Below are 72089 nucleotides of genomic sequence, written 5' to 3'. Positions count from 1 at the left end.
AATTGCTTGAAACTGAGTATTCATTTTGTATTCACCTATAGTGTGTAGAGTTTAACATATTTCTTCCGTGTAAACTAAAAAAATGTTTCTTTTATATTTAAGAAGATACTGTAAAGTAATTATCAGTATTATCAACTATGAAATTTGAGCAACATATATCTTTATTACGCATTGTTTCTGTCTTCAATCTAATAAAACTAAGTGGTTATTTAGTTACCGAACGATATAACTGCAGTTTTTAAACTATTACAACTAATAAATGCCTATGGTAGACAAATCTCTTCTAAATGAAAATGCATGGAGAAAGTGTAAATGTAGTTGTTAAAATGTCTAAAACTGTTGAATATCACATACCCACATACCCACACACGCACACACGCACACACACGCGACACTTAAACCAAATAAACTTTTCTTTCCACCCTTGTTTTGATAATGCAGCACGGTCTTTATGGGTATTCCACAAAAAGATGAATCAACCCGATAGTGTGGCATTATCTTACATTTCTAAGTAGCAGCTTGGCATGCAGCATCCCGGTCGCGCGACCTTTCTAGCTGTAATTCAAATGAACCATTGCAAGTTTTACATTTAAAATGTTTGTTTTTTTTTGACGTGGGATTATCGTATTAAAATTCTTATTACTGTTTATTATTGCCATAAAGTTCCACGTGAAAATAAAAATCGGATACCGAATATCAATGCTACACTGTGACAAGGGTAATAGGTGAAACGTAACGTCAAATTTACAAAATCAGTATGTATTTATGACTAAATAGTTATTAATTCAAGCCACACAATTTTCAGATACATTGTCATGTTCTTACAATGTATGTAATCTATTTTCATTAAAAGTATTGCGGTGGAAGTTGATGTTACATTTACATGTTGTATAAACAGTTTAAGTGTTTTTATTTAGTTTATACATACACTGTACTTGTTTTAGCCCGATATTGCAAACATTCAAATCTGTTCCTGGAATGAAAATGTGTAATTTTTATAAACTGAAGGAAACAACGGGACTTTAACCAAAGCGTCAAGCAATACCAAGTGTTATTTGAATCCAATCAGAATAATATCTATAAAATAATAATTTGTACATGAAAGGATTATGTTTTATCAAGTGATATTGATTCGTTTTGCTTTGCAGATTTTAAATATATCGGAGCTAGCAATGACTTCCGGTTTACGCAATGTCGATGGGATGGAAAGTCATGCGTTGAAGTACCAGAAACACATAAGACACAGGGTATGAAATTCCCACATATATGAAAACTGTAATAATATTTTACGGATAATTTTTATATGAATTGCGTTTTTCAGTATAAATCAATATAGTATATTCTTTACAATATATCTATAAAAGTTTATATCATTTTCAATTGTAAATAGAAATATGCATTAAAAAAAGCTCACTGATTTTGACCATTTTTGTCTTTTTTTTTACACAGTGAGCAATTGGCCACCTGGACCTTACGCCCTACCAATGTCTGTAGATGGATGCCCAGAATCCAGGTGGAAAGGTTGGGAGGAAGGCTACATTGAGTTTACATGGCGAGAGCCCCACTCTGTCTTATCTGAATCAATATACGAAGACGTCAATGATAACAACATCACTCAAAGCTTGGAGGACATCACTCTGGCCAAACTTACTGAGATACAGAGCTTAGTCATGGGATCTTATGGAAGATTTAGAATTAAACTTGACTTCTGCTACAAACTAAGAAATGATACATCATTAGACCAAGGCAAATGGAACAGAGGTTCATATGGAATTTACGGAAGCGTGGACGGATGTCCCCAAGGTAATTGAACCTTCGCTTTGTTTGGAGGTAGCAAATTTTAACCTTTAGTCTTAAGAAAAAATGAATATATCGCTAGGATAAATGAAGTGATATATTACAAGCATATATTTCTTATTTTTTATTTCAATGAATTGATATGTAATGTCAGATAATTTGCACCGAGTGTTTTCAATTCAGGTTTCATTGTTGAAGACAAGCCTATACAATTACCAAAATCATCATTCTGGATAAGTGATGGCTTCCTACCACATTTCAAGTTTAATAGTGGAAACGGGATAGATGGTAAATTTACGTTTTCTGTGGTTATATCAGGGTCTTTCTATTTGATAGAAAGATATGACTTAAAAACTTATATCAAATTGAAAATGCCCAGTGTTAATTCATTTTACAATAATCGGCAGTTACCTGTATCTCATTCCAATCTTTAGTTCAAATTAAACCACGAATTTTATTACTTTTATAATTATGCTTATTCAAGTATAGTTATATTTTACTACAGAGCTTGTTTTAAGGGTTTGTTCACGCATCGCAGAAAATGACATGGACACCGAAAATGAACAGCTGCCATCCGAGGAAACGTTCATCTTGCTGGACAATTTATCTGATAAGTTTTTTATCAATGAACCGTACATTACACAACTTTTTTTACTATATCCTTGATATAAATATGATCATAAAATTACATTGATTTCTATCAAAGTATTGTATTTTCGAAACAAGTTTTCCTCCTCCATGCCTGTTTATTGACCATAAAAATTATACGAACTCAAAGAAAATGTATGGGATAATTCATAACATATGATGTAACTGGAGAACGAGACAGAAAGACAAATAGGCCCACGTTGATTTTGGTAAAACACGTATGGTCTCAAATGTATACATGACTTCTTTTGATATTTTCACAGCCGAGCTTAGACACATGTTATATCAACAATGAGATGACCGGTACCCACATTTCTTTATACATAAAAGCGTTAACACCGGGTCCCTATGATACTTCGATGACACGACTGTTGTCTGTGTGTGTTTACCGGCCCGACAAACTCGTCAACGGTAAGAAATGAAAATAAAAAGGAAAATGTAAACACAAAAACAACAACAACAACAACAAAATATTGTTCTGAATCGCTTGAGAAATCATTTGCACTATCGTAGATGAACTTCAAGATGTAATGAATCATTAAAGATTTTTACGTTTTAAGAATATTTATAACTGTTTTAAAAGTGTATCACACTAGCCGCACGAATTCTGGTTCGTACGATTTGTGCCGAAGAAAGGACGTAGCCAATTTCGCAGTCTATCTAGACACATTAATGTATAAGAAAATATCTTCGTCAATTTTATATAATGTTAATGAAACTATGTAAAACAACTTCGCATGTACAGGAAAACAGTGATGATATTATACGCAACGACGTAATTATTTAAAAAAAACAACGATCTTATAATTCAAGTTCGGCGACGCTTTCATTATTAACATCGGTCATTTTCTCACTGACGTAATTAACAACTTCTGTGTTAAAATCTGCAATTTTGAGTCGAATTTTAAGATTTTGCCGAACTTGCAAACAACTTCGACATTAGAATCGGCATTTAAAACGGCGAAACTAATTCCGTCTTATTCGAAGATTTAGACTATCTTTACTTGACGGCGATTTTATTCACGAAACTATTTTCATCTAATTCGAATATTTAGCCTAGCTCTATTCGACGACGATTTTATTAACAACTGCGTCGCTCCTTGTCAATGTCGATTTTAAACGAGCCAGATTTAGCGAGAGTCGCAGTCTGTATATGTCCTTTTTACCTCCAAAAAATAATTTCAAATCACGTTCATTTCACAAAACTCTCGTTGTCACTGTTTGGATACTTCCATCAAAGTTGAAAATAAAGAATAACTTGTAACTACTGCATCAAACCGATTGTATGATCGTGAGAATAAAGAGCCTGGTTGGATTTACGATCGAAGTTGACAAACGTCGTTGTAAAAGTAACAATTCCGAAGTTGTTATTTAAAGTATCACCGTCGAGTAGAGCTACTAGTCTATATTATTTCTCCGAATGAGATGTAAAATTGTTTTGTCAATGCCGATTTAAATGATGAAGTTGTTAATAAGAACGTCGTCCCTAAACTAATTCGACCTAAAATAATTTCGTCATTTTAATAACGCCGATTTTAAGACCAATGACGTTAGTGATAAAATGACCGATATTAATAATAATATCGTCATTGTGTTGATAATAGATAATAGAAGTTGTTGATTGTATTCAAAGGTTTTATGATAGCGTCGTCTTCTTTTTTAAACAACGAAGATATTACTGAAGAGACCTTGAAAATTATTACGTCGTTGTTGAGTATCGTCACTGTTTTCCTGTATATGCAAAGTTGTTATAAATAGTTTCAACAGTATTATCAAGGGGAGGAATCACACTGTTCGTTACCCAAACAAACAAGATGGCGGAAGCAGCCAAAAAGTAGGTTTTTCCCTTTTTTTCTCTGAAATTCGTGATGTTCTTGTCGAAAGGTACATATAACAACCTTCTCCACAATTTTCCTGGCACACAGAAATTTATTCCATGAAGTTTCGTCCCGTACTTCTTCTGAAATGCGCGTCACCAGATTCGAAGCGAGAGAATTTTCCACCGGTTTGATCGTGGTAACGTACGGCTTCTTCTCTAAAATTCACTGTTTTGTTTACATATATGTATATTAACTGAAATCACTGACCTTAAAAAGTTGTAATATGTCGGCATCTAAGCATTCATGCCCATTCTGGCTAGAATAACCGCTGAAAATATTAAAATCGGGGCATTTTCCGGAAATGATAACGTATGGCGCACAAAATATCAATGATAACGTACGGCGCATTTTTGTTTAATTGATTTTCTATATAAGAGAAAAGTTATGTTACCAGTTACCAGACATAAGAGGATGTGTAGAACCAAATAAAGAAACTGAATATTATTTAGTGTTTGCATAATATCTGTCATGTGTTTTTGTATCGGATAGAAATATCCGATCCAAGGGCTCTTTTGCATTGGGCTGTAACGAGTCTTGCTAACTTAAGCCCTTGTGCAGGTGCCAGTGGGATGGATATTAAAATCCGATAGGTAATCACGAGTGATATGTTTTCTTGCATATCATACTCGAATATAGAGCAACTTTTCCACCTTTGGTGATCTTAAAGTTTCGTCAAAAGTGAAACTTGATCCCAAATTTCAAATATCTATGTATATGTTAGTGCTCATCCGTACTGTTCTATAGAAATTATAGATTTTGACGGGAGCGATAGCGACAGAAGGATGTTTTAATTTCTGTAGAACAGCTACGGATGAATACTAACATACTAAGCGTCAAGCTTTTTTGGCACTTTATTACGTCACTATGCTGTTCTATGAATTATTATGAAAATGAGAAATCGACTATGAACGGAATTCGATAAAGTATCGTCTTTTGTTCTTCAATGAAAATTAACGCACAGATTTTCTTTTAGAAATACAGCGCTTTCATTGGGTGAGAAATAAATTTGGACACTACATAAACTTCTATTTTTCATAGTGCTTCATAGAAATGTGTTCGTAAAATAGACAAGTATAGTGACGAAAGAAAGTAAATATTAATGAAGCCAAATAAAGCTTGAAACTTAGTATGTTAGTATTCATCCGTAGCTGTTCTACGGAAATAAGAAACATTCTCCGGCCGCTATCGCTCCTGTCAAAGTTTCTAAATTCTGTAGTAAACAACACAGATGAACACTAACTGATTACTACGCTACTATGATAATATTGTTTACGAAGTATATGTTACTAAATATACTTCGTAAACACTATTATCATAGTAGCGTAGTAATTTTTACAGCTGTTCTTTCATAAAGATAATGACGTCATCTGAGCGCGTTCATGAGCGGTCTAGCTTTAATGATTTCAGACGGGTTCTCGGATATGGATAAAACATCGAAACCCAAATCCGATTTGAAACTTTATCATGGTCGGTAAAATGTTTACCGCAAATTTCAATGACACTCTTTTATTGCTGATACCTGCAATACTATTTTGTAAGAGATTGATTGTTTTTGTTGGGACGTTTGCGAGAAAAAAAAGCCAAAAATATGATAGGCAAATTTATGCATTGGATGTAATTGTTTTGATCAAATCATTTATAATAAAAAACTGTACGGATATGTCGTGCAAGTATATCTGACGTCATAGTGACACAACGTCACTCTAAATAGAAAAAGTTTCGTCAAATAAACTGGAAATTTCTTATTTAATAAATTTATTGAACTTTTTCGCAAAACATTATTTTCTAACTAATTCAATAAATTCAATATAGAACCTATACTCATTCATTATTCTCTTTTATGAATTTATTTTTAATGAGCGACCAGATTGTATAAACACAGGCTCATCTCCTCTTGGTGTAAGCTAGTCGCAATCACTTTTCGTTTTGTTTATGTTTGACGTGGTTCAAATATTAAGATTTTCTTATCAGTAATTTGTTAAAGTAATTTTGGAAAAGAAAATATATCAAGCCTTCCGTATCATTTTAGCATTTTTGCTCTGGTGAATGCATTTCTTCTTTCTGATAAGGGGATAAGACCATAATTATCGCACAACACTGGCGAAATTTAATGTGACGACAACAATACACTAATGTTTCCTAAAAGTGGAGGCTTTTCTTTCCATTCTGCATTTTATACAAAAATATTCTCAAACTATAAACGTGTGTTTTACTTGGTATATTTACAACGAATATCTATTATGCCACCAGCTAGAAAGATATTGATACCCGATGGTGCAGCATTGTTCAATAACTTATTTCTGAAATGACAAACTTTTTGTTTCAAATATCTATCATTTCCTACATACAAATAATTTATTATCAGCTGACTGGACAAATAGAAATCCATCAAGTAGAAAAATGCGCCGTACGTTATCATTGATATTTTATACGCCATACGTTATCATTTCCGAAAAATGCCCCGATATTAATATTTACACCAGTAAATCTAGCCAAAATTGGCATGAATGATTACTTGACAATATATTACAAATTTTTAAAGTCAGTGGTTTCAGTTAATATACATACATGTATATGTAAAGAAACAGCGAATTTGAGTGAAGAAGCCGTACGTTACCACGATCAAACCGGTAGAAAATTCTCTCGCTTCGAATCTGGTGACGCGCATTTCAGAAGAAGTACGGGGAGTAAACACCATGAAATTAATTTCTGTGTGCCAGGAAAATTGTGTAGAAGGTTGTTATATGTACCTTTACACAAGAACATCATGAATTTCAGAGAAAAAAGGGAAAAACCTACTTTTTGGCTGCATCCGCCATCTTGTTTGTTTGGGTAACGAACGGCGTGATTCCTCCCCGTGATTATATAAAATCGTTGTCAATGTTAATAAAATAGACGAAGATATTTTTTATGTATTTATACAGGGAAAATAATAACATCGGCGGGAGTGTACTCTGGCTTTCCATGCATTTATATATCTGTCATTTGACATCATTTGATTACGATCCGCGGTAGCCGCAAGATGCTATTACGGCAATCCTGCGATCATTGCAAGACAAACGCAAAACTTTTTACATGAGAACCTCTAGAAATCGTGAGTCTGCCATACGATTGTCTTTCAACAATCTTAAGACATAAAAAGCTGTCAAAAAAATCGCAAAAATAATGTGCGTGTTGAGAAATTAGTCTGTGACGGTGCCCTTAAAGAATTCGCACGAATGTCTTGCGACTCCCGCACGGAATACAGCGATTTTTTGTCCAAATTCGTTCTCACGGCTGCCGTAAGGCTGATGTGATAGATGCCCAAAATAATTCTACTATACTAGTACAAAGAAAGCTGTAAGGCAGTTATTGTACAAACAAACAAACAAAGCACTGAGTGGTAATCAGTTAGTGTTAGGTGCTTTATTTTATGCATGGCTTTAAATACTTTATAACAATTTCAATTTAAATATTTTATTGAGCATATGAACATACTTAAATGTTATTACCCGAATGTATGACATGTGAGGCGGTGACATTTATTACAATGAGAAAAGCATGATTATGTTATTACAATTAACTATACAAATACAGAACGATAATCACATGCATATAACAAATAACAGCCTTAATATTGAACAAAAACGTACAAAATAGAATTAATCATATTATATAAATAACACATGGGTTTGTGGGTAACAGTAAAAATATCATCCCGAGGAAAATACTGTTACCCGAGGCGTAGCCGAGGGTAACAGTATTTATACGAGGGATGATATTTTTACTGTTACCCACAAACCCATGTGTTATTTATTTTATTACCCCGAACAAATACTGTGATGATCTGCATTTGTCAACTAAATCTAACTGTAACAAAAATAAGCCAAGAGAAGCAATCAGGCAATAACTAAACTGTCCTTACCTTGCAAGTTTAAGTGCACTGTAGGCCTACTTGAGAAGCTGTTTTCTTTTATTCTTTAGGCAAGTGATGATATCTACCAGTCATAAACATAAAATAAGCTGTGTTTTATTCAGAAAACAAAACACTAACCCATTTATAAGGTTATGATCTGTGAAATCTGATCCTTCTGCATCCAGAATATTCTTTGCATGGTTTTTGACAAAGTGCATATGATATCCTACAGATGTCTGTCCACCAACTCTATCTGTAACGTTTCACTGGTTAAAATTGTTAAATTATCCTTTGTTGCATGCTTTAATTGTCTGCATGTTCCAGTTTGACACAAAATTATTTACATTACAATTACTTCCGTTGAAAACGGATGTTTCCTGTTGACTATTCAACAAAAAGATATTTAATACGCGAAAGGGACTCTAGGGTGCGTAGAACTAAATTTTATCAGAGTAATAGTTACTTCGGCGATGCCCTATCGTCGAAAATAAGAATGAATCGAGAAAAAAAATGGCGGCCATTTTATTTCATTTTATTTAGAAAATAGACCACGTGACCAGATTTTATACTGTTAAAAAATACTGTTACCTATGTAACAGTACAAAATTCTTAGTCACGTGGTACACTTGCATTAACAGTAAGAATAACTCCCAGAGGCCTATGGGAAATTAACATTACGAAAAAAGTGAGGGGTAATAACATGGAATGACAGTCGGGGCGGTCATTGTTATGTCTTTAATTAGTTCAGATAAATCATGTCAGGCCAAATATATACCGTTACTGATTATTATGATGACATAACACAGTTAAAGATTATTTACATTTTAAATTTTCATTCTTTACTTATTTCTGGAGAACGTAGTTTTGTTGCAAAGAAACTATATCGATTTATTTATTTATATTTAGGTTTAAAAATGTTTATAATATACATTTGATTGTCGTGTTGTAAGTAACATACTGAACTTTGGTAGCGTTCGCCAATAATAATTATATTTGGAAAGCCATTTATTTTCTATTTCACGGTTATGTTGGCATACAAGAACAAAGTGGTATTCAACTTCAACAACATTCATATTGCAAAAAAATACTTTTTCGAGTTTCCCTTGGTATATTCCTAAATCTACCTTCTTCTATTACATGTACAAGTATGTGTGATGAACATTTAAGTCTAGCGAAACCTATGCGATCAGAATACTTTTTTTCACATGATAAATATTTTTCAAATCCTAAACTGTTTTCAAATAAATATGTGAGTGCACAGTTTTGGCATTGTTTCAATAGAAGAATTAAAACATTGATAATATTGACAGTATCATGTTTCAATTCAGAAATTATACAGGTACTGGTATTTTTGTTCAAGTATTCTCACATTTCAGGATTAGACGACATGAACAAGACATTAAGAGTGGGAACAGAGGATATGTTTTATAATAGTAAGTCCTCTGAGATATTGACTTCATTGATCAATTTAAACATTTTGTACATAAGTTTGCAAAATAAACAAAACTAAGACTCTTTGTCTTGAAAATGATTCATTGACCATTTGCAAGACAGAAAACTATAATTTAGCTATCTTTTAAAATATGATGGCGGAGATATTGAACCAAATGTTTTCTTTGAATATTTAAATAATGTATAACACTCATCTCTAACTGTTGTGTAGTATTTACTCAAACAATGCGAAACAACTTTTGGGATGTATATTTAATTTAAAAATGATATATTTGCGTCTTATGTCATAGTGTGCAAAAACATGTGCACCCCGAGCCGATTTCAGTAATGAATATCTAAAATCTTTTCACACCTATCCCGACTAAGATTACTGTTCACTTACAAATGTTCTCCTTAATTTGTAATAAACATGTTTACATCCTTTCCGAATGTATATACTTATTTAACTACACGAAACTTTACAGAATATTTTATGTTGTTTACAGTTTCTTCATTATCAATTCAATCAGTTTACAATCTAACGCGTAGCGTTATTTTACACAAATCGATTTATGATCCAGTTTTAGCATATTTCAAATTTGTAATTTAATATTTTTACTTTATACAAAATATCAAATATTTGTTTGTCTGGAATTTTGATTTGTAAAATTTAAACAATTGATGGTTTTAAGTTTCTAAAATTTAACAAAATAAACAAAGAACAGATTTACTTGTTAAAAAATCAAGAAAATAACTGTAAAAAATCTTATTTTTTTTAAACATTATCCTGAAAATTTATATCTTTTTGCTTCCTTTCTTACCTTAAATTTAGTCTGCCTGAAGGTTACTTTTGAAAAGCTGAAGTGCTATTATCTTTATACAACCGTAAAACGATTTAGGTAATCTCACCAAACTCGTTTAAATCGTTCACTATAGAAATAAATTATTCCAAGTCATTCAAATTAATATCAAATAAGCAAATTGCAGAGACGTTTTTCTTGATTAAACCAATTCTTTTGAAAAACAAATCAGATTTCCATAAATTAAAGATTGGTGTTAACTGATATTTATAATTGTTTTCGTTTTCATAAAAACTAGACCGCTAGATGAACTCATCTGCGCATGCTTCTAAATTCAAACTTTCACCATTTTCATATTTAAATGTTGAATTCTGCTGAAGACGGTGTTGGGGGGCTGGATAATAACTTGCACTTTCCAGTACTGTCCATTAAGAGGCTCAATTTAAACGGAGCCTGCAAGCATTTATAATTTCGTCGTTACGGGCTTTCTTTAAGGATTCCGTTTTTCTATCATTTAGTAAAGTCATTTAATGTTATAATTATTTATAACAAATCAATATCATATAAATTTTATGTTCAGTTTCTTTAAATTTTGCATTGGTTGATCTCATATATTTTAGATAATATCATCTGCAGTGCCATCTGGCAATATCTCTAAAATATAGAGGATATTCAAGTTTTTTACTATCAATATAGGTTTTATTTTCATCTTCAACAACATGCATATTGCGAAAAATACATTTTAGATTTTCCCTTGGTATATTCCTTAATCTACCTTCTTCTATTGCTAGTCTGTGTGATGAACATTGAAGTCTAGCGAAACCTATGCGATGAGAATACTTTTTTTACACATGATAAATATTTTTCAAATCCTAAACTGTTTTCAAAAAAATATGTGAGTGCAGTTTTGGTATTGTATCAATAGAAGAATTAAAACATTGATAATATTGACATTATCACAGGTCAGAAATTATACAGGTACTGGTATTTGTGTTCAAGTATTCTCACATTTCAGGATTAGACGACGTGAATGAGACATTAAGAGTGGGAACAAATGATATGTTTAATCATAGTAAGTCCTCTGAGATATTTATTTCATTGATCAATTAAAAACTTTATGTACATAAGTTTGCTAAATAAACAAAACTAAGACTCTTTGTCTTGAAAGTGATTCATTGACCATCTGCAAGATAGAAATATATAATTTATTCTTTTAACTATTTTTTAAAATACGATGGCGTATATACGAGTATTGTACCAAATGTTTTCTTTGAATATTTAAATTATGCACCCCGTACCGGTTTCAGTAATTAATCTGTAATACCGTTTCAAACCTATCCCGACTAAGATTACTGTTCACTTACAAATAATCTCCCTAGTTTGTAATAAACATCTTTACATTGACATATATGCAATTTCCGAGGGCATATACTTATTTAACTACACGAAACTTTGTAACAGAATATTTTATGTTGTTTACAGTTACTTCATTATCAATTCAATCAGTTTACAATCTAACGCGTAGTGTTTTCTTACACAAATCGATTTATGATCCAGATTTAAAAGCTTATTTTGGCATATTTCAAATTTGTAATTTAATATTTTTATTTTATACAAAATATCAAATACTTGTTTGTCTGGAATTTTGATTTGTAAAATTTAAACAATTGATGGTTTTAAGTATCTAAGGTTTAACAAAAAATAAACAAAGAACAGATTTACTTGTTAAAAAATCAAGAAAACAACTGTAAAAAATCTTATTCTTTTAACATTATCCTGAAAATTTATATATTTTTTTTCCTTTCTTTTTTGAATTTTGTAACCTTAAATTTAGTCTGCCTGAAGGTTACTTTTGAAAAGCTGAAGTGTCATCGTCTTTATACAAGAGCGAAACGATTGAAGTAATCTCATCAAACTCGTAAAAATCGTTCACTATAGAAATAAATTATTCCAAGTCATTCAAATTGATAGCAAATAAGCAAATCGCAAAGACGGTTTTTCTTGACGAAACCAATTCTTTTGAAAAACAAATCAGTTTGCCATAAATGAAAGATTGATGTTAACTGATATTTATAATTGTTTTCGTTTTCACAAAAACTGAACCGCTATATGAACACATCTGCGCATGTTTCTAAATTCAAACTTTCACCATTTTCATATTTAAATGTTGAATTCTGCTGAAGACGGTGTTTGGGGGCTGGATAATAACTTGCACTTTCAAGTACCGTCCATGAAGAGGCTCAATTAAACCGAGCCTGCAAGCATTTTTAATTTCGTCGTTTCGGGCTTTCTTTAAGGATTCCGTTTTTCTATAATTTATTAAAGTCATTTTATATTATAATTATTTATAAGAAATAAATATCATATAAATTTTCTTTTCAGTTTCTTTAAATTTTGTATTGGTTGATCTCATATTATAGATAATATCATCTGCAGTGCCACCTGGCAATATCTCTAAAATATAGAGGATATTCAAGTTTTTTTACTATCAATACAGGTTATATTTTCATCAAGTGGTATGCAAATAAATATTTCATGAGTGGCGGTAGCCACGAGTGAAATATGGTAATTTTCATACCACAAGATGTAAATTAATCATGGGTTTACAGAAAACGACTTGAATTTTCTGATTATTATATACATTTTTCTCTTTTTTTTGACACAACAATTTGAAAGACTTTTCCTTAAATTTTGTATATTAACTGAATTTAGAAGAAAGTATTTCGGCAAGACACCTGAAAATATGGAAATATGTTTCAATGAAGTAAAAAATATTTTTTTACAGTGGAAATACGACAAAATGAAAATACGCATTTTATTCTTTCAATATTTCGCAATATTTCATTTATAAATATATAATATCCTGAAATATGGATAGATAATTTGTATACCGATCTAAAGGCATTTTAGATATTAATAGCTGGTGTGGTAATTTAAAGCATACATTAGATCATCTTTGTATTACGAATATGGTGAATAATTATATTAGTTGCAAGAATTAATACTTTTGTAAAAAAGAAATGAGCCGTGTCACGACAAAACCAACATAATGGGTTTGCGACCAGCATGGATCCAGACCAGCCTGCGCTGCCGCCCAGTCTGATCAGGATCCATGCTGTTCGCTTACAAACCCTATAGCAAGTAGAGAAACTGATAGCGTTGGTTTTGTCGTGACGCGGCTCAAATGGTTTAAACAAGCACCTCTGTCACATATAACGTTAACAAGGTTGTCTACCACCTAAACTTTTACCAGTATTTGCATTGAGGTTGTTATCATCTGAAATATATGTTCTATAGGCATGTCAACTTAAGTGTGCAGTTTAAATTATACGATAATGATACATGGCAATGTTTATACTTAAGCTAAGACTTTGTTCTTTTACAGGCTACTTTGAATACTCAAATGTAAACATTACTGTAGGAAATGTTCTCGTTGATTCATATTTGTATTTGTGGAGACAAACGGAGAGAGAATACGATGAAATAAACGGTATGTCATTCCATTCTTGACAAAAGTCAAAAGTCAGTACACACTTGTAAAAGTAATGAGAAATAGACTTTATCAATGGTTATGCTTAGAGGTTTATTGTATTAAACTGTTCTTTTACAGTATGAATTTAAAATTCATCCACGTAAATTACGTGCAGAACATCTAACATTTAATTTGATAAAAAGATGTAAAACACTTAAAATATATATTAAACTTTATCGAAATAGAGAATTTTTAACCAAATTTGTTTGCTTACACAAACAATAATTGTTATGTTTTGTTTTTGTTTCTTTAGATCTTATAGCACATTATATAAAGGGAACTATATACATTGAATGGGCAATATTGGATATCGGCAGAACGGTTCCGATCATAGGCTTATTCGTTCCAGGTAAGTACCAAAGTTTCTTTGTTTGGTTGTCGGTAGGTGCTCCAAAAGCGTATATGTGATGTCATGTGGTTTCATTTTCTGTGTTTTTAGCAATTGACTCGACGGACATTGTTCTTCAAAAATGTTTCATCAGCAATGGAAAATGGGACTTTCTCCATTTCAATGCACTGTCATGCTTCTATGAAGTCTTCTGGGACTCATTAGCTTACTACATGTTGTTTTATAGGTAAATATCATTCTCTTTTAAAGTAAACATTCTTTTGTAATCAAGATGGTCGTGCTTATAAGGTTTGGTGGATAAAATAAAAGTTGTGAGGGGTTTTAAGGCAATTGTTACCACATACTAGTATTTGTTTGAAATACAGTTTGGTACAGTACAGCAGGACAGAACGGATCAAACTCGTGCTTCCAATTTCCAAAGCCTCTATTCTACTAAATGGCAGATGCTATAAACGTTTATGGCATAAACATCGTGCTTGTAATCTATTAAACATGAACTTGCTGACTTGCGTGAAGAAACTTGTCCATTTTCATCAATTCTAGGAAATCTGTCTTAAAACTTAAAGTTAGTCTGCCAGCATTCATGCAATGTGACCATGCTCTTTGCTGCTGGGGAAGGCTAAAAGCTTTCTGTTCCAGCAGATTAAGGGTTAAGTGTTATAATATAAGTTATCAATTAGTATATCTACGAAAGCAACATTTAAAACAGATGAATCGTGATAAACAAAAACTATCTCATATTTAACAATAACAATATTTAAAAATGCTTTATCGGAAAGTTAATTTTGACAATTAATCGTCATTAAAAATTGTAGAACAGATACAACTCTTATTTAACAAACAAAAATGAGTTTCTGTAGTTACACGTACAGGACGATCTTGAAAGCAATCCATGCTGATAAGATATCAAAATATGTTAGATATCATGATGTCATAAAATATGGATATTACAATAAAAACAAAATGCAGTTACAATGTCACAAAATGTGACATTTAGAATATCATAAAATGTCATAAATGTGAAACTTGAGTTGCATTATCAATAAGTGTATTGATAACAAAGTTTAAAAAAGTGAACATTATTCATTTTTATCATGCTCCCCGGAGAGTGAGCATAAAATCGCCGCTTTGTCTGTTCATTCGTCCGTCCGTTCGCTCTCACGGGACAGTAATAATGCGGCTAGAGGGACAAAAGGTAACTGTTCTTTCTCTTTAATGTCATTCATTTAGTAATGCCTTTATGTGGCTATTTTCTTTTTTCTTTTGTCTGGCTGAAAAGAACAATAGAGAGAACAAAGGAGTAGCCACATTATCACTATCCCGTTAGAACGTCCGTCTGTCCACTTTTCTTGTCCGGGACATAACTTTGAAACAACAAAAGGTATCAACATGAAACTTTGTAGGTAGATAGATTTCATTAAATAGATGTGCAATTTACAAGAACCATAACGATCCCTTGCCTAAATTTTGAATTATTGCCCTTTCTTTATTTTTACACTTTGAACTTTGTCCGGGACATAACTCTTAAACTATCAATCTCAATCTTCAATCTCATTGAATAGAATGCCAAAGCCTTGCCTAATTTTGGAGTTTTTGTCCTCTTGTTTAATTTTACACTTTGAACTTTGTTCAGGACATAACTCTGAAAGTATAAGAGATATCAATATGAAACTTAGTAGGTAGATAGATATCATTGTGTAAAAGTGCAGTGCTTAAGAATCATAATAATAATTATTATGTCTTGCCTAATTTTGGTGTTATTGCCCTTTGCTCATTTTTACTCTTTGAACTTTGTCCGGGACTACTCTAAAACTATGAGATATCAACATGAAACTTTGTAGATCTCATTGTGTAAAAGTGCAGTGCTAAAGAACAATAATCTGTCATGCCTTATTTTGGAGTTATTGCCTTTGTTCATGTTAACACTTTAAACTTTGTTCGTGACATAATTCTAAAACTACAAGAGTTATCAACATGAAACTTTGTATATATATAAATATCTTATCGGGTAAAAGTGCAGTGCTAAAGAACCATAACTCTGCTTTGTCTTATTTTGAAGTAATTGCCTTTTGTTTATTTATACACTTTAAACCTTGTGCGGGACATTACTCTGAAACTATAAGAGATTCAACGATAAAACTTTATAGGTAAAAAGATCTCATTGAAGAAAAAGTTCAGTGCAAAGAGCCACAACTCTGCCATGCCCTATTTTTGAGTTATTGCCCTTTGTTTATAGTTAAATATTTTTCTGTGTCCAAAACCTGCTCGGGGAGCATCACCCGGTTCAACCGGTTCATCTTCAATTAAGTGTAAAAGCAGTGTAACAAATGAATTCTAAGCAAATCTTAAACCAAAATGTCTATTCATATTTAGGGAAATGGAAGGAAGATTTGTTGTTCTCACAGAAGATATTAGGAAGGTGTTGAATGAAGATAGAGTGAAATTTGAGAAAACGATGCAGATAACAGTAATAACTGATGGAATATTTGGTAATTATATGTGTTTCGCAAAATAATCAAAGATTGTCCATTCATTTATACGAGTTTACCCAATTTATTATCCAAGTTATCTAGCATCGGAAGTCCTTGTTCAATTACATATTTATTTTAGAAAAGTTATCGATTTTGTTAATATAAGTAACAGGGTGTTTAAATAACATTGTGCCGCCATTATCTCCGAACATTTAGAAAACAAATGTCATTCTACATTAACAAACTGCATTTACAAACTTTGTAAGTGTTATAAATTTGAAGAAAATATTTTATATTAAAGCCTTTGAGTAGGGAACATTTTTTCCACTTTAAATGATGAGGAAATAAAATATTTTTGAATCAAGAATAAATGTTGCATGTGATACCTTCAATTGACGTCATAAACCACGTGATTTGGACACCCTGCCAACTGTAAGGCTGCTTTTTAATGCCAGATATATTCAAGAATGTTAAAATTACACATAGATAATTTTTGCATCGCATATTCTGTCATGCATTTTTTTAGAAAGACTATTTTACTCAAAGCAACATTTTAAATTTACAAAATGTGTAGTTTTGAGAATATTTCACCCTTTTTAAAGGTTATCATTCAGATGACACTTTTCCATGCAGTAGTGATCTGGGAATGGAAGATTTCGGTATAGATGATATGCAAATATCATATTCGAGTGAAAGGCAAAGGTTTCCTGCTAAAAATGCTAGACCTAATCTGTCAGGATGGTGTGCAGATGTTAATGACATCTCTCCTTTTATAATGGTAAGGAATATACTTGTAAACGCATGCTTAATGGCACAGAAATCGAGTTTGATTAACAAACGAGCACTTACTCTATAGGAACATGATCGTTTCAAACTGATTAAGCCGGTGCTAAATGAGGATAGTGAATTAAAACTAATTATTTTAATACATTTTAACCTTATTTATTTCTATGTTTGTATTGAGAGAATTGTACGTTCACAAAACATTTTCTGACTTGATTAAACTTGAAATAATATAAAAAAAGAAGAAATATAAAGGAAAAGAAACCAAACAAGCAAACAAAAACAACATTAACAAAAACAATGAAAAATCTATCGTGAACAGTTTTAAAGATACCGTCGAGTTATGATTCATCGAATAACAGTATGTACTACTAATTTCATATTAATGTAAATGAAATAGAGCACACTATTTTTATAGGTTCGTTTAGATCGGGAAAGCAATATTAACGGTATCACAATAATGAACTGGGAGGGTTCATTTAGAACGGTTGTTAACGGCACAGGTCAGCAACAGTTCTTCCGGATTGGCACCAGCTCCTTCAGAATTGCTTTTGGTTTGACAAAAAACAACCTTACAGTGTATTCCAAATTTCAGGTATGAAAAATAAATGTTAAAAAAAAATGTTTTAAATTTACACATTATGATGGTAAAATTTATAACACTGCTAGTTTGCAGCAGTTATTTTTATTGGATATTCTTGAATTAATGTGCAAATTCGGATGGGCAGGCTAAGTTATAGCATTTAGTCGTTTTGTTTGTCTAATATTTATTTCTATACATGTATAAATTTCAAATCAATATTTTGCAGTGCATTTAAAACATGTTTTATATTAAGGGTTGAAAATTTATAAGGCTACTGCAGTTCACCAAATTATATGTAATTATCATAAAAATATACTATTAATTAAATATTTTTTCGTTACAGCTGGACTTGTTGTACAACGTGAATGAACCACAATATTTTAGGTTTTACAGACCAGTGTTTGCCAAATTTGTAAAGATTTTTGAAATAGAACCTATGTTTCAAAACATGAAATGCCTTCGATTTGAGATTCATGGATGCAGGAAAACGAAGACAGGTAATGTTCAGGAAGCTAAGTAAATTGGTGGTGAACTGATAAAAGTATGTTTAAACAGTCACAAATATAACAAGAAGTATCTTTAAAATAATATATTCTGCTGTAATAAACTTTATTTTACTAGTGTTATATTTCTGCGTCTTCAGACGTTAACATTCTCTTTAAGCTATCAGTGTCATTAAAGGAAATTTTTAATTACAGGGATCCATAATTTACAATGCTTCAAAGCAAATGATACGAAACGATATTTTGGCATCGTCAATATTCAAGACGAACATGCAAACATGCTACAAGAATCCTCAATAGAAGATTGTGAGAGAGCATGTGTACAAGACCAAACGTGCACTTTCACCAATTATTATCTCCATGGCTACTGCTTACTGTATAATAACATAAGCATGGATACAAAAGAGAAAATGATTTGGCATCTTCATGAAGAATTCCCTGGCTATACATCTGTTAAATTTTGCCAGTCAGGTAATTTTACCCATAGACATCTTCAAATTCATTTCATTTTTTTTCTTTTGATAGAAATTAGATCTATTTTATTTGGAGTGATTATTGCACAGAGAAAAACATAATAAACGTAGATTTGGACCAACTCTTAAGACACGTTTTAAATGTCATGTGACTTTTCAGCTTTACTAATGGAGGAAAACGTAAAATGTCCCTAAAACGTAAAATGTCCATAAAACGTAAAATGTACACGTAAAATGTCCCTAAAACGTAAAATGTGGGTATCTTAGAATCCAAAGTCCCTGATAGGATTTGAAACTAAAGCAGTAACAGACAAGTGGTCGGAAGTCAATAATATTTAGTTTTATGATTGAGTTGAAGTTTTGAAATCAGATACAGACTAGACTTGCAGACTTTTATTTTCCCTTCAAGTATAGTATTATTGTAAAAGACATACTCAATAAGTCGCCTCATATTAAGAAAACAATGTGTCTTTCTGTGGTTGCTTAGCCATCGTAAGCAGATTATGTCTAAAAACAACAACAAAACAACAAAACAACCTTCATTAAAAACACACAAAAACACCCCTCAAAAGACATTGTTCACCGACATGATTTGTTGTTCTATATAACATTTTTATCTGACTAATTATCGAACTCGATATTTACTCGTATATAGCGCTTCATTCATTCATCTGTCGCTCCTGCTTGTTTCCTGTTTGTTTTCTTTACAGATTACATATCAAGTCCTTTCGCAATGTACAGCCATTCAAGAGATAAAACTGGGACAGTCGTTTCTTATATGTCATTCGTAAGAAATCAAAGTATTCTGACCAGCATTGGTTATCCATTTGAATATGGTTTTGGTGAAAATTATAAATGGGTAGTTGAGTTTAATGAAGAGGAATACATACGGATTGTTTTCACCAATATATCATTGACTGACCAAGAGGTATTTGTAAATAATACTTTTTTATAAGATGACATCAGTTCTTTTTAGTGTAATATAGCATGCACATAATTATTTCAATAATGAACGTATTGCCATGTCATCACCAACCTAAAGTATATTCATGTATGGCGCATTTTTTTTTAAAAATGGCGCGCCCCTAAATGACTTGCCTGTTTTAAACGTTTTCTTGATTAATACTTTATACACTAATTAGATAGAGGATATTTGTTAAGTTCAGTGTAAGATCGGAACATATTTCACCGAGTGAGCACCAAAAGGTATATTTCACGAGTGGCGCAGCCACGAGTGAAATATGAACTTTTGGTGTTCACGAGGTGAAATATATTTCGATCTTACACTAAACTAAACAAATTTTCTTTTTATTACATGCTAAGAAACGTTTAAAAAGACAATTTATCCTAGTACTAAATGAAAAGCGCGCCACATTCTAATACAAAGTGACGTCATTTACGACGTCACGTCATTAAGCTGGTTTCCAATACTGTGCACGCTGGTATTTCTCTGAGACAACGTAACGGGCTTAAATTCAAAACAGTGAAATTGTCAAATTGATAATTTCACTGTTTCAAACAGTGAAATTACCAGTTTATAAATCACTGATATATTTCTATAATCCATCGAAAAGCATGTAATAAATTTATATATCATTTCTCATTCTAAAATTTAAACTAATCCATGAAATGTTATATATTTCAAAACAGGACGTCTTCATAACATTTCTTTCCTTGACCCGTTTTATAAAAAGTTATATACAATGCTCATTTAAGACCTTATACGTAGTACTTTGTTTAGGTTCAACAAATACAACAGGAAAAGCCGCAATCGCAACTACTCGGCCCTTTCCGTCAGTCTTCGGATAAGGACCTCGAACACAATAGTATGAATACACAGAACGAATGCGGTATTTCGGTCTAACCTACGCTAAGAAACTAAACATGTAAACAAATAGTAATTTAATACTGGGAGTTGTTGACAAGTTTATTTCCAATTTATGTAGTAAAAGTCCACCTAAAATAAGTGAATTCATAGGTACAGAAGCAAACAATACATTATTTATATATTTCTTATTATGGCTGTAGAAACCGAAAGTACAAAAAAACAACCTGTTGGCATTTAGTCGGATTTGTTTAAAATTGAACATCAGTGGGCATATTTAAATTACAAATTGTTGTCAGACATATTTTCAAGCATAAGAGTACCGGAACAGACATTAGATGTCAAATATATACATTCGTTTTACATTATCTCGGTTTCTGTTTACATCTGAAACCACGTGGTAGAACTACTTTCAATCCGTATTGTTTCCGAGGTTATTATAATTAATAGCCGAGGCAGTTCCGAATGGAAAAGCCGAAGCGACTTATGACTAATTGAACGGAAAAATATTAAAACAATAGCCGATATCAATCTTTTGTTATTCAAAATGGATTTTTTTCTATTAAAGTGCACAGAATCTATGTATTGTATTTGTAACAATAAATCTATGCATAGAAATACTTCCTTTGGCTGTTACTGACTTACTGAATGATTATTTTGATGGGAAAGATAATGACACATCATTGAAACTTTTGATGTGCAGGTGTTCAAGCAAATTTATTCAAGTCATTTACAAAAAAATGGCAATTTGAATCGATGCGAATTGTTTTGTACGTTATAATGTAACGTGGATTTGCCAAACTGGTACCGAGGACATATAGTACCGAGGTGAGTGCTGTCAAATTTCAGTACCAAAATTTATGAGTTGATGGTTCTATACAGTAACAGTTTTATCCTGAAACAATACATATGACATGTGTATCATTGCAAAAAAATACAGTGATTCGGAATACACAAAATACATGACATCAATACATGGGCTTTTTGCATTTTAATTTTTAACTTTTTTATTGTGTAATACTTATAGTTTGAACGGACACAGAAATTCCTTGTTAGTAATGACCATTTCGTTTCTTTTCGTAAATTAACTTAAAAGCAAGCGCCTTTTCATTTTGATATTTTTATTTACATTTGACAGATTTACGCTTCCGTGAAAATTCTGACACTTCAACAAAATCAAAAAATGACATATAATGTAAGAATACCTGTATGCTTTGCAAACGTCGTATTGTTTGTATAGGGCATCTGAAACAAAACTAAAAAATAACTTTCGTTTTTTTATGACCGTCTGCTCGCCCGCGACTTGTAAAGCTCGGAAATGATCCTGATTTTTGACTGGTTCGGAATACATGGAATAGACGAGTTCATTGTATGTACATGGTTATATAGAAGCTGCATGCCTCCAGTTAAGCCCAGCTGGCTTTTTTTTTCAAGGAAATAAAATTTGAAAAAATGCAAGATGTTTAGAAAGATTAAAAATATTTCAAGATATATCTAAGATGCCATATGCAAAAATGACTGATTTGCAGTATTGTCGACGATTTTTTTGTGTGATCAATCTTTTCAGTTGTCATGACTATAAAAAAAATGCAATTCCAAATTAAACATTTTGCTGAATTTGTCGAAGTTACAAACCGAGGTTAAAAAATATCAAACTATTGCAGCTAAATGTCATATTATTAAGCATAATTTCAATGTTGTGCAGGTTCAATCTTTGATAAAATTTTGAATTAATATTGTGTACATACTATAATTATAGTGTAATGATGTTATAAGACTAGACGCGGAAGACACAGTTTTTGGAACAAACGACGGAACGCTTGATGCTGCGTTTAGTTTAAATAGTCTCTACAACAACAAACAAGTTATCATAGACACCTACGTAAACAGCTTCATTCTGACCTTTACAACCTGTTCATATCATACAAATGTTGACTTCCGTGGAAGGGGGTTCCGAGCCATTGTCCAGAAACAAGGTGACACTTTCCTTAATTGATTTTGTGTTCACGTGCGGCTATTACTGTATTAGTTTGAATTCATAATAATGAATGTCCGAGTTAGAAAAAGAAAGCTTGAAGTAAATATAACAATACAGCATTTATTCGTGTATTTCTTCGATATTAAGGAGAATCGTATATCCTTACAACTTTAAAATGTTTACCCTGATTTCTTTATACATTGAATACAGAAATACCGAACTGTTTATAATGGTTTGTTTTCATACATTGTATACAGAAATACCGACATGCTTTGATTTCATACATTTTGACCCTACATTCAAATATACTGAGGACTGTCATTTACCTACGATGATGCTGTCGTCATTGGGATTCAACAACATTATTTCATATGACATTGGCTCTCTGGAGAGATGGAATATTTCTAGTAACAAGCAAACATTTCGTATTAAAATGCTACATTTTGATGTTAAATGTAGAGATGGTAATACTCCTTTAATACATCTTGTTTTAGATTGTTTAAAGAAAGGAAGGTGTAGTTGATTGGTTGTATGTCATCTTTATAATTGATTTTTGGCTTTAAAGCTAATGCGTTTAAAACACTGCTGAATATTTCAAAAACTCGACATTTTTTTTTTGCATCAGATTTTTGTTAACAAACCTTTTCAGAAGACTGTTTATTGTGAATGCCATTAATGTAAATGACGCGTTTTGCAACAAATAAGACTTTAGTATATATTTAAAATACTTTGAATATATCAATAAATTAAGAACACATTTTTTTTTCATTTATAATCTAATCAATTTCACTGCTGTCGAAATTCCCCAGTTTGTATATCTATCTATCTATCTCTGGATACTGCCAACCCCTCTTACGAGTGTTAAAGGCAGGAATACATATAGACTTGGTATACAAAATATCTGGAAAAAGTGATCCCTCGGAAGCAATAAAAACAGTAGAATATAATGAAAATTGCAAACTCGGTTTGATTGGGGATGTACATGAGGGATAATGAAAAAGTGCAACTTCCCTCACGAAGTTTCAATTTAATGCTATCTCCTTGTGAAATAATTCTAGCAACATTACTCACCATCTTGTTAAATCAATGTTTCGCTATTTTCTGTACTGTTAGCGCTTTGATGTATTTTCATAAAGTCCTATTGTATTGTCTTACAGCTAGAATAATTTTATGTAGCAGCATGGAAATTGTTAAATCACTCTTGTCTCGATAAATTGGTAAAGTAAACTCTTATTTTTTCAGAGCACAAATTTGTGATACATGAAAACCTCAGGAGTGATAATGTGTATTGTAATCTACAGAAACCCCCAGCAATCATTCTCTCGAGAACTAGGGTTGTGCATATTATTTTTTCTTCCCATTTCAATGAGGATGACAATAAGTTTCGTCTTGTTTACGAAGCGATGGATGAAGAGCCACCGAAGATGATCGTAGTGAGAGCAACTAGTATACCAGGTAAGATACTCTAGTCATTAATCTGATGAATAAGATTAGCTTTTGAATTTGGAACAAATGAAAATAACTGAGCACTACTAGCAGTATAGAGTCTTGTCAGACTACACGGCAAAGTCTAATTTCTGTTGGCTCCGGCGGGTTTTGCATGAGTGATACATGCTATTCATTTTAAGTCAGAACAAAAAAATAAAACACTATGTTTAATGACTAAACGAAAAAAAAAAAAAAAAAAAAAGCAAAAAAGTATAGAAAGGATCAATCGACATAAATGTAACCATGTGTAGCGGAGCGGTTAAGGTAGAGGGCGCTTGGTTATTATATCATCTATCAAATTTAAAATGATAACGCAGATGAAGTATAACATGAAGTAGGGCGTTAAAAGAAGATGGACCTTATTGATAACAAATATTGTTGCATTAGTAAATGGTTTAATACAAACAAGAGTAGAAAAATCAGAAAAAAGAATGTTACACATATCCTGTGCACTTGTTTTACAGATCTTCAAGACAGTGCATTATATGAAACAAACGAAGCTCATGAAGATAGCACGGGTATATATAATTTAAATAATTTCCTTTACCGAAAATAACTTGATAAGATATATCCCATCTTCATTTGAACACACTTTTACATATATATGAGCCGCGTCACGACAAAACCAACATTGTGGGTTTGCGACCAGCATGGATCCAGACCAGCCTGCGCATCCGCGCAGGCTAATCAGGATCCATGCTGTTCGCTATCACTTTCACTACTTGTTATAGGGTTTGTAAGGGAACAGAATGGATCCTGATCAGACTGGCGGATGCGCAGGCTGGTCTGGATCCATGCTGGTTGCAAACGCATTATGTTGGTTTTGTCATGACGCGGCTCATATTTATACTTTCAGCTCAAACAACAGGCGATTATTTTAATTTATATACAGTACTGCTATACCGTCGCGTTAAGGTATAAGACTTAGGGAGAAAAAAACAACACTATTTATGATGTGTTTACATGCCTACTATTTAGTCAGGAACTTAGTTTTTAAATATTATCAAAACCCTTTAAAACCCTCTCATAATTATAGTAATTCGTTTTTATAAAATATTATTTCGTTTGTACGAACTAACATTTCGTTTGTACGAATTAATATTTCGTTATAACGAATAAATATTTTGTAATAACGGATTAATATTTTATTAAAACTAATTAATTAAGTCCCGGGAATAAAAGTGTGGAAAATATCACCTTACGGGCTCCGTAGATAAGAAAACATATATACAATATCTTTCTCATTTCCTTCAGAAAAGCTGGTGCGACAGTATGGTAGTAGATATCAATACATAAGTAAGTACAAGCCCTTACTCTTGAATATTTTGATATATTTTACAAAGGATAGAATGATTTGAGGAAGGATATTAAGTTAAAATAATCTAAAAAAAAAAAAAAAACGATTTTAAAATTACTTCACTTTCATTCGCCACAAATCATTTAATCAACTATCCAGAAGTTTACAGCCAATCGTGCCAATTATGGTCATTATTTATGATTTCTATTAATGTATTATATAATTGTGCTTGTACATCTTTAGTATTCATACGTTTTCAACTAGCCCCTTTATACCACGATCTCTTGTAAGGATAATATCTGTGGTAGGTGCATGTGTAAATGTTTTTAAGTTAATTAGGATGTCTTCATCTTGTTTAATGTGAATTCGACACATTCCGCTGCGTTTCCCGTTTTTGTCCAATTCCATATCAATACCTTACTGGGTAGATATCATTTTGGAGGCTGCGTTCCGTGAATATTTCACTCTCCCATAACAATCTTTACTCTTGTTTCGTGAACGTTCGCTCCGACCGGCGACATAGTTTTTTTAATCACACAAAGGAATTTGAAAAATGATTTTGGAAATACTCAATCTTAAATTTCCTGGTACCATGGTAACGAGGGGACATCTCAAAATTGCCGAAAATCTATTTTTTTTTGCATTGATTTTTTTTTCATCAAAAATCATATCAAAGTCCTTAACCTCCACAATGGATTGAGATAGAGTTAAATGTTTTTCAACGTTGGTTACACGTTACCTTAAGGTCGACCTGGGGCCATTTTTAGACTTTCACAGGTCCAAAATTTCTTAGAGATGATGGGGTCTACTGACCCCCTCAAACCTCAAAACTGAAGGGTGCACATCCCCTAATCTGGCACTCCCTTGATGTATCTATTTGATAGAAGGTGGCGCCGTAAAAGTGATCACTTTTTAAACCCCATTTCTCAAAGTGACATTATGCCTATCCAATAGTAAATGGTTGGTGTACATGTCGAAGTTAACATAACTTCAGATTTTTATATATTAATTGCTCTCAATTTTATAGTCTAGTTCATTTACATAATCAATAACCCACCTGGCCCACAGAAAACTCTATAAATATCTTTCGAAGTATATCCTAAACATTCAATGGGACATTCTTTTTATATTTTAGGCAGTTGTTGTATTTTATCCTAAATACTTTTCTTTATCAATTATTATTCAATGACCATTATAATATTCAATCTGTTTAAATATGTAGTCAGTTAAGCTCAACTCGACAACGACGAAATAAGCTTAATGTCACTTCACACGAAAACAAGTGTTTGGCGGTCTATATAGCTACATAGTGCATTTTTCACCATTTGAAGCCTGGGGCGGGGGGGGGGGGTTGAAAGAAGTAATCACTAGTCAATTAGTTTGATATATACCTCACAAATATAGAAATAGTATTCCGACTGCCTGCATAACGTAGTTGGTAAGGTTATATAAAATTATTCACGTTTCCCATTGTTATTTCATTCCAGTTCGTAGTTTAGTTTATGCTTCGATAAGTCTACAACATATTTTGTTTCATGCATATTATTTTACATTGCACGGTTTTCACGTGTTTTGTACCAGTGTGTAGGTATATATTCGGTGTTTTACTATTGTTTCTCACTCGAGGCAGTATTTGACAGCTTTAAACACGTTCTTTAGAGTTATAGTTATTTAGAATATTATGTCGCGGGAAAATTCGCCACCACGTGCAAGTTTTTCAACAGTTCCAAGGGAAGAAGTTGTCTCCGAATTGAAGGGTTATTTTGATGACAAATTTAGTTCGCTTCAACGTGATTTGAAACGTGATGCTGGGTGGACTGTTTCTTCAGCGACAAAGAAGGTAAAAAAGAATATTTTAATTTCATTGAAGTCTTATCAGAACAGGAAACAGTTCGAGTTCAATAACACTGTTTAAGACTTACTTGACAATATTGATAAGGCAGTTTCCTACAGAGAGGCTTCTAAAGCTAAGGACTTTCTTGCTGAAGCTAAGGATGCTATAACTCATAGAAATAAATTGATACGTATTGCTGACGGTTCAGATCTTGGGTGGTCTACCATAAATAAGTACGAGTTACTGGAAGTAGCGTCCGACTCAGATGATGATAAAAGAATTCTTCGTGCTGAAGAGCGCGCTAAAAAGAAGGCTGATAAAAATGCCTATTTTTATGATAATCGTTTTGCTAGTTTTTTCGAGCCAACATAATTTCCAGAGCCGCAGAAGGACGTCGTTTCGGTCACGGATACGTATACGTGGAAGAACGACGTTACGTTCAGGGAGAATTGGAAGGACGACGTTGCTCTTTTGGATACCTGGAAGGACGACGTTTTGTTCCGGGAGAAGTCATTTGTTTCAAGTGTGGCCAAGAAGGGCATTATGCCAATTTCTGTTCCTCACACCGAAGAGCTTTCATGGTGCAGCAATCCAGCAACAAAACAGCTTCAGCAGCAGCAACAAATTCTGATGCCACCCAACTCCTCGCACCAGAAGGCAACAAACAAGAATGATTTGTGTGTAAGACTATCGAAATATGGCTTGTTTGATTCATGTAGATGGAAAGACTTAACAGACACATGCAACAGTTCTGCTCTTCCGATGTCCGTTGTTTCAGAAGTAAAACACACTATTTTGGGTAGCAGAGAACATAGTACAGTGAAAAATTATAGTATGCTTCAAAAAATTTGTAATTGTTGCGATAAATGCAAGTTATCTTCTTTGCCAGCTTTGCCTGCCACAATCGCGCTTTATTTAGTTTCGCTTATTCAGATCATATTCTTGCGGGAAATCTAAGTTAAATCAAATATTTTCTATGCTATAAATTTGGCGCATAAAACTGCGCAGTTTAAAGAAAATCCTTGTCAAGATAGATGGCTTAAATTATGTTTAGAAGGCTATATAAGAAGATTTCGAGGCCTGTACAGAAAATAGAGCCTATTACTCCTGATGTGCTGAAATTACTCATTAAACGTTTTGTTTCTGAAAAGTGTTCATTGGCAGATTTAAGAATTGTTACATTGTTTGTGATTTGTTTTGCTGGTTTTCTAAGAATTTCAGAAGGTCTTTATTTAAAACGTTGTCACATTGATTTCAAAGATGATCATTGTTCATTATATATTGAAAATGCCAAAACAGATTTATATAGAGAAGGAAATTATGTAGTTTTGGCAAAAACTGGAAAGTTTTCATGCCCGGTGCAATTATTACATAGATATATTACAGAGGCTGGTTTGATGGAATGTTATGATCAGTTTATTTTTAGAGCTGTAGTGTTGTGTAAAAAGTCTAACAAGTATGTATTAAAACGTAAAAATGCTCCACTTTCTTACTCGAGAACACGGGAACTTTTTAATCAAAAACTTACTTCAATAGGACTAGAAAGTCATCAATACGGTTTGCATTCACTAAGGTCAGGTGGAGCTACTATTTGTGCTAATTCTGGTACTAATGATAGACTGTGGAAAAAACATGGACGTTGGCGTTCAGAGACAGCTAAAGATGGATATGTTAAAGACAGTTTGAAACAACGTTTGTCTGTGTCACTAAATCTTAACATTTAATGATTTCGTGCAGCTTTATGTTGAATAACTTTTCATAATATGAAGTGATTATATGCTTGTGATTATATTCAGTCAATGATTGATTTAATTGTGGAATTAAATACTAGTTTATTATCTTATATTTTGTGTAAGTGTTATATAGATTTATCATGAGTAAATCATTGGTGTGATTTGACAAGGCTTCATACAGACAACAGATATAATTACACTTTTTTAAGATAAGTATTATTTTTAAATTTTTATTATTCATTTGATATTATTATTTCAATTGTTAATTATTATACATATTCTGTTATGTTTGTTTATATTAAATATATTTATTTCTACATCAGTTAATGAGCGTACATAGTTATTGAGATAATTTAATTTTGCTGCAAAGGCTTCACTTTTCAGTTTTAAATCGTGGAATATAAAATTGTTTGTTAGAATTTTTCAGGTGATCAACTTATACTTTGTCGTTGTTGTTTATTTTTTGTGTTTTGTTTTATAGCTTCATACGATGATTGACATGGGGTTTTGACGTTTGTCATGAGAATGGGAAGATCTATTGTGTTTGCAAAGTTACAAAGGGCTTTTGATTTCAATTCTTGGTAACGACTTATCGTCATGGATGAAATACAAAATGCTTGCAATCTTCTCCAGCACACAAATTTGCAGATAAGTATTTATTTTCAAAGTTGATTTAATGCTGAGATAGCTTACCAATTTTATCGTGATGGTGAGATAGCTCACCGAATTGTTTTCTGATGCTGAGATAGCTCACCGATTTATTTTGTGATGCTGAGATAGCTCACCGATTTGTTTTGTGATGCTGAGATAGCTCACTGATTTGTTTTGTGATGCTGAGATAGCTCACCGATTTGTTTTGTGATGCTGAGATAGCTCACCGACTTTTTTATTTTTTGTTGTTGTGATGCTGAGATAGCTCACTGATTTATTTTGTGATGCTGAGATAGCTCACCGATTTGTTTTGTGATGCTGAGATAGCTCACCGATTTATTTTGTGATGCTGAGATAGCTCACCGATTTGTTTTGTGATGCTGAGATAGCTCACCGATTTGTTTTGTGATGCTGAGATAGCTCACCGATTTGTTTTGTGATGCTGAGATAGCTCACTGATTTATTTTGTGATGCTGAGATAGCTCACTGATTTATTTTGTGATGCTAAGATAGTTCATTCATTTGTTTAGTGATGTTGAGAAAGCTCATTGTTTTATTTTCAGAATCCGTAAATGGGGTCAAAAACCAAAAGGCATATCAATTGCTTTGTTTTCGTCTAAAAGATTAAAAGTTCATCATTCCTGGACACAACATAGTTTTCTATAGATAAGTATTATTTTCAACTATATTATAATTATTATTATTATTATTATTATTTTTATTATTTTAAGTAAAACTTCAAAGAATATTGTTTTGTTTTGCTTTTATTGTTTTGGATTTATAATTTTCACACTTTATTTGTTTTAAATTGGTTTCTAATAATCTAATCTGAATCAAGTCTAATAGCGCAGGTTTTATTTTATTTTTTATTTAATATGGTATCGTGTTTTAAATTTATAAATACAGTTCTTTAAAATGTTTATATAAATGCTTTCTTTGTTTTGCTCGATTGAAAGTTTTCAAATACAATGCCTAAATCCTATTCTGTTGTTTTGGTTTCTTTCTAGTAAGATTATAACATGGGATAAGTGAATAATTGTTTTACTCACGACATAGAGTGAGTAAATAAAATTATTCACGTTTCCCATTGTTATTTCATTCCAGTTCGTAGTTTAGTTTATGCTTCGATAAGTCTACAACATATTTTGTTTCATGCATATTATTTTACATTGCACGGTTTTCACGTGTTTTGTACCAGTGTGTAGGTATATATTCGGTGTTTTACTATTGTTTCTCACTCGAGGCAGTATTTGACAGCTTTAAACACGTTCTTTAGAGTTATAGTTATTCCCTCTTCCCGCCCTCCCAGTTTCTAAGAAAGGATGCTATTTAGTGGTTTTCAGAGTATCGTTATAAAAAATTATGTTTTCATTTATAATTATTAATATAGTTTTAGTATTTTTCAGGTTTATCGTTGGACAAATATGCATATGGCTTTCCGAATTCAGCTATACAAGATACTATCTACAGGATCCAATGGAACTGTATACCTGAAGAGATTTTAACACGATCCAAACTACTTGCATTTATTTGTTGAAAGTTTTCAAATACAATGCCTAAATCCTATTCTGTTGTTTTGGTTTCTTTCTAGTAAGATTATAACATGGGATAAGTGAATAATTGTTTTACTCACGACATAGAGTGAGTAATTAACTATTTAATTTCTTGTTAACATGCAACGTTCCGCGAAATTGAAATCATAATTATTTTGCCTGTAAGTATTATAAAACTGCCTTATTTCTTGTAAATATTTTATACATGTTTCATATACTATTTAAATTATCTGATTTTTTATTTTATTATATAAAAAGGCATTTTATTGCATTACATTTAATTCCATGTCTTTATTACACGATGCATAATTCTATTTAGACTCTTCGTTGTAGTGCTATTAAAATGATAACGATTGGTTTTGCTATCGAAAGTAAATGTATGTCCATCATATCTAACAAGCTGTAAAATTATCATACACGAAATTATGAAATATACAAAATACATATTACCATATACGAAACGAAATGCATGTATGTACACACATTATATTAAGTTTAGATTGCACGAAATACTTGTGCACTGTACTAATACTACTTGTACTGGGCCTTAGTACATAGTGCAATTGTTCATTTTTACAGGTATATCTTATATTGTTTATGAACCTACTTTATATATTATGTATAATAATTCATTTTCGTCTGATGTAAAACAAACAAACAAACAGGCAAAACAAAAGGATAAAAAAGAAAACAGATTCCGTCAATCTCGAATTCGTAACAAAATATTTGATAATGTACAATCCCGAAGATTTTACCAAGTTAACCATTCCGACATTAACCATTCATGTGCAGGTTTTTTTTCCATGCTTTTTTAGAACATGACCCATTCCAATGAAATTGGGAAATTCAGCGATGTTTTGTTAAAAGTTGGGGAAAATGCATGACTTAAATTTTGCAGTGATGAAATGAATGCAAGGAATCAGTGTCTAGGATGGCATCTTCAAACTTTTAAGTGCCAAAACACTAAAACAAAGATGTTAGACTTTGTTATTCAATATTTATATTTTGTAACTTTTAATTGGGATAATTTCCCCTGTAGATTTAGAGAATTACATACCATTTTCAATTGAGAATATTACCGAATATCGGCTATAAAATAAGCCAAAATATCCCTAATATTATTGTGCACACTTACTATTATATTCGATTCTTCATGATTTGTTTTACCTTTTCAGTCGACTGTTTAAATTTTTAGATCAGACATAAAATTAAACGCCACTCTCGTATTTCTATAGACAAACAGTACAAATGGGAGTTTTTGTAGTATAAATGTAGACTTTGTTAATGTCAATGCTGTGCAATGATGGTCATACTACAATTGTAGCCATGCATGAATGACACGCGTGCGCGCACGCACGCATTCACACACACAAATGCGTTCATTGACAATGTTTGCTTTATGATGTTTTGTGGTGATTTTAGTTATATGTATTTGATTTCGATGCGATGATGTATAATAGCAATCTCTTTAATACTAGAGCTATTACATATATATACGATATAATATAGAAGATAAAATATAGAAGTTATTTCTCAAAAAATGTAAAATTCACGCCATTTTTAAAAACGGCGATATTTATTTATTTATCGTGGTAACTTATGTATACTTTGAAATTTACATATATTATTTGTTATCCCAATATTTTTTGCAGTTCAATCTCTACTTAATCGAATGAAGGTTCCACGGTTACTACATAAAGGTTAGTGTTGTTCTTTTGTACCATAATATGCTAGTCGAATTAAATATTATTACCAGTTAAGCTGCCTTACACTGTCCGTACTTAAACTTTCTATTAAAGTGTACTGCTTGTATAGGGATAATCTTTTCCAGATGTTAGCATCTGTTGGAAAGAAAAAAATGCTTAAGGAGGCTTATAAGCAAAAAACCAATCCGTCTGAATTGACTAGATGAGCTGATATATGAACAGCAAAAATGGTAGAAAAAAAAATAATGTGAAGTCATCCGAAGTTCAATTTACAAGAATAAATGTTAGAACTATTGTTATTCAGAGAGTCCGTTTTTGATTTGTGAATAGTTAAGCAAATCACCATTCCTGTATTCTCATTTTCTCCATTTTATGTTCTTCTCTGTCAGAGGGTATTCCAGAGTTTTTTATCTATAGTTTTATTTATATTCGCAGCATGTTCTAAACATTTTAATAAATGTTACACGATATACGCTAATGCAGACGGTACAGCAGACGCTGCCGGAAATGAATGTTGGGGCAGACGACAGAGACTAGTCTCGTTCCGTTCACACAGCGAATTGAAACTTGTTCAATATTTACTACGGACATTCAAAAAGATAGAACGAGACCCTGAAATCTTTCAGACTGCCTTTATTCATTTAAAGACAGAGTTTTATTACGCATATATCGGTAAAGATACTAAAATTTGTTTAAAATTTCATATACGTTTTCTTTATTTTTTCAGATTCCTTTACTTTTATAAAAGAATTCTGTAAGCTTACACCTGTCTAAAAGGATGTTAACTGTACATGCATAATGTTTGATTGATTTCTTTTAAAAAAAGAGCAACTTAGCATATGGTGCTTATAATGTCATAACTAAAATTCTGCATCGATAGGAAAGATTTAGTGGCCGACTGGTTAAGATTTTTTTTTATTTTAAACCTCTCGATCACTTGCCCCTTTGGGCTCGAATCTCGGAAAGGATGTTTGATTCGTAGATGATGATGCTATCCAACCAGCATACGAAACGTATGTGGTTCTACATAGTAGACGGCTCGTGCCTGCAAATACTGCACAGAATGGTACTTGTGCCGGACAGTCTTCAAATCCGATCAAAACGACCAAACTGCCACAAAAAGACATATTGTAATATCAGAAATGAAGAAAACACATACTTCTTTCAAAATATTTACTTCTACATTAAAGATTTTTAATTTATTCTTTATTATTGCTCTTCAATAAGTAAACACAAAATTCACATTATTTAGGGATCATTGCTCTTTATATATTTAGGCAACCGAAGGGGTTTAGACGGTAAAGGAAAAGTATACGAAATTTGGGAAAACAAAACTCCTGTAACTTATTCAGCTTGGTAAGTGTATTATTCACACAATATTTCTTTATATCTTCTTGCTTGTTTGCAATCTGTCGTCAGTCATTTGCGATTTAAGAATAAGTGTACACTTATAACAAAGTACATTCATTTTGGAAGGGCATATACATTTGCTTTTGTCCGTCCGTCCGTTCCTTATCTTATCATATTGTCATACTGCCACGCTGCTTGTCTGTAGACAAAATAGTGAAATGTGGGGAACCGTGCCAATTGGACACATTTCTAGTTTAAAAAAATATATATTTAGTCTATTTGCATCAGAAAAATATTTCCTTTAGAAAACCAAATAAAATCTAAACAAAGTATAAATATTTACATGTATAGGGTTCTATATGATAATTCTTTTAGAGATTTGTGTACCCTTTGAAGTAGATATGGAACAAATTAGACAATTCGCTCAATCTTTTATTACAGAATAATCATTTAACTATGCAAGATGGCATGGAGTGCATTTAAGCGTAACATTAGTTTTCGATATAGTTCTTAGCATGTTTCTTTATTGGCCTTTGTATATTTTTCCGTTTTAAGTGGAATAGTTATACATGTACTATATTAGAATTTTAAGACTTATTTTAATTTTTAGACTTGTGGTAATTCATTTCACAATCATTGTTAAAAAAATCTTGTTATTTTCTTAGATTTGAAATAGCTAATTAACAACTTTAAATTAAAAACAATTTTTATTTGTACACCAGGATTAATGGAGAGCCGTTGTCAGGTGCATGTACACGAATGAGTTTTAATTTTGCTAACGAAGAAAACACATGGGAGGCAACTGATTGTTCAACGTTTACAGCGTTCTATTTTGTATGTGAACGGGAGATTGGAAACTCTTCCATAGGTAGGGGCATTGTATACTTATTAAGTAGTGAGTGCTTGCATTATGACCAAATAATAAACTATTTGTATGGTTACAAAACGTGAACGCTTATGATGATAAAATAGTGAACGTTTGTATGATAACAAAATAGTGAACGCTTGTGTGATGAACAATATAAAACGCATTTGATGATAAAATAGTGATCGCTTGTATGATGATAAAATAGTGCAATCAATCTTCTTCATCTCCTGCTTTAATTATAGATATACATGATAAAGTATACCCCGGCGAGTACAGAGTTACGTTGAACACAACATTAAATGGCCATGTCTGCCAAAGATGGGATTCCCAATACCCTCACCAACATGTTTTATCTACAGACGATTTGTTTCCCGACACTTCTGTAAAAGATGCAGCAAATTATTGCCGAGCTCCTGGTGGAACTGATAGATTATTTTGTTTCACAACTAATCCAAATGTACTGATAGATTACTGTTATGCTAATGGTAATTCATTTATGTGAGCAATATTTGTTTGATTTGATTTAAGGACGAGATCTTTTCTTCACTTTTCACCCGTTGAACATCAAATGCTTTAAAGATATACTATGCTCACCTCTTTTTATAAGAAATTTATTGAAATCTATTAAATTCTTCTTGAATATGTCTAAGTGAATGCATAAACTATGCTTGGAAGCTGCATTTGCTAGTACTTATAAAGTAAATGATTGTGTTCTACTTTTATAAGAACTGCCAGTTTTTTTACACATATTTTCTCTGTGTGTGTTCAAAAAAATATTTACATTTTATACAGCCTGTATAGTAATTATTAGTTTTTTTTCAAGTGTCAAATTTAAGGATGATATATTTTTAAGTGCGGAACAGATATATATAATATAAAATGTAAAACCTGGTATTCATAAATGAAATTGTTTTGATCTTATTCTTATCACAAACAATTTGCAAAAAATAAACAAATGTAACTTATACCCCTTTAAAACTTTAATTAAAATTTTGCAGACAAATTGAAAAATCTATAAGGCACAAAAATCGTTTCAAATAAAGTCTTGGCGGTAGAACGTCCTTTTTTAAATTTCGAAAAATAAGTCTTGGCGGTAGAACGTCCTTTTTTAAATTTCGAAAAATAAGTCTTGGCGATAGAACGTCCATTTTTAAATTTCGTAAAATAAGTCTTGGCGGTAGAACATCCTTTTTTAAATTTCGAAAAATAATTCATCAACATTTGTATACATATACATAAAAACTGGTCTACATACAGAACGTCTGTTTAAAGCGAAGGCTTGAATATTTTGATTTCATAAAGTGAGTAATTGTTAGTATTCGGTCTCGCCCATCAGCAGGTTAGAGCAGAATATACCTTTAAAGTAGAATAGTTGATAATAGAAAAATAGATGAAATGAAAATTGATTTCAAACAACCTAGTTGTGTGTATATATACTAGTTGTGTTCAGAGCGCTCAAAAGACAACCAATATTCACTTGGCATTTTATTTTGTTTCAGAGTTTCTAGAACAAGTAATACCACTTCAAAGTATAGAACCGTTAAGTAATACCGGACAGGCACCAAAATGCACCGAACGGATGACATTTGACAATGGTACATTAGTTCAAAGTTCCAATGACTGTGATGAAATAGCTGTTGAAGATGTGCAAACGAATGACTTTATCATATGTTCCGTCAGCAGTAATGAAAAAGAAAAAGGTCAACTATGCCGCGTAAAAGGTAATGTCATCAGTAATTATACATGTATACTGTAACAGTGAATATTGAAGAGACCGAACTACTTTCGGACAGAAGTTTTTTGCCGGGTTTCACAGCTGATATGTTTTCTCAATTTCATGTACATGGAACTATTTTTTTTAGTAAAGTCAATAAATTTAATAATCATGTTGCATATCAATTATGAAAAATTGATAATTTCAGATTCCCCATTGGCAATCACTATTTGTCAACATAAAAACAGGAGGACAAAAAAAATTTAAATCGTGCAATTATTAATATATTTAGTTTATGATCATTCGCTGCGTGGATTGTTGTTTCATTAATTTCACTAGTTTCTCTCATATTTACTGGTTACTTTAAAAACAAGCTATAATCAGTATTGATATACATGTATGTTGTACCTTTCGTACTCCTAGTGCAATTAATGGTAAATCAAAGATGACTAAAATTACTTTATTAGCGTATTGATGAGTATTTTATACTGCTTATTAACATACATGTAGTTATGAAATACAGGAAGACAAATATAAATAAATAAATAAAAATATAAATAAATAAATAAATAAAATACGAATTACAGAAAATGTATTAGCCGATCGGTGTTCTGCAGTACTTCGGCCATACACCGGAAATCAAAACACAACTGTTTTGGGAAAACCGTGCGTGAAGTGGAGCATGCATATACATAGTACTGATCTGCCAGACACTGATTCAATATATGCTTCAAATTATTGCCGGGATTATACCTCTTTGGGATTTAATTGGTGCTATACGTCATTTCCGGGTACAGATTGGGAAATATGTGACGTTAACTGTGAGTGATTCTTACTTTGATTGATTGTTTCAGTAAAACTACGTTTTACAGCATAATTTGTTTAGCTGTTTCAAAAAATGTATTATTTTTTTTTATCAAAAAGTAACATACTGCTCATATTTTTGTTGTCGAATGGAGCTGAATTGATTTTATATTGAAAGAGATTAACTATCATAATGGTCATTGACCAATAATTGATAATATAAAACGTACTTTTTCAATTAAACGTGAACGTTCTGAAGTTTACGGTGAGTCACGCGGTTTATTGATAAGACATGAACTAGTCTATAAAACGGAAAGCCATTATGATAAAATCTTAAGTTATTTTGTCTTTAGAACAGCTGTGTAAAGTATGTTATGTAAGTAATGCCTATATGAACTTAAACAATATAAATATTTTTATTTTATTTTTTGTTAACGCAGCAAATGTAAAGTACTTGTAGTAGTCGTAAAGTTGCCAAATATGTTATCTTAGTGTTGTTTAAAAATTATTCTGCCTCGTCTATAAAAATGGTTCAAACGGTCTACAGGTGCTAGAGGGCGCTAGAGAGCATTATCATTCATGTACTGCCTCAATAAATAGCGTTTGTGAGTTACAATGCCTTATGAGAATTTTGAAAGGAATTTTATAGCATTGGAAAATCACCAGTTATTTCAAACTAGTTGTTCAGAAAATTTTAATATCTTAATTTTTCTAACGCATACTTAAAATTATCCTAGACTTATGAATATACTCCATGTTACTGTTTGTTTCTTATATGGTTATTTTTAACCAGTCGGATTTGTTTTGTAGATTCAGGACCATTAAAAAGAACTACAACCAGTATTGACGAAGCGCAAAAGTTCAAATGTCATAGTGGTAACACTATAGAAGAATATAAAAGATGCAATGGCGTTGTTGACTGTGAAGACACATCGGATGAAATTGACTGTCCACAAAGAGGTAAGAAAGTAGAGTTTCTGTTAATTTCTTAGACATGTCATTTTTGATTAGGCAACGAAACATTGATTTAAGCTTTTTTTTCATTTTCTATTCTAACAGTAACAAATAATTTACCGATTGAAGGCACATCCAATATATTACTATACAAAGGGTACGTGTATGTATTTTATTTGACAAATGATGAATCTCCGATTTGGCGACTCATAGTCTAACTTAAAAAAAAAAACTAAACAAAAACAAACTCAAAAACATAATGCGTATTTTAAACATGTTTTTTTCAGCTCATCAACTTTTAAAAAATAAAATTTTCGAGAGCATCATTCGATCACCCGAAATTGACTCCGGTTTGTTATTTAAATGTGGAAGTAAGGAATGGATTTTATATCTGGAACTTTGTAATGGTATTGTGGATTGTGAAGACGCTTCCGATGAAAGAAACTGTCCTAAGAAAGCCTTAGCAAAAGGTGTTGTTAATTAATTATATTATTCGATTTTAATACCTTTGACTGCAGTTCAATTGATATCTAATAATTTAATGACACCCTATCTTTATATAGGAAGAAACAAGCTTTTCCAAATAATTTAGGTTTTTTCATGCATAAAAGTTATAATCTTAAATACTTATTCACTTCGTTTAAACGCCTCACGTTTATTATTTTATTTAATTTGGGACATTTCATTTAACGCACTTTAGGGAAATTCTTTATACCATTTTTTCTACTTTCGTCATTTAATAAGATACAAATTTCTACAGCCATGGAACGTAATCAGAGTAATTTCGATTTGAGTGAATTTCTGAATACTAGTACCCCGTTTATCAATCATCAAGTACATACCTGAAAGGTTTTTACAGAAGTTTCAAATGGAACATTAATTAGTAAGTTCCTATTACAAATACTTTACAATCACGCTCTAATGTAACTTAAATTTATGATTGTACTTGTAATTATAGATGGATGCTCACAGGATCAGTTCACTTGTGGCAATGGAGTTTGTATTCATGTTAGCCTTGTATGTAATTTTATCCAGGATTGTGCAGACAACTCGGACGAACACTGTGGTGATTATCTCTATACTTCAATTTCTGTAGGAAAAATGAGCCGCGTCATGACAAAACCAACATAATGGGTTTGCGACCAGCATGGATCCAGACCAGCCTGCGCATCCGCGCAGTCTGATCAGGATCCATGCGTTTCGCTATCAGTTTCTCTACTTGTTATAGGGTTTGAAAGCGAACAGCATGGATCCTGATCAGACTGCGCGGATGCGCAGGCTGGTCTGGATCCATGCTGGTCGCAAACCCATTATGTTGGTTTTGTCATGATTTGATTGAGCCGTATCATAGACGGCAATGGTAAATGCAAGCTTCCTTCACCGAACGGGTACCGGTTGAATAAATCAACATTTAAACATAATTTGTTTTCAATTAAGTATATTTAGAAACAAACCCACATATTTAGCAAATGGTTTGGCCCTGATACTCCTACAATTATAACAGTTTATTAATATGTTAAGCTAATTAGATTTAAAAATAGTTAGCTTGTACAAAATATTTGCTTTATATTAACTTCGGGTTGATATTTGACATATAACCATAGTACGTCCCAAAAGTGTAAAATGAAAACCATGCACATCACTGAAATTGTGTCATTTTTAACAATAAAGCATAAAATAACGTATATAGATTTGAGCCGCGTCATGACAAAACCAACATAATGGGTTTGCGACCAGCATGGATCCAGACCAGCCTGCGCGTCCGCGCAGTCTGATCAGGATCCATGCTGTTCGCTATCAGTTTCTCTACTTGTTATAGGGTTTGTAAGCGAACAGCATGGATCCTGATCAGACTGCGCGGATGCTCAGGCTGGTCTGGATCCATGCTGGTCGCAAACGCACTATGTTGGTTTTGTCATGACGGGACCCATTTTTCTTTTTCTTATAATGAGAAATAGGGTTATGAATTAATATCAATAACGCTATTTATTATATACTTATAAATGAAATATTGAGAAATATTGATGAAATAAAATGCGTATTTTCATTTTCCGTATTTTCACTGTAAAAATTTATTTTTCACTGCAGTGAAACATATTTTCCGTATTTTCACTGGTGTCTTGCCGGACTACTTTCTTTTAAATTCTGCCAGTACACAAAATTTAAGGAAAAGTCTTTCAACTTTTATCGCAAAAAAGAGTAAAATGTATATAATAAACAGAAAATTCAAGTTTTTTCTATAAATACATGATTTATTTTCGTCTTGTGGCATGAAAATTACCATATTTCACTCGTGGCTACCGCCACTCATGAAATATTTATTTTCATACCACTCGATGAAAATAAATCATGTATTTATAGAAAAAACTTGAATATCCTCTATGTCTTATCAATGTTGTCATCTTTATCATTCACTTATTTATTCATATCTAGATTTTCAAGAGTGTGATGAAAATGAATATAGATGTACAAGTGGTCAATGTATTCAATCTGATCAAAGATGTGATACTTTCGAAGATTGTTTGGACGGTTCTGATGAGGAAAATTGTCGTATGTCTTTTCAGTATTTGATTTTAGTTAAAAGAGGAACAATTCAAATAATTACTTTTTTACGGACAGATATTTTTGTACCATTGTACGTGGTTCATGAGTTTTAATATGTGGTGCCCTTATGCTTTAAATTTAATATTACCATAGTATTTTTTTATTATTCGTTCGAACATTTGTTGTTTTAAATCATCCTACTAAAAAGACATACTTAGTGCTAAAATGTAATCTGCTATTATAAACTGATACACGATAATTAGTTAATTATTTCAAATGAAGTCTTAATTTAGTCAAGAAGGACCTGAAGTCTTCCTAAACCAGTGAAGCTGTAAACTCGACATATGGCATCTGTTGTGTTAGTGCGAAGTAAAACAATATTACTACTACTAATAAAACATTCTAACACGACCCTCATTTTTCCCTATTGAACATAGAAGAACCGAAAGTGTGTGTTATTATGCAATAGAGTCACTGTTTGACGTTCTATATTTAGACATATGACGTAATCATTATACATGTGACGTAACCACTATAAAATCCGACGCGCTGACAATAAGTACGGAAACAAATCAGGCGTAATTTTGCTTAATAGCAGGAACGGCAGCATTTATTTGTTTAAGTCGTGTTAGAATCGAAATAATATATCCAAATCGGTGATTTTATCGCTGGATAACATCACTGTTTGTCGTTCGGATGCGCACCATTATATCACTCGGGCTACGCCCTCGTGATATAATTCCTCGCATCCGAACTCCAAACAGTGATGTTATTGAGCGATAAAATCACAGTTTGGGATATATTATTTCTTAAATAAAGCAAAAAAATTTGTACTCATTGACCGAATATCTTAGTTATATATATTATTCAACAATTGTGTCTACCATCGTAAAAGCATTTAGATCTACTTTTATAATGAATTTTTACGACTTGACATAAATTCAGTAAATAGTATAATGATCATTTAAATCGACAGAAACCTGCAGTTCATCAGACGTGTTTAACTGTGACTTTATAAGATGTATACCAGGACGACTTGTCTGTGATGGTTACCCAGATTGTGAAGATAAAGCTGACGAGACATCTTGTAACACAAACAATTTTAAAACATGCAGGGATTTATGGGAAGCCGGATATAGAGACTCAAAAGAGTACCAAGGTTTGTAATTACACAAAATGATAATAAAAGTGAAAAAAACGTACACAGTATTATAAAATTACTAAGCCCCAAATAGGAAGTCATTATGTTTTATTATTAGAGGAGGACGTAAAACTGTAAAATGGCAATAATATAATGGAACAGTTGTTAGAGTTTTAAAAATAATGCAATGTTATCTGTTTGACTATTTATTCTGTTAAACAATTGACATTACGCCGCCTGTCAATCAAACTGTCAGGGGTCACAGAGATTAGCCAATCAGCGATCGTTATCAGTTCCACGCTGAGATGCCTGCGAAGTCCACCATTTTCCTTAGACAAGCTATTTGTCTAAGACAATGGTATAGAAGTATTTTAGATTGAAATTATTTAAAGTTTCTGTCAATTTAAAGTTTTTTATCTGTATAATTATTAAGTATACTGACATATTGACAGATCGAGTAAGTTAGTTTATCATACAAAATGTCAATAATTTCCTACATATGGAAATAATTAGTACGAAACATTTATCCTGGCTATAACACAATGCATTGAAAAAGGAAAGGGTTTAAACAAATCCACTTTTTTATTTCCATTCTATCTATTCATAATCACAGTATAAGGTCCCAGAATATCCAGAAGATATGACATTTTTTGTTATAACGTGTAGTGTCAATAAAAACGTAGCCGTAAAATGCAAATATAATGAGTTAATACAGTAAAAAATTGGATGAAATTATTTTACCTGAATATTTCTATTAAAGTTCAATAAATTAATATTAAACATTTAAATTGACCTGCTTAATACGAAACTAATACCAATAGCATCATGTCTTATGTACGTGAAGCTAAATTTTAAAGAGAATAACGTTGTGCTTTGTCGTGAATCATATCAAATGTAGAGCTCTATTCTATCAATACATAATCACATACCATAAAAAGATAACAAGGGCATGCAATATTCTGAATCAATTTTAACAATTCATGAACAAATTAATTTATTATCTAAACTGAATTTCGCACATAAAACCCGAAAAATGATTTTAAATTTTATTTGTGTCACTAATATAATTCTACTGTTTTTGTTTCGCTACTTCAGTTTCAAAATGAAATGAAACATAATCATATACTTTTCTACATATAGTCCCTCTGACAGTATGATACTCGTACATGTCAGTTTTAAATTTTCATTAAAGTAAACGAGAAATAAGACGATCTTTGTAAAACGCTTCATGCGTAATTAATAAGTGAATGCAGATACTTTATTTTACTTTTTGTAAAATACCATAATACGTTTATACATGGAATAATAGATGAACTATTCAATAAAACCATTAAAAGCATCAAAATTTTATATATGCAAAATTCATATAAGATTAATTCATTGGTAAAATTAGTGCCATTACAGTTTTGCGAATACATCGGTAGCGTATTTTGTCTAAGGTTCTTACTGACCGGGTCACGTGAATCAGTGGGCGGAGCGATCCCTACTCTGGCGTAATGTCAATTATATTATCGGTTCGACTTCAAACCAACAAGATAAACCAATGAATGCCAGCCAGTCCGATGCCGACAATATCTTTAATACTCAGGTGTTTTCCCATTCTAAAAAATTTTTGAATTCTAAAGGTTTTTCAGTTTTTAATGTATTTTAAAAAAAATTTCGATTACTCAGACAAAAGTACAAAAATTATATTACCAAGTTTTACTGAGACTAAGTTTCAATATCGTAATATACTTAGGTTTTCTAAGTTTAAATACAGTTTTATAAAATTCATGTGTACTCAGACTTAATACTATAATTTTTTAATACTCAAGTTTTTCAGAATAAACACCAAATGGTCACTTCCACGTATAGTCATTAAGTAATATAGAACCGAAGCGTTTTAAAATTCTCGTATTTCTCCACTTTATGATTTTAATTAAATTGTCTGCGAGGATCATGATCTAAAGACCCTAACACAAAAAAAAAAACAAGGAACGTTTAAATATGATTTTTTTAGGAGCAAGCACCATATTTTAAAGTATTTTTCTTGCTCCTTTATTTGTTGTTTGTAAATAAGCTCTTTAAATTATGTTGACAGTTCCAGGCCGCACTCTATACCAACAAGATAACAATATTTTGTGACTTTTCATCCTTGAACACCGATAATATCATACGTACGATCTTATATACGGACCTTATTGAATGGTAGGTAATGATTTCCTGTTGTTTTACTTATTTAATTTGTCCACATTTTCATTAAAGGTGAATTTGTTCTTTAAGAACAAATGAATGTCAAATTATTTACTTTTCTAATCTATTGAACATACACTGAGTTTACTCGTCGAAGCAACTCGTTGAGGGCATAACAATTCAATTCAATATTTTATTTGCAATAACCAGCATACAAAATGCCTTTGACAAAGGTTGACAAACTACAATATATACAAACCACACATGCACCAAATGACATATAATTGGTACCATTGCATAGCTGATGTACAGGAACAGCAAAGAAAATGTCATGCATTAACTTACATATGAGCCGTGTCACGACAAAACCAACATAGTGCGTTTGCGACCAGCATGGATCCAGACCAGCCTGCGCATCCGCGCAGTCTGATCAGGATCCATGCTGTTCGCTTACAAACCCTATAACAAGTAGAGAAACTGATAGCGAACAGCATGGATTCTGATCAGACTGCGCGGATGCGCAGGCTGGTCTGGATCCATACTGGTCGCAAACCCATTATGTTGATTTTGTCGTGACACGGCTCATATTAATTTCATTTCTTTTCAAAAAATCTTCATTTAAAAATTTCGATATATTCAGTGAAGTTGATTGTTTTTTAACTTGCCATTAAACTATAAATTTAGGTGAAGATGGCCGTGCTGTGTTTGAAAAATATTTCTTACGAATATGTGAATAATGTGTACAGATTAAAAGAAAATGGTATTCACTTTCAACAACATGCATTGTACAATGTTCACACTATCTATCCTGTCTATCTATACATCGATAACAGCCAGTTTCTACAACTAGATTATGACTGCTTTACCTAAAGGATGCATCACTTTTATTTTATTAAGATATTCCTCTGATTCAAATACAGTTTTAAATTGAACACAATAAGATAATTTCGGCAAAGTATTGATTGAAGTATGCTAATGTTGGATAAATTGATCTTTCAATCTTCGTGACGGGTGACAATGTAGGAAAATAGTTAAGATTATACTATAGTTCTTTTTACAGAGAGAGCCCAATCTGGATCATTAATACTATTGCACTCAGTAGTAAATAACTTATACATTAATGAATCTGAATTTGATTTTAATTCAGTGTAATATTTTTGAGATTGTTCTTGGCAAATAACTGATAGGGGAATCTCCATTCACCTAAAACAGCGCAATTTGGAGTTGCGATTTCACACCTATTATGGTTTTGCAAACTTTTATGTGAATCTTTTCAACAATGTCTTATATGAGTGTTACATCTAAGAATGATTATAATAAAAATAAGTTGTAAAGATAATTAGTTATCACGATTTCAGGAATATTTTAATACTATTTAAGCATGAAATAACATTATCTATTATAGTTTTCAACCATCAAAACTCCAGTTTTCAAAATATTATCTCGATAAATCGTCCATTATTTCTCTGCACAGCAAAACAACATTAATCTTAGCAATTCTGCATTACAAACAAATCAGGGATATAATGTATTTTTACATTAACGGAAAAGAAAAGATGCATTAAGAGATAAATGTAGAAACCACGTGCTGTTAATGTACGTTTTAAATATACGTAAATCTTGGCACACTCACGGCGCCGGTAGTTATATTTTCAAAACATTTCTGTCACATGACATCACACTTGCACGTAGAAAGCATGACAAAGCGTTATTTTGCTTTTCGAAATGAAGATAACGTAATGCGTTATTCATAGTTTAATGGCTTTTTGTACTAGTTCTGTTTTAATTGTTTGAATTACCAATAAATATATCAATGAAATAATACCCGTACAATATCTTACAGAATCACTTTTTCATTTTCTTGTGTGTGATCCATGTCACTTATTTCAGTATTTCATATCATTCATAAATAATTAAAAATAAAACGTATTTTGGATGTGTAAAATTGTCAATTTGATTGTCTAAGCGATAACTTTATTAAAGTAAATTGAATTCTCTAGGCCTCTATATAGATTTAGGAGTAGAACGTTTCATACAAATAAACAACATATCAGGTGAAACACATGTAAGTTTGAACACAATTCTTAAGTTTTAGTTGTTTTGTGAACCTTAATTGATAATAAATAGATTTACGCGCTTTCAAACAAAACTTGTTGAGATATTGTAGGAACGCAGGAACTATATTCTACACAACACATGCACTAGTTGACGTTTTTGAACTAGAACCTTTTTTATGACGTTGATGAACTAGGGTTAAGTAGTGGCGTCAAACGAAATTGCTCTTACCAGGTATGTCTAATAATACATACTGCAAGTACAAACATGACATCTTAAATGTTGTAAGAATAATAATTTATATACATGCATTGTATTGTCTCACAAAACCAAACAAAAAACAAACAAAAACACAATAACTTTGAGTTGGAAATCTGCAGAACAATTACTGAATCAATGACAGTCGGTCGGTAAAGATCGAATGCCAAGATAGGGTATAAACTGTGTAAATATCAATATAAAAACAAAGGCAGAATGAGAACAATAAAAGATTGCTAAAGCTGATGTAGTGGACTTCAATTAGAAATTGTGCACTTCATGAAGTAACTGTATCGGAGATGAAATCCACTACTTACATGAATACTAAGTATATGTTAGTGTTCATCCGTGCTGTTCTACAGAAATTAGAAACTTCGACGGGAGCGATAGCGACAGGAGAATGTTTCTTATTTCTGTAGAACAGCTAAGGATGAACACTAACATATTTAGTGTCAAGCTTTATTTGGCCTTTGATGAAGCACTATGAAAAATAGAAGGCGACTATGAACGGATTTCAATATAGAATCGACTTTTTTCTTCTCTGAAAATTAACACACATAATTTTTAAGAAATACAGCGTTTTCATTGGATGACAAATAAAGCTGGACACTAACATATCTAGAAGGAAATATTTCCTTATGACAAAATCATATTAAATTTAGCGAGCTCGTGAATATAGACAAAGTTATTTTCACACGAGGATTATACTCGTGGTACAATAGTACAATAGTCAGTAATTGTAAATTCAATCTCTGTTCACAATACTGTATGTCTGTCTTAGTTGCCATATAATAGAAATATTATACACAAATTACAGAAAAAAAATTGTTAACAAATATTATAGGTTATACAGAACATGTGTACCATGGGCTAAGTGCTGCAGCGTCTGTAGACGATCCAAATTTGAACATATTCTACAAAAACTGCCGATGCCTGAACATTACCCATTTTGAAGTCCAATTCCTAGAATATAACATTGCGTATGTACAATTTGGTATTATGTGTTCTAATGTATGTAACTAAGAAAGTAATTCATTTGACTGCGTAAACAGATATAAATTTAACTTCATCATAATAAGACAGTAAAATAGTTTTCCCTATATGACAACAGAAAATGTTTTAAATTTGTTTGTACTTGAATATTTTAATAAATAATTGCAATTTGAAAACATTAATCCTCATGAATGGTGAATAATTGTGAGGTTAACCTATTTTGCGCACCTGGACCAACCAATGGCGAAAGACGTCACCTGTTTTAAATTATCTACATTAGTTCATTTTTCACACGCTCCTTAAAAACGCAGTATTCCTTTAAACATCGGATTGCATTTTTAAGACATCATGGACGCGTACATGACGTACATTTTGTTTTTGTCTCTCAAACAAAAAAACTACCTTTTTAAGGGCTGCTCGTTACTGTGACACTGGAGAGCTTTTAAACGAAGACAAATTAGATATGGTTTTGTTTAACTACACAATAGGGTCAGTAGGAGGACAACTAATATGGAAAAATCCAGATATAGCAAAGAATATGATCCTTCAAGCGGACAGTGCTATTTGCGTCGAAGGTTCGCTTTTAAAACGTTTCATCAGCCAGCATTTATCATATAAGTTATATTTTAGATGGACAATATTTGTCAAAATATATAATCAGATACATGTAGGTCGTGCTTACGTACCCCTTTTTAGGGGTTAATAAATTGATTTGATCTATAACGGAATGTCTGTAATGCCTTTAATAATTTTGTTGATAGTGTTTTGTATCAAGCATGACAACAAACAACGATATGATATTTTGGTAAGTAAATACATTTGATACTTCATATCTATATATATCTATATATATCATAATATAAATTGTTCCAGAAGAAAATAAAATTATTCATCATACAAATGTTCAGGTAATTACTCTATCAACAATTGATCAATACATTATTTATAAGAACATGTAAATGATACAATCAAACTGGTTTTATCGATATGTCAATACGTATGGAAAATGTGCATATTGCAGGCAAATCCATTTTAAAGGTCGGATGTACTGAAAAACAAAATTTGTCTAAAATTTAGAATTAAGATATTAGATGCATAATTTAGAGCATACTTTCTGATAGTCATTATTTTCAGTGAGGGATTGCAGTGTTGACATTGAGTGTAGTTGGAGGCAAACCTTTTTTTTAAAAATGTGTCCGTTTGCTTTCTGTTTGTTTAGACAGATTAAAGTTTTCTTTTTTATTGTTTGATCAATCCTAAAATGAGAAATTTAATTGAAATCTATTTATATATAATACGTGTAGTAACTTTCATAATATAACCAGAGTACTCACCAGAAGTGACTACTTTCGGATGTGGCAAGCCACATAAGGTGTTTGATTTATCGCTGATGTGTGTGTATGATACGGACAGATCTGGTACTATAATAGGATGTAGAACTGGATCACATCTTCAGAACTGTGGTAACTTATCATTTTTAACCGTGAAAATATGCTGCCAAGAACAATCAACTAAAGATAAGATGATACGAATTTTAAGAATATTTGATGCGAATATGCATGCGTATGTACGTAATCGTAGACTTTGATGATAAAGCTATGAAACCGATAACTTATTACAAACAGTTAAGCCCGTTTTTATACTGGCAGCAAATGGAAGATTTTTATTTGAATGTACTAAAATGCGTTTAATGGTTAAATCAAATAAATTCAAGAGTTGTCAAAAACTAAAACAAAAAACATACATTTTCTATTTTACGGTTACAAGACACAAGAAACATACCTTGACTATTGCATAGTTAACAAAGATAACTATTTTCCATCTTCCAGAATTTCATTCCTGTCCAGCCGGTACTGTTAAAATGCCCAAGAAGTTACTGTATACCATTGAGATTTGTCTGTGATGGCATGGAACATTGTCCAAATGCTGAGGACGAATATGAATGCGGTCAGTAAAATATTATTAAAGTACATTATGTACATTATGCATTTCAGTACTCTCTAAATATATATAAGTAAATAATAATCTTATCACAACGAATCAATTAATTAAACATTGAAATATACACTGTTTTATTCTGGTTCTTTTATAATTCTCTACACCGTAGAGAGGAGCCTCCGTGGCCGTCGGGTTTAGGTAACTTAAAATTATTTACCGTTCCCCTCTTTGGGTTCGACTCCCGGTCTTCTCATGTAAAAAGGTACCAGGTCACCTAGCGAAAGATCGATGGCTTTAATCAGGTGTTCCTCCAGTAGTTAAAAAGAAAAGTCGCCATTTGACCTTTAACTTCGACTTGATTTATCTACAGATGATCTTAATAAATGTGTTGTAGCTCAAAATAGCAGTTTTTTGACAGCTTGTCTCTTTACTTTTGGTCTTTTCGTTCTATGCAATTGAAAAAAAAAACACACACTTGAATGGCCATTGTTTTCTCGTTTAGGGCACACGCTTTTTTTTTACTCGGGGACCATATGCCGCTTTTCATGGAATGGCACTTACGTGTCACATTGAAGGTTCCATTATAACCGCCATATGAACACATATGCGGATGTTTCAAAATTCAAAATTGTACCAGTTCATGTTAAATGTTGAATTCTTGAAATGTTGGGTGTTTTCTGGGTGCCCTTCTTGGGTGTGTCGGTGGCTCCGTCCTGTGAGCGTTGCCTTTACCTTGTTGATCTTTATTCTTGTACATGTAGTTTGTTTCCTGCTTAAGTCGGTGCTAGGGGGCGTGGAAGGTAATTTGCACTTGACAGTACCGTCCATGAACAGGCTCAATCAAACCGAGCCTGCAACATTTTCAGTTTTGCCGTGTTTGGCTTTCTTTAGGGATTCTTATTTTCTCTATTTGATTTGATAATATTATAAAATTTATTTTTAATTTCAGGTAGTAGCGATTCAGAACGTGAGGTGATAATACTACGTCACGAGGATAATAACGCCAGAGGGCCTGACATATTGGAACTTGCGAGTCAACTTCACTCTTCAAGTGGCATTATTAGAAGTCTTGGCTATACACTTGAAGGAGGGTTTACAAGGAATTCCTTTTAATCACGCTGTTTTTGAAAATCACTGAAAAAGAAATAAGGCCAACTGAACATATTGATAGGGGTTACACGTGTATCTACAAAGCTTTAGCAAATGAATACATGGATCTTGTACAATTTACAAAGAAGACATCACGTAGTTTGATATTTATTAACCCGTTTAAATAAATTTTCCTAAAACATTTTGCAAATTTTGATTTTTTCAGGACAAGGGACGATTTTTGCAGGGTTTTGACTTTTTATAAAATTTTAAAGTGAAACATTTAATAACATCAAAAGCCCAATACCCTACGTCCAAATATATATTTTAAAAAACCGGGAAAATATTGTCAAAAAGGGCTATGCGTTTATTTCCCGAAGTTGTGAAAAGGAAAATAATACCCTGGGTATCAATTGTATTACTCAGTTGAAAAACAGTAGGGTACTTAAACTTTATTAGTTTATGTGTAAGAAAAATTTCTTTGGAATTTATTTGGTTGAAAAATTTTGCAAAAAATGTTTTTAGCTACACGATTTTTTACATTTAAATTGGGAATTTTAATTATGTCAAAATTTATTATATGTTTGTTTATTTGGTTTGGGGTTTTAAGTCACACCGATACAGTATAGGTCGACGTTCCAGCGTTACTCGTGGAGGAAGACCTAAGAAGCCCTTTCGTGAACTATTTCAGGCACGAACGGGCACCTGAGTAGAACCACCGACATTAAATGTAAACAGCTAAATGGTGAAAATGAAAGAAGCAGAATTGTGCTTTTTGTAAGATGCGTTTTTGCCCTTCGGGTACTCAAATGTTGAAATGAATCATTCAATCTCATATCCATATGACATAACGGCTGATCCATGCAGCGTCAATTCTCATATTTATCAAAATTCAATACAAAGTAAACCATCGTGTGGTCATTAAATGTTGCAAAGTTTCAACTTTAGTTCAAATAAATAAACGGAATTTCCATGTAACCAAGTACACTTTCTTTTGCAATTTGTATAGATAACCTCATTAGAAATACAACAGCCGAGATTTGTTAATTAGGATTCTAACGCTTCATGCAAATGCATCGTATGCCAAGATAGCGTACAAATTAGGAAAAGAAATGTATTGCTGTATATACGTAAAATGTGACATAAGTTAACAAAATGACGCCATGAAAATCGAATTCCTTAAAGTGACATTATGCTCATATTTTCATAGTCAAGTTGAGCTAAATGTTCCGAATAAAATTATAAATCTGCCTAAAATATGCCCTCATTCTTTTTATAAACTGAGCGTGCGTTGTAGGTAAATTCTAAAAGATATTTACAGAAATTTTATAATTCGGATCCGTGCATCATTTACTGTTTATGGGAAGTAAATTATTAAATTAAAAGGAATTATTGCATAATGAAAACTTATTTTGATATTTACATGTTCACTGACCATATACCATTGGATGGGCATAATGTCACTTTAATTAAAGATCATCATATTGATCATCATATTGTTTATATTCTATTAGAGATATGGTTTATTGTTAAAATGTTTCGTCATAACCGGCGTTTGTGACTACATTAACTGAGCGTTTGTACATAAATATTGTTTTTTTCCTGCGGCAATTCACTTAAAATTAATGTCTATTTCCAAAATATTTCATTCATATGATCATTGTCTTATGAAATGCATATATTATTAGGATATCATACTGCAATGTGTATATATTACGAGGTTTGTCTCGGGGTTAAAATATTCTTGACATTTTTGTTTATTACTCTCATACCAAATTCACTGTTAAATTTATGGTGTGTTTTCTAGATCAAGTATACCAACTTGTAAATTGATCTTTTTTAGAAAATCAGGCATTTGAAAAATTGATAAATCATATCAAAATAGTGTAAAAGTTGTCTTTACAATATTCCAGAAACAACAATGCATCATTGTCCTGGAGCCTACAAATGTACCTCTAGTAAAATGTGCATCGATCTTAATGAGGTATGCGATGGACACAGACATTGTATTAACGGAGATGATGAGATATTCTGTGAATTCAAATGTCCAGCATTTTGTGTCTGCACTGGTTTAATTGTTAAATGTTCGAAAGGAAAGAAAATTTCGGCATCTAATCTGAGAAAATTTCCAAGATTGACTCGATCGCTAGAACTGAGGAATATTCAAACTGATATTCTTTTACAATCCAATGTGTTAAATTTTCCTTTCCTGTACAATTTCAACATGTCAGAGTCAGGTTTAGAAAATATTGAGATAAATAGCTTTGCTAAACTTTCAAATTTAAAAATTCTTGATTTAAGCCACAACAGTTTGTCACAGCTAAAAAATGGTATGTTTTCTGGTTTGCAAAATTTACAAACATTAATACTCGATGGAAACAAAGATATAAACACGTTAGAGCCCTTCACATTCCAACATTTAAAGTCTATCCGTGCGTTGCGTATAACTGGGACAAAATTATTTGCCTTAAAATCCAACACATTTGCTGGTTTAAATCTTGACATACTTGATTTAAGAAACAACAGAATTAAGATCATTGAAGAATTTGGTCTTGGAAATCTTGCTGTTATTCATATTCGTTTCCAAGGAAATGATATCGTTGACTTTCATAAAGGGGTTTTCACCGGTGTTTCCTCACTCAAGACTTTGCATTCACCAGGATACAAGTTCTGCTGTATAAGACCTAACTATGTATCTGAGAGTAATTGTCTACCTACGAAAGATGAGTTTTCCTCATGTGAAGATCTGATGAGGGTATCGGCCTTACAAACAATGCTTTGGCTGATAGGATTATGTGCACTGCTCGGAAATATTTTGTCAGTGATATACAGATTGATATTTGACAAAGAGCGCCTACGTCTTGGATATGGTATTTTTGTAACAAACCTTGCTGTAGCTGATTTCTTGATGGGGGTGTACCTTATGATCATAGCCGTGGCAGATGCTGTTTTTAGAAAAAGGTAAACAAGTCATTTAGCCTATATTTATAACAAACATTTTGCTATCTTGTCTGACCAGTATTTAACTATGCATCGAATAAACCCCTATCTTTATCTCTTATCCTGCTATTGGAAACTAATTCTACCATTACGATCATTAAAGGTTACATTTTATAGGCCAGTTTCCAGCACCTCTTTTTCATCCAATGCAAAGGTGCGACATTTTCACGAAATATGCTTCGGTAGCTATGCATGGTAAATGTAAGTCTGTTTCAAATATTGTATCATGATCGACATCCGATAATCGATATCCGTGAATCAAAAACTTGTAATTTAAGTAAGTCCTTTCTAACAAGAAACTTTATTTCCTTTTTGGTTATATAGAAAACATGTGTTGTCCCAGTCACGTATCTGTCTGCTTAATGGTGTAATTGAAACTTGTAAAGCGGCATTTACACTGTCGCATCGAATAATAGAATCTTGATATAAAGCTGAGGAGAATTATTTTTAAATTCAAAATTTAAAAAGCAATAAGATATATATATCAGTTATTCAAATATTTCAGATTATGATTTTACCATCTTTCACGAAGATATTCGAAGGATTTTAATACTTAAAATAGATTTGAGATACTCGATAGCTATAAAAATCTCTTGTTTTATTGATGTCTTTTGTATTGCTTCAGATACATTTTCATGGATGACTATTGGAGAAATAGTGTATGGTGCACATTTGCTGGGGTACTGTCAACTTTGTCCTCCGAGGCTAGCGTAATGTTCCTTTGCCTTATTACCATCGAAAATTTTTGTTTTTTAAATTCCCTTTGGAAAATCCCTTTTAATACCCGAAAAAAGGGTTTTTGGGATCAATTTTCGGTGTTTGGGTTTTTGCTTTATCAATTTCACTAGTTCCTCTGATATTTTCCGGCTACTTTAAAAACAAGTTTTATAATAAGTCAGGAGTGTGCATTGCACTACCGTTGACGAGAGACCGCCCTCCAGGTTGGCTTTATTCAATTTTAATCTTCATCGGTCTAAATTTCGCCACTTTCCTGGTAGTTGCTGCCGGCCAATGGTCAATATACACGGAAATTAGCAGAACGAGCGGTAAGCTGAGGAAATCACAATCTCGAAAAAAAGATCTGATTGTAGCAAGAAATTTACTGCTTGTGGTTGCCACGGACTTCCTCTGCTGGTTTCCAATAGGATGTATGGGTATATATATATATATATATGTTTTATACATAGTTGTCATTTCCAGTTGTACTCTTAACAAAATTAATTCTTGAGAGGCTTCCTTGGACGAATTGTTATTCCCGTCAACTTCAAGGCACTTTCCCATACAGTTGTTGGTTCGAATCCTTTCAGGTACTTAAGATTTTTTTATGTAAAGAAACTATCAGGCTAGCAATCAGTTGGTCTATCGTTCTACACAGATAACCGCTTGTCCAGGAAATAATGTACATGTACAAAGGAGCATCCGAGGTGTTCCTCCACCAGTTAAACTAGCAGTCGCGGTATGACCTTTACAGTGTCAAATAAAAAAACAACAAACAGATCTTTGGATTTTTTACAAAGTCTAATAAATTCATTCAGAAACGTTTGATAGTTTAATAGTCCGTCAAGGCGAACATCTTTCAGTATATGTCTCAATGAAACAAAATACTATCTGATTGTCTGACATGTTCTTGAAAATATGACATGTGTCTAAAATAATAACAAACATAGATGAAACAGTTCTTCTTTTTATAAAATTAGTGCCATGACGTGACATATAAATGGAATATGGCATACATATTTTGAAATGTTAAAGACGTTAAAATTTAGCGTTAATAAAGAATAAATTTATACATAATTATTTAAACATACGAGGGGTGCGCAATAAGTTTTGTCCAGTAACGGGTTGTTTTAAATTTCTGCACGAAATTCTCACGAAATTCTACTTATCATACGCTTCAATGCATTAGCTTTACATACATACCCGGTTTATCTTAATCCAATGTATTCTAGTTGAAATACATGCGATTTAAAACATTGCGGTCATACCAACTAATGTAAAACAATGGTTGGGAAACGATCTTTGCATTCCTCTGAAATTCGGAGTTATATCAAAGTGCGTCATCAACTTGGAATTGAACCGAAAACAATTTACAATGAAATTTGTCAAGTTTATGGAGAAAGTGAAGTTTCCTGTAGACTTGTTAGAAACTGGATTGCTAAGTTTAAAACTGGTGTTGAGTCAATCACAGTCAACAACTTGGCTGCTCTTTTCTGGTGAAAACGGTAGAACACCGTCGTGACATAGCTAACATAGTTGGGATATCAGAAGGGTCAGTAGGAATGAGCCGCATCACTGCAAGATGGATACCCCATCTACTCACCTATGAACAAAAACGTATCAGATGTGCTAAGAAATTGTTCAAGATACTCCCAGAATTTAACCGTCGGCGTTTCAATAATGTTGTGACGGGTGACGAAACATGGGTACACTTTTTAGAGCCACATAGATAGATAGATAATAAAAGTTGGGCCACCAGAAACGCTCGAAGGCCCACCAATGCCAAAAGAACACTGCGTATCAAGAAAATTATGGTAGCAGTATTCTACGACATCAATGGCATTGTTCTTCAAGTTTCAGTGCCAAGGGGGTGGTCTGTCACAGGAAGGTTCTACAAACAAAAAAAAGTTTTGAAAAAGTTGAGAAAATTCTACCGTAAACGTCGCCCAGCTACTGGACTCAGGGGTGTTTGTTTACTTCACGACAACGCGCCGGCACATACCTCAACGATTGTGAAGGATGTTTTGGCAAAGGAGATAGTGAAAATCCTTCCTGACCCCCTGTATTCTCCTGACCTTGCCTCTGTCGACTTTTTTCTCTTTCCAAGACCTAAAAGGAAGCTTTCAGGTCGGAAATATAGAAGCCGAAGTGCCGTAGGATCCGCTATTCATCAGTGCCTTCTACGCATCTCTAAAAAGGACTTTGAAAATGCATTTCGATTGTGGCTGAAAAGGCTGAAGTTGTGTGTTTCTCACAAAGGAGAGTATAAACAAAAATAAAGTGTCCTGGTACTGTATTTGTCTTTTTATTTATAATTTGACAAAATATATTGCGCACCCCTCGTACGTCCAATTTACCATCATGTAAAGATAAGTTGTTGCCATACTCTTTAAATTGTCACAAATGTTATAAGGAAGAAGTCAATAAATAAATAAAAGTTCTCAATTTATCTAATGATTTTTCAGGAATAATGGCTTTGTCAGGTTATGCTATTTCTGGTGATGTTTATGCGTGGGCAGCAGTATTTATACTACCAGTTAATTCAGCTCTGAATCCTATGCTATACACGCTCACTGCCATAGTTGGTAAAAAGGTATTAAACACACTTTTGCATAGCTTTGACTTTGTTATCCAGTAATCCAAAAGCCGCTGAGATACAATGTACATTTCTTAATGATTGTTGATCATATATATTGAGTCGAATGGGTATTTATTTCTTACCGTTGATAAAGAAATTATGTGAGATGAGTAATCACTTTTGGAGAAAGATAAAATTACTAGTTAGTTATACAGGAACAAGTATAAGGTTGATCAAATATGCTTAAATCGTAAAGCAAAAAGACAAACGACAAATACACAAACAAACGAACAAAGTCACACAGAGTTTGATTGAAGCTATTGCAAGTTCAATTTTTGCAAATTGACGGCATTGATCTTGTGAAATGTAAGAATTTCGCAACCTTAGATTATCATAGAATAAACTTTTAAAAAATAATATTAATTTCAGAGTTTCACCCCAAATGCTAACGAGCAGGTTAGGAACACTGTTCATAAAGGTAGGTATTCATATAAAAAAGTGAAGGAGAATATTTCTGTTAGATTTCAACATGTTCTTTAACTTGGTTTTGTTTTCACAAACAGTGTTTTCATCACAGGACAATTGTCACTTAGGTATTTACTCTTTTCTTAATGGGTGTAGATTAATATAATAGGAACATTTGAAAACATTCTAGCATTACGTTCAAATATATGACAAAGTGGTTTTTGTGGTCTAATTGTATTTACTACATTTGAAATAACAAATCATTATACCTCATGTAATGAAAAAATTTGCACTATGAAAACATATACTCATCTAAATAATATATACATTTCCCTACCAATCAGTGTAATAACGTGACTAATAATACTGACCTAAGTAATTAGAATTTTACAAAATGCCTTTTTTAAACATGTGTAAAACGTAAAGACTAGTATAATTTGAATCAATTTAGTATTGCTATTGTTCTTCTTTATTGTACAGATAATAAGTAAAGTATAATGATAATAAATGTTTTGTTTTATTGAAAATAATTTATACATGACACTAAAACTTGTATTTCAAGGTAAGGCAAAACGATTTCTGGAAAACCAGAAGCTAACAGAACTACGATTTAATTTGAACGGCCACATGTCACCAGCATCATATATGACCATACACGAGTATCTGCAGGAGATTGAAGTTTTACCTACATGGGCTATTCTTAGGATAATGTATCAACTCACAGAATGTCTGGTTGTACTGCACAAGAACGCTTTGGTTTTAGAACAAATCGATGAACATTCCATCTATATCAAGGCAGACCATACTAAGGTTTGTATATGAAATGAAAAATATTAGAAATTACGAAACATAAAAGTGTTTCGACCGAGGGCAGACTATCTTTAAAAAATTACACCGAAGAACTTAATATTAGAAGAATTTTCATACACTTAAATCTTGGAATCTCATTGGTATTTCTAAAATTATATGTAAAGGATAGTCCCTGCCATCATTAATAGTTATAAAACAAGAGGGTCATCATGGTCATTATATCTATCACCTGTTTTATAAGGCTCTTAATTATTATTGTTAGACGTGAATAAAAAGCAGATAAAATGACATTTACTTAAACTCATATCGTAACGCTCATATCTGCAACTGAAAAAGTGCAAATGTACGTAGGGTTTCTCCATAGATGCCTTCTTTTGGACTGCTATCTAGTTTTGACCCAAGAACTTTAGCTTAAAAGCATATAAACAACATTTTGGCCAAATTTCCAGGATATATAGATCAAACAGAAATTGAGTTCCATTACCGAAACACGACCGATTAATTAAGGAACACACACATATAACAGAGTTCTATTTTGCAAGATTATTATTATTCTGTCAATTGTAACACAACTTTTATTCAGATAATAATGATTACTTACGACTTTTTTTCCAGATTTTTAGTATTTTGAGTATTTCCCAAATCCGTGGATTTATTTTACCAACATAACGTTCTCATTTATAGCATTCGTTTTCATAGTTCGTTTGATTAAATTTTTTAATTGTTTTAAGAAAAAGCATTCAGTACATACAACATAAACAATTTACATTGAGAGTAAAAATGAAGTTAACAGAAACATCTGAGTACAAAATATCAATTCGTTTGTTTAGAGGTCTACAAACGAATTGATACCAATGTCACGAAATTGTATCCTTTAACAATAAAGTTATTGGCATGTTAAATGTTTTGTCTATCTCAAAAAGAAAATTGATAAAAACCCAATCATCTTATTGTTCTGCTTTTTAGGTAACTGGTGATGTTCAGATTCGACGTGAGCCAACTGTTTGTTCAAAGCTCGTTGATCAGCAAAAGGACATATTTAAACTTGGGTTGTTAATCCAAACATTGATTATAAAGAATAAAAGATTTAAATAATGAGGACCGAGACGCCCTTTGCTCTGTCCTGTTTTGTTTGGAGTCCTGCTTGGCTCCTTGCCGATAGTACTGTCTTACTTGGTCGTGTGGAGGTTTAGTGCATTGAATGCCACCCTTTCTGGTCGATCTTGTTTTTCATATTTGATAGAATGAAAAGTTACTTGTTTTGGCAAACATATTTCGAGTTTTTCTGTTGCTGTTGAAAATGGATTTTGAAAATCATGTTTTGTCCGGTAGTTTATTTTAATAAGGATATGACATTTACTGAAGTTTACTATGAGTTTGGTCCAATGGAAAATAATTTTCTGAGAATAATTTGAATTTTTAACTACTTTGATATGCTAGCTGAAAACGAAAAGTGTAAGTGTTGTAAAATGTTCAGGGTTTCGATTGATTTTATTAATGGAAGCTTGAAACTGTACACAAGTAAGCTGTGTATCGCCTTCCACGTTCACTGGTCAGTGCATTAAATGCACGGTTGTTTGTCTTAGTCTTACTTGCCTAAAAAAGATAAACAGAAAACAGAATCCTTAAAGTGAGCCTTTTGAATTTTTAAACATCAGTAGATGTGTTCATATGGCGTTGATCATGAAACCTCCAATGTACAACGCTAGTGCCATAACATGAAAAGCGGCATATAAGACAAGAAACCATGGCTGCATGAAACTGTGCCATAGACATAATCGAAGCCTTTTCCATTCATTGCTAGGTCAACTGCTCACAAACAGTATCACAAACAAAACCATGTGTTCTTTTGTGCAAACCAGGTCAACCAGTGACTATGTACTATCTCAGTGTAGCAATTGGATAACAAGTTAGCCAATTTACATAAATCTGTAAACACTGGAAATGTCATGACAGCAAACACGTTTGTTTTATAGTGATACGCCTTTAAAATAAGCCGTAGACCTATCCTTAACTGTACCTGAACTGTAGAAGACCCTTTTGTATGATAAGGTAAATAGGTTAAACGTTAATGTCAGTTATATTCATATCCGATATTTAACGTAAGAAGGAATAAATAGGTCTAAGTTTGTGAAACAGTAATGGCATTGTGCATGACATTTTGATGATCCCTTTTGAATTAGGAGTCATTAAGTCCAAAGTTAACTTGACAGTGACATTTAAAAACGTTGTCCGATCCATGACTTGTTCTGGTTGTTTTCTTTATTTTAATTCAGTCTTGTTCGAAGTGTGTGCAGCGAAAAAAAATTGTACAATATTTAAATGTGATGAAATATGAAGAATAAAATCAAAATGTAAAAGCAGGATTTAATGAACGCATCCCCTTACACAACCGCAAAAACAGGATCAATAGGGCAATCGGGCAAGTGTTCCGACATGCAGAACCTTTGTTTTTGCATATTTTGTATCAACATTGTTCTGTCGACTACGTTTAATTTGCCTAGTATGAAATATCATGACTATGTGTGTGGTTTTTCATAGTTTTGTTGTGAAATGGTTCCGTTTTAGGTCATTATTTTCCTATTAGGATTTCTAAGTATTTGTTAGACTATTTCATCAGTTTCTTTTATGATCGTGCAAGATAACCTAATACATTAATTATTGTGTAATTGACTTTCTGTGATTTTAATTTGGAAAACTCAGTTTGAAAAATTAGGAATGATATTGTAAAATACAAAAAATACGCGAGCAACATCATACCAGAAGGTTTAGGATCATAAAAGAAGGATTTTCGAGATAGATTATAATTTTGAAATGCTAGTTAAGATTTTTGTATGAAGTTCAGGTAAAAGAAACGCATGCAATTCAAAATAACAGTGTTTTGTATTTTCACATGCTTGTGATAAATGTATTATACCTATGTTTTTCATTTATTGTATTAGCAAATAAGTTTGATTACTTAGTGTTACTTATTCCAAACAATCCTTTTCACTGTTTAAACAGAAATATACACTAAAAAGACAATGGATATCCCAAAGAGATTTGTATGCGTTGTTTTTCAATCAAATTAGCCTCCGAGTTTTTCATTTATGTCGTTTTTAGCGATTGATTGGGTTTCTTTTCTTCACAATTTTACAAATTATACATTGTGATATTGTGATTTTGACTTTCATTAAATGTTGTATTCTTATGTATACTTTTTCTTTTGTTTTGTAAATAAAAAATGAAAAAAAAAGTTGTCTATATGACAAAGAAATGAAGAACTTAAGTGAGTTCAAATATTTGAATCGGGCGGTTTATGTACTACTTCTTCTTGCTGTATTACCAATCGCCCCCTCCCCCAAAAAAACCCACAAAAAACAACAAATAAACAAAATTGTGTAACAATTGATCATATGATACGTTTGTTGCAAAATGGCCGATTTCTAGCAAAGGACATTGCGTTGCATGATTGGGGTTAAGACTATCAGTACGTTCAGGTATAGTCTGTTTACAATATGAAGATTTGCAGTTGTTCGCTGAAATTTTTGGGTTTTTAAACAATAATTTTGGGATTTTCTTATTAATTTCCCAATATGCATCAAAAGTATAGCGAATTGGGGGAAAAAGTTTTATTTTTTAAGAGTCCTATTTTTTTAGTATGGCCCCATTGTTCTTCAAAATATGATTTTTGACGATAAAATCACCAAATATGACAAAAATATCATTTTCATCGTTTTGGACGCCCTTCAATGTTTTCACTTTACTTTTTGATAATAATATCCATGTGATATTAAAATATTGATTAAAAGTGAATGACATCGTTTTTCTTAGAAGTAACTATTTTACCTTGTATGCAGATTTATTTTGATTAAATTATGAGAAGTATTTTTAAAATTATGCTCAAGCACCCACCGAAAGCATTTATTTAAAGTTAGTATGTCTCTCTTTAGCCGACTAAAATCTAAACTGTTGAGAAAACTCGTACTAAATTAAACAAAAAAATGATATAAAGGTGGCAAAACATCATTTAAGTCAATGTTTCTTCAACTCATTTGATGAAAACTGCAAATATAAGTACACAGTGTGATGTTCTTTTACAGTTTTCTGAATTTGGACATCTAAATATTATGCTAAAGCTATAAGGTTTTATAGAACAAAACGGCAAAAGTGAATAAACAGAATGCTTTTTTACAATATTAATTCTTGAATATCTTTTATTTGGTAATTTTGTATAGAAATATACTACTCAAAATAGCATTTCTAACGCTTAACTGTAAAGGATGGACTCATCCGACTTTCATTTATTATATCTTCCAATATCAATATTTTGAATGTCAATAAATGAAAGGGTGACAATATAGGACCAGATACGATTATGTGAATTTGCGAGCTGGTCTGGTTGCACAAGCTTGTCCCTTTCCGATCCAGCATAATGGTGAATAAAATTGATTAAGTAAAACAGCTATTCTATAAGCACGCTTGTTGTAATTCATATCTTCAGTTTCAAAAAGTAAAGACAAATTTATATCGTATAAATACTTTAATATAAAACTATCTTTACTTTATGAAACTGATGTTAAACATTTACAGAGGCCCACGATAATGTTGCAAACACTTCGGACGCAAGCCTTTTGTATTTTGTGTAATTATATAAAAGAATAAATGTCTATTTATATATGCAATAAAATATCATTAAACTAATTTGATATCATCACATGTGAATTGTGCAGGCCAAGATCTCAGCCGACACATCCTTCCGGACCTATGAACTAGCGACCCCAAAATCAATAGGTTTTTCTACTACATATGACTAATCAATATTTGAAATATGAAGATTTTCTGATAAAAAGTTTTTAAGATAATCAGCGAGAACAGTTACTATAACTACCGACGGACAGACATACCGACCATCTTTTTTAATTTAGCAAAAGGGGCATAATAAACGGACTTAAAATAGCACTTGTAACCATAAGTACTTCAAACTGAATTGCTAATTCAAACTGTATTAATGATGAACGTAAAAAATCCAATTTAACTGCATTAATAGTATTATGATGCCGCATGAATGATGAATGCAGATCATTTATGCAATAATATGACATGTTTCAAATTAAACATGGGTTTAATATTTGCTTTATACGTGATTTGAATATTTCTACATGCTAGACATATCAGTCAGCAGAAACTTATTTGTACTTTTAATCGAGTTAAATCTGACGTTTACTTAAACAGTGGTATTTTATCACAACTTTGACATATGTTCGAGCAATTATCCAGATATACCTTTTCCTATCCTCTGTCACTCATTCCAGTAAAATCTTTTAAGCGAAAGTGTATGTAATGACATCTATGTACTAAGTAAAGTGAACCACTTTTCGAACTGTAATCATCTCCTAACCCACCCCAGCAAAAGAACACTTCGATTACAACAATTTAATGTCGGCTATTGTCAGTCATAAAATCTGGTAGCTGTAAAACATGTCCCGTACTTCACTTCAGTGCTGCTACATTTAAGTGGCCCTCCGGGATCATTGATAAAAAAAATATTCATGAACAAGACAGAACTCATTTTTATTTAAGGGCAATAACTCGGCCAAAACTCATTCAAGCAGAAACATGCGCAAGCACTTGAGTGACAGATCATTCCTGTAAAGTTTCATTAAAATTGCATAAGTTGTATAAGAGGAGTAGTCCAGACAAACTTTAAAAGTAAAAGTCATAAAAGGGCCATAACTCTGACAAAAATTATTTAACTATACAATGCCGACGATATGCGCAACTCGACTTACTAGTACTTATCACTCCTGTTTAGATAGACTTGCACCAGGAGTTTTTGAAAAGTAGTCCGGTTACGTTTTGTGACGGACAAACAGATGAACAAACGACAGAAAAGCGATTCCTGTATGTCGCCGTTAGTCTGAAGCAGGCAACACAAAAATAGATACTTATATATCTTGAAGATATTACAAAAATTCAGGCTGAAATAGAACGAAACGCTCTCACGACGGGCAAATAATGATCATTACTTTGATTCATTACTACACGGCCTCATAAAAGTTACTCGCCTAACTTGTCGTGCTGGCCCCATGTTGATTAATCAGGATCAAATGATCCTGATTTTATTTTCATTGTTTGCTAGCATTTTGATAGAATTCAATGGTACATACACAAATTGTAAAACATTGTTGATCTGCAAGAAACAACAATATTTTTGGATAAATCCGACAAATAACAAAACAAATGCAAAAAGGATAAAAATAAGGATGAATTTTATAACATCAATATTTGGATCAAGTGTAAAATGCACGTTTCTTGTAAAATAACAATACATTTATTTTAGATTTCATAAACATGCAAATTTGAGTTATGCTTAATATTGAATATCTTATGTATGAAGATTAACAATGGAGAACATTTGAGTTTTTAAATTTGATCCTGATTCTTAAACCTTGATGAATACGGGGCCTGATGATTGTCAAGAATTATTAGATTCCATACTTTTGCACCTTAAATAAAACATTTCCCTGTTAAATCAAAACACAAAAACTGCAAACATATGACTTTTGTCAAATATACAGATTTATTTTTCATGGTATAACTTTGTATACACTTGTTTGAATTACACGTGACCTTTTGTGTATATATAAGCATTCTATGTAATAGCATTTTCTCATCCATCTTGACGGAAGCGACACTGCTGTGAAGTGATATATACCAGGTAAATAAATTAAATAATGTTTGAGACATTTTGAAGACTCAATATTTCATATTATAAAATAATAACGTTATTTTAAGGCTTGTTTTAAAGTTTTGTTTTAGAAGGACCATTAAAAATGTCTTGAGAGAATATTATTGCTTTGCAATATCCTAGAAAGTATATGCATAAATAAAATATATAGTAAAACTTTCAGTAGATTTTACAACTTCGTGATGTGACAACACTTTTTGAGGTATAATAGATATGACATATATTGCGTGATTTTCGTTAACATTAGTTAGTTTTGTATAATTATGTTTATACCTATCAAAGGCCCATTATACCCATGAAATGTTTTTATATGCCCGAAAGAATTTCGGACATATTATGTTATACCCCCTGGCGTCCGTCCGTCTGTCCGTTTGTCCGTCCTTCCGTCTGTCTGTCCGTCCGTTAGCAATTTGGTTTCCGGAGCATAACTTAAGTTTCATTTGGCCCACAATATTCAAACTTCATAGAATGATTGTCCATATTGGGTAGAAGACCCCTATTGATTTTGGGGTCATAAGGTCAAAGGTCAAGGTCACTATGACATAAAAACTGAAAACAGTTTCCGGAGCATAACTAAAGTTTCATTTGACCTACAGTGTTCAAACTTCATAGGATGATTGTCCATATTGGGTAGAAGACTCCTATTGATTTTGGGGTCACAAGGTCAAAGGTCAAGGTCACCATGACCTTAAAACTGAAAACAGTTTCCGGAGCATAACTTAAGTTTCATTTGGCCTACAGTGTTCAAACTTCATAGGATGGTTGTCCATATTGGGTAGAGGACCCCTATTGATTTTGGGGTCACAAGCTCAAAGGTCAAGGTCACTATGACCTTAAAACTGAAAACAGTTTCCGGAGCATAACTTAAGTTCAATTTGGCCCACAGTGTTCAAACTTCATAGGATGATTGTCCATATTGGGTAGAAGACCCCTATTGATTTTGGGGTCACAAGGTCAAAGGTCAAGGTCACTATTACTTAGAAATTGAAAACAGTTTCTTGAGCATATTTTAAGTTCTATTTAGCCCACAATATTCAAACTTCATAGGATGATTGTCCATATTGGGTAGAAGACCCCTTTTGATTTTGGGGTCACAAGGTCAAGGTCACTATTACCTTAAAACTGAAAACAGTTTTCGGAACATAACTTAGATATCATTTGGCCTACTGTGTTTAAAATTCATAGTATGATTGTCCATATTGGGTAGAAGACCGCTAATGATTTTGGAGTCACAAGGTCAAAGGTCAAGGTCACTTTTACCTTCGAATTGAAAACAGTTTCTGGGTCATAACTTAAGTTCAATTTGGCCCACAGTGTTCAAACTTCATAGGATGATTGTCCATATTGGGTAGAAGACCCCTATTGATTTTGGGGTCACAAGGTCAAAGGTCAAGGTCACTATTACTTAGAAATTGAAAACAGTTTCTTGAGCATATTTTAAGTTCTATTTAGCCCACAATATTCAAACTTCATAGGACGATTGTCCATATTGGGTAGAAAACCCCTATTGATTTTGGGGTCACAAGGTCAAGGTCACTATAACCTTAAAACTGAAAACAGTTTTCGGAACATAATTTAAGTATCATTTGGCCTACTGTGTTTAAACTTCATAGTATGATTGTCCATATTGGGTAGAAGACCCCTAATGATTTTTGGGTCACAAGGTCAAAGGTCACTTTTGCCTTAGAATTGAAAACAGTTTCTGTGTCATAACTTAAATTCCATTTGTACCACAATATTGAAACTTCAAAGGAGGATTGTTATTTGAAGGAGGTAATACTTTATTTTACTCCCATGTCTTACAAATGCTTCATCTTTACTAAAAAATCACTTTCGGGCATATAATGCTCCGCCTAGCGGTGCTCTTGTTTATTTCTATTTTGTAATTGATTATTACCTTTGATATACTTTAATAGTTTCCAAAGAGTTATTCATTAACCAATAACCTGGCCCTTCTTCTGTTGCTTTTTGACAATTAGTACAGTAATAGTGATTTAGTATTTTTATTGAAGTCAAAATGCTACTCTGATTATATTTTGCTATTTTTATGACAAATAATTTCATATTTAGTACTTCTTTCATCTAATGTGCTCTAAAACCATTATTTTAATTATTTTATATTTATTTATATAAAACTCATATTTACCATTTTCATTGAAAATAAATGTAGTTATAATGTATTTGTTTCTGGGGAATAATGTGCCTTTAAGATAATATCTAAATATATATTTTAAACATTGTGATGATATTTTCTCAGATTTGACGAAGTTCAATGTTTTCTCGTCTTATTAGAGGAAAAATATAATTGAGATTATGGTGCTCAGTGACCATACATAAGGTTAAAAGTCTAAATTTATTTCTTTGAATTTTGATAAATTACTGTAACACTTTATGTTGATATTGCAGATTTCTTAAAATGGTGGTATTTATTTGGCTAGCCATATTCCTTTCTTTCCTGTCACTTTCAAATGCATGGGGTTCGCAAAATTGCTGGGCCGGCCTTCAAAAACAAGAATGCTTGTAAGTAAAAAATAAAGTAGTGACTAAGAAATAAGCATTAGAATTACCTTTCACCCTGTCTTTCTTAAGTATTTGTTAATAGTACTGTAATTGTATTTTGTGCAAACATGGGTGAAATATTCCTCATTTCATTTTCAATTGAAACCGTCAACTTAATATTTTGAAATAGAATATGGAGAAATGGAATCCCTAAAGAACGCACAACAAAAACGACAAAATTGAAAATGTTGCAGGCTCGATTTGACTGGGCTAGTTCATGGACGGTAGTGAAAAGTGTAGGTTACCGTCCACGCCTTCCCAATATCATCGGCTTTAGCAGAATTCAACCTTTCACACGAAAATTTGCATTTAGAAACATAAGAAGATGGGTTCATACAGCGGTAATCAGGCCAAGTTATAAAGTACCAAAGTCTTCTGTCTTCATTATATATGCACGTAATAATATGTTTTCTACATCTTTAAAGAGCATTCAAAGAAATAAACATTTTTATCATAAAAAAGATATTATTCTGTTTTAAAGTATGTATAAGTTCATGATTCTCTCTTCCTAGGTATGGTGACGCAGACTTAAAAGGGCGAGAGGGACTAATGATAAGTTACTTTCTAAGCATTCCATTTTCTCGGATTTGCTGTGAAGCCCTTAGTTGTACCCTAGAGACAGGGAGGTGTGAGTTCCAATATGCCGGATGCCATGATAATAGCACAGCTAGTATCCAGACTCGTCCAAGACTTTGGGAACTCCAAAACATACCTATAATGATGCGGTGTACCGATGTGCAAGGGAAAGGTGCATTTTATGTGTATTGGGCTCGGATTGTGCAGGAAGAAACCCTTTTGTAATTAAGAAACACCATTAAAAGTCGTTTTGTTTTCAGACAAAATGTTATGAAGTTAACACTAAAATGCATTTAAGATGAATGTGATAATAGATGAAACGTATGAATATTCATTAACTAAAACAAACACTAACCTTATATCACATTTCACGTTTGCGTAATGACCACTCTTTTCGTTTTAGATATGTTTACAATCGAATATTTATTAATAAAGATCATACCGACTTTATAACAATTTTAATTTGATCGTGTCGGACGACCTCCGAGGTGTTATATCTTCTTTACATTTTTATAAGATCAACCAGCTGAGTAAAACAATCCTTACGCCGTTTTTCTTAATATATATGTATGAAACGAGTTAGTTACAATGATATAACACTGGCTGGACAACTTCGTGAGATAGTAATGTCAAGGCCGTCGGGGCGGGATGGTGTTATGTTTTGAAAAAAAATATCCAGAAATGTCGCCCAGCCAATGTTATCTCGCGTAACGAACGAGTTTTTTTTATATAATAACTGTTTTATCGTAATTTCATAATTTTTAGCAGAAAACAGCAATAAATACTATGTTCAGTGATGTTCCCTTTCTTGTGCCCTAACCCTTTTGTTTCAAATGTAATCTCTCGCAAAAATGAATCAATACCAGCTAATAAATGTTGTTTGTTAAGCTACTAGGAATATGTGATACCTCTGTCCGATTCCAAACTCTGTAAAAATCTACACTGATATATAACAGGTGCAAAAAGACTCAACTGAACATATAATCCATGACAAAACAGCACTGTTATATATCTATTATTGATATATTACAGTTTTTAAAATCTTTATTGAAAATGTACTGAATAGAATGGGTTAGTATGAACAAAGAAAAATCATCACCCTGCAATTTAAGCCTTTTCCTTAATGTTTTAAAGATATTGTTCTTTCTAGCCTATAGTATTCCATTGATATCAGAAACTTCCCTCGATGTCTCACCAGCTAGTGTTTATCCCTCGTATGTAGCTCGTTTCATATACTATACCTATTACGTATCTTTATATTAAAATTCAATAATTGTATGCCAAGATTTGTATGCATTTATTGGAACTTATTCTCTAAATTACTATAACTTACTCGGTAAGCATCAGCACCAGCAATAATTATATGTTATTATAAATTTTATTGTACAATACGCGAATATATTTGGACGAGTACACACCTTTAAAAGTCATATTGGACATCAAATATGACTTTTAAAGCTGTTTACGAGTCCAAATATATTCCGTATTGTACCAGTAAAATGTATAGTAATCTTTTTATTACATATATCTTTCGTTTAATTTGAAATATCATTATCATCATCATCCCCAACAAAACCACCGAAATATCACTATCCACACCCCTGTTAAAATTGTTTAAGAAGAAAAGGTTATTATTCATGAATGGTTTTGTTGTGTACATACATAAGTGTTATGATTCGATTGATACAACGAATACTTTGGTGACGTTATTTATTTTTATCATTTTCTGTGAGTTCAAGAAAATAACAGATAACATTGTCTAAACAAATTATACATAGTAACATCTTAAATTTATCGGAAACCAGACCAGCATCGTTTAATGCACATGTACCCAATCGTCCAATATGATAATAATATATTTTTGGATCCGATACGAGAATATATTGGACGGTCATGAGTTACAAATGCAGATTGTCGATTGGTTAGATTTATTAGATCTTTAATTCAATAGAATAGATACAAAGGTATTGAATATTTTTCCGGGGGGACAGAAAGTAAAACAAACCAAAATTAAAAAAAAAAACTGACTGCTTGTCTTAATGTTAATTTTTGAAAAATAGGAGAGGCGAACTCATGAAGAATTGTGAAATAAAATGAAACACTTTTATATCATATCATTGATAAGAATTGCAAAGGTTAACTGTTATTTCATTCATTTCCTGAATTAAAATATATTAACATACATTATTTCGAAGATTAACACTTGAATTATAATTAAAATGAAAACTTGAGATTTTAATTCATCATATAACAAACAATTGTGTAAATGTGAGATAAAACAGAACTTTGTAAAGAATATAAAGATGTATCTAAAGCTACAGTCTCACTTACATCCCGGCAAAGCCCCGGCAGAGCCCCGGTAGACGTCCGGGGTGATCCGGGAACGACCGGGGTACGACCGGGAACAACCGGGGTACATCCGTAACTCTGCCGGCAACGTCCTGGATGATCCGGGATGATCCGGGAACATCCGGCATTCGACCCCGGATGGAATAAAATATTTAATATCACCGGGGTGGTCCGGGATGATCCGGGAAGGTATAGCTTTGCCGGCTTCATCCTTAGCTCTGCGGGAACGACCGGGGTTATACCGGGAAAGCACCGTAGCTCTGCCGCACAAACCGGGGATGATCCGGGGATATGATATAAGCCGGTAGAGCTACGGTAGAGCTACGGTAGAGCCCCGGTATATGCCGGCAGAGCCCGGTAACTACAGGCAGAGCCCGGAGGATTAAGGTAGAGCTCGGTTGATCCCGGTAGAGCCCCGGCAAAGCCCGGATCATTTCAAAAGAATAAGGAGCAATTTGCGATGATTGAACTTGTTTGTATTAAAAGCCTTCGCATTTCCCTTCTATCCAGTATGGCATAAGGATTTTTCAGAAAATCATCATGAATTACTATTCTGGAACAATAGATATTATATTAAATAAAAATTTATGTATCAAAGTTATCATTTTCGGGCGTTTTCAATCCACCGGGGTTCTACCGGGGCTCTGCCTGGATCGTCCTGGGCTCTGCCGGGCTCTGCCTGGATCGACCGGGGCTCTGCCTGGGTCAACGGGGCTCTTCCGGCGTCATCCGGGAACGACCGGGGAAGCACCGGCATGAACCGTAGCTTCACCATGGCTCTGCCTGGATGATCCGGAGCGCATCCTGGGTGCTTAGTAGGGAACTACCGTAGTGCTGCCGGTGTAAGTGTGACCGCAACAATATTTTCATCCCGGATCGTCCCGGATCATCCCGGTAACTTACCGGGATGGTCCTGGGCTCTGCCGGGAGTAAGTGAGACCGAGGCTTAATGAAATATAGTTTATAAATTGTAAAATAATGTTCTTTTCATTATCTTATGAGCGATTCTTGGAAGAGTTGAAACATTAAATGTCTTCTATTTTCTAATACACGTGAATATGGTACGTTAACTTAATGAACTGTTCTGTATCATTCTATTGTGCAGCTCTTTTTAGTAACATTTGACTGTTTACCTATAGTTCTTTGTATACGCCATTCACTTGTAAAAAAATAACATTCAAACATATTTCTTCCATACAGTTTTTGAAACATTAC

The 72089-nt window shown here is 32.5% G+C and overlaps 4 protein-coding genes and 2 long non-coding RNA genes across 7 annotated transcripts; all 6 read left to right on the top strand.

Annotated features, from left to right (window-relative positions):
• The first annotated feature begins 24146 nt into the window (after nucleotides 1-24146).
• On the top strand, nucleotides 24147-25798 carry LOC132718008 (uncharacterized). Its single transcript, XR_009624024.1, has 3 exons — nucleotides 24147-24403; nucleotides 24901-24954; nucleotides 25691-25798. It is a non-coding gene; the product is annotated as an uncharacterized LOC132718008 (long non-coding RNA).
• Nucleotides 25799-28110: 2312 nt separating this feature from the next.
• LOC132718010 (uncharacterized) lies at nucleotides 28111-42611 on the top strand. The gene is made up of 14 exons (XM_060701617.1): nucleotides 28111-28399; nucleotides 29104-29259; nucleotides 33157-33204; nucleotides 33646-33882; nucleotides 34488-34566; nucleotides 35283-35428; nucleotides 35671-35913; nucleotides 36928-37149; nucleotides 37730-37963; nucleotides 38757-38906; nucleotides 39188-39370; nucleotides 39859-39966; nucleotides 41334-41450; nucleotides 42421-42611. Exons 1-14 carry the CDS (start codon nucleotides 28111-28113, stop codon nucleotides 42609-42611), a joined length of 2403 nt encoding a protein of 800 aa, XP_060557600.1.
• A 5664-nt stretch (nucleotides 42612-48275) lies between these two features.
• Nucleotides 48276-51081, top strand: LOC132718004 (uncharacterized). Of its 2 annotated transcripts, XR_009624022.1 has the most exons (4): nucleotides 48276-48638; nucleotides 49389-49526; nucleotides 49893-50010; nucleotides 50951-51081. XR_009624022.1 is itself a non-coding variant. In XM_060701612.1 (2 exons), the coding sequence occupies exons 1-2, from the start codon at nucleotides 48527-48529 to the stop codon at nucleotides 49649-49651; spliced, it is 375 nt and encodes a 124-aa protein (XP_060557595.1). In that variant the 5' UTR covers nucleotides 48276-48526; the 3' UTR covers nucleotides 49652-49821. The 2 variants fall into 2 exon arrangements, 1 of the variants encoding a protein (XP_060557595.1); XM_060701612.1 differs by lacking the exons at nucleotides 49893-50010; nucleotides 50951-51081 and having other exon boundaries at nucleotides 49389-49821.
• Nucleotides 51082-53003: 1922 nt separating this feature from the next.
• Nucleotides 53004-54938, top strand: LOC132718009 (G-protein coupled receptor GRL101-like). The gene is made up of 2 exons (XM_060701616.1): nucleotides 53004-54051; nucleotides 54716-54938. The coding sequence occupies exons 1-2, from the start codon at nucleotides 53012-53014 to the stop codon at nucleotides 54936-54938; spliced, it is 1263 nt and encodes a 420-aa protein (XP_060557599.1). The 5' UTR covers nucleotides 53004-53011.
• On the top strand, nucleotides 54917-60961 carry LOC132718003 (uncharacterized). Its single transcript, XM_060701611.1, has 5 exons — nucleotides 54917-55244; nucleotides 57273-57400; nucleotides 57815-57863; nucleotides 58413-58660; nucleotides 59627-60961. The coding sequence occupies exons 1-5, from the start codon at nucleotides 55241-55243 to the stop codon at nucleotides 59753-59755; spliced, it is 558 nt and encodes a 185-aa protein (XP_060557594.1). The 5' UTR covers nucleotides 54917-55240; the 3' UTR covers nucleotides 59756-60961.
• A 4278-nt stretch (nucleotides 60962-65239) lies between these two features.
• On the top strand, nucleotides 65240-69322 carry LOC132718012 (uncharacterized). The gene is made up of 3 exons (XR_009624026.1): nucleotides 65240-65360; nucleotides 67797-67910; nucleotides 68462-69322. It is a non-coding gene; the product is annotated as an uncharacterized LOC132718012 (long non-coding RNA).
• Nucleotides 69323-72089: the final 2767 nt, after the last annotated feature.

The sequence above is a fragment of the Ruditapes philippinarum genome, unplaced genomic scaffold (genome assembly GCF_026571515.1).
Source record: "Ruditapes philippinarum isolate M1 unplaced genomic scaffold, ASM2657151v2 ctg1075_1_1_1_1, whole genome shotgun sequence".
NCBI lineage: Eukaryota > Metazoa > Mollusca > Bivalvia > Venerida > Veneridae > Ruditapes > Ruditapes philippinarum.
Note: the sequence above shows the minus strand (reverse complement) of the source record. Positions and strands in the feature narration are given on the sequence as shown.

Bases quoted from the DNA above. Each gene is read 5' to 3' on its own strand.
- LOC132718010 (XM_060701617.1), top strand. From the start codon at position 28,111: ATGCCAATTTCTGTTCCTCACACCGAAGAGCTTTCATGGTGCAGCAAT. The intron at 29,260-33,156 runs GTTTGTCTGTGT...TATTTTTTGCAG, and splicing joins TAAAGACAGTTTGAAACAAC to TTCAATCTCTACTTAATCGA. The intron at 37,150-37,729 runs GTAATGTCATCA...TACGAATTACAG, and splicing joins TCAACTATGCCGCGTAAAAG to AAAATGTATTAGCCGATCGG.
- LOC132718004 (XM_060701612.1), top strand. From the start codon at position 48,527: ATGGTTTTGTTTAACTACACAATAGGGTCAGTAGGAGGACAACTAATA. The intron at 48,639-49,388 runs GTTCGCTTTTAA...TAATATAACCAG, and splicing joins CAGTGCTATTTGCGTCGAAG to AGTACTCACCAGAAGTGACT.
- LOC132718009 (XM_060701616.1), top strand. From the start codon at position 53,012: ATGCATCATTGTCCTGGAGCCTACAAATGTACCTCTAGTAAAATGTGC. The intron at 54,052-54,715 runs GTAAACAAGTCA...GTATTGCTTCAG, and splicing joins GATGCTGTTTTTAGAAAAAG to ATACATTTTCATGGATGACT.
- LOC132718003 (XM_060701611.1), top strand. The intron at 57,864-58,412 runs GTAGGTATTCAT...TTGTATTTCAAG, and splicing joins TAGGAACACTGTTCATAAAG to GTAAGGCAAAACGATTTCTG. The intron at 58,661-59,626 runs GTTTGTATATGA...TCTGCTTTTTAG, and splicing joins TCAAGGCAGACCATACTAAG to GTAACTGGTGATGTTCAGAT.